A 60,948-nucleotide genomic window follows, 5' to 3' on the forward strand; every position below is an offset into this window, starting at 1 on the left:
GATACAGCTGGGTTCCTAGAACACTCACCTAGGGGAAGCCTGCACTACTAGGGGCCTGCCCTCCAAAAGACTATTCCTATTTTGGGGGGCAGGGGTCCACCTTCCACACCCAGGAAAGCATTGCCGTGATCTGAATGCATCCATTAGCCTAAAACGTTTCTTTTTCCTTTTCCCTACTCTCCATCTCCTGGCAAACACTGACGTGCCTTCTGTCACTGTGGCTTAATTTGCCTATTCTAGAATTTCAAACACATGCTGTCCTTTCTGTTGAGAATGTTTAGGTCATATGTAGGTACATAATTAACTTTTTCAGAAACTGCCAAACTTTTTCCAAAGCAGATGTCTTGTTTTTTATTTCCACCAGCATTCAGCCAAAATTGCATTGCTCCCTGTGCTTGTCAGAACTGAACATGCTGAGTCTCTCTCACTGCAGCTATTCTCGTGGGTATGCAGTCTTACCCCACTCCAGCTTGCAGCTGGTACTGAGAACCTTTCCAGGTGCTTCTTTGCTGTCAGTATATTCTCTTTGGTGAAGTATCTGGTTCAAGTCTTTTGCCTGTTTATTTAGTGGGTTGTTTGTTTCCTTATTATTCAGTTTTGAAAGTTCTTTGTATATTCTTTTGTTGTTAATTCTTGGTGGCAGTTCTTTATGAGATATGTACTTTGTAACTATTTCTCCCATTCTGTGGTACTCCTCTTCCTCAGTGGCATCATTTGGAACACAAATGTTTTTAATGGTGATGGGGTCCAGTTTATTTTGATGTTGCTTGTGCTTTTGGTATCATATCTGAGGCACCATTGGCCCTACCAAAGGCCATGAAGATTTACTCCTGTTTTTTCTGAGTTTTAGAATTTTAGCTCTTTATTCAGGCCTTCCGTTTATTTTCAGTTAATTGCTGTGAATGATTAAAAGGGGCTCACATCACTGTTTTTTTAAATTAAATTATTGGAATGACATTGGCTAATAGGATCGTATAGATTTCAAGTGTGTATTTATAGGATAAACGATCTATATGCTACACTGTGTGCCTCCCACCCGAAGTCACATTGCCTCCTTTGGATGTGTGCACACAGGTGCCCCAGCACCATCTTGTGCCTGAGCAGAAGTTTGCAATTTGCTGAAGTCCAGTTTCGGACCATATTCACAACCAAGACTTCTCTCTTCAGTCCCTGCAGCCACAGGCCAGTTCTGTCCCCAGCTTGCCTCAGACCCATGGGCCCCAAAACACACCCACCATCACCCTTCTTACCTTTTCCCTCTATAAAGTTGCCCTCAGCCTCCATGTCCCAATCCACCACCTGGCCTAACACCCAGCATCTCCCAGACCTCATGGCCACAAAACCAGGATCATTCTTCTACCTAATGTATATGTCAAATGTTTTCCCCTGGAATGGGACAGTGACACATGGCCACATAGTGATTTAGGGATTAGACTGTGTCATGGACCATGGACCATGTGCTGGGTGACCTTGAGGGTGTGGCTCCATTCTCAGAGCCTTGGTTTTCCCTGTCTGTAAAATGGATACAATCCTACCAGCACCTACTTGCATGCGGTGAGGGCTGCTTTGTACCATGTCAGTCCATGACTAATGCTCCGTGAAAGTTTATGAGATGCCTCCCATGTGCCGGACACTGTGGGAGCTGTGGAAGACTGGTGTGACCTTGTCTTCACGGAGCTCACCTCCTGCTGCTGGATCTGTCAGTGCGCAGATCTGGGAAGAGCGCATAATGATCACTCACAATGATGCAAGCATGAGAGTGGCAGGCGGGAGCTGCTTTCCACAATAGGGTGGACAGAGAAGGCCTCCCTGTGGGGCACAAAGGTTCACTGAAGCTCGAGGATGAGCACCCATGGGAAGGCAGAGGGGATAATAGGTGGAAAGGCCCTGAGGCAGGAAGCACTGGGCATGGACAAGAAAATCAAAGGAAACTGAAGACGAGCAGGGCTGGATGGTGGAGAGGAGTCGGGATAGTGGGAAAGGAGTTGTGTCTGGCTCCTGGGTACTGGGAAGGTGCTAGAGGGTTAAGTCTGACTCCTGAGCTCCTCTTCCTTCAGAGTGGACAGTGGGTTGTAGAGAGTGGGGGAGGCCGCTGCATCGCAGCTGTAGTGGTGGTGGTGCATCAGTCTGGTCCAATTCAAGGTGTTCTCCTGTGCGGTGGCATTTGTTAACAATCTGGGCGGTGGGAGAGAAGGGGTGAGCCAAGGATGACTAGTGAATCTTTTCTTTTTTTTAATTTAAAAAATTTTTACTTTTTTAATGGTTGCAAAATATGCATAACATAAAATTGACCATTTAACTATTTTTAGGTGTACAGTGCAGTGACATGAAGTACATTCACATTGTTGGTCAGCCATCACCACCATCCATCTCAAAAACTCTTTTAATTGTCCCCAACTGACAATCTGTCCCCTCCGAACAACTCCTCACCCCCTCATGAAGCCTGGGCACCCATGTCCTCCTTTCTGTCTCTATCAATTCAACAATTCTAGTTGCCTCACATGAACAGAATCATACAGTATCGGTCATTGTGTATCTGACTTATTCAGCTAAGTCTGTTTGATGAGCCTTTCTTATTATTTGGGGCTGGAGATTCCAAAATCACAGTCTCACATCAAATGCATTAGGTTTGTGATACCCAAGAGGGGCGCCCAGTAGGCCTCAGATTATTTCTCAGCAGAGCTCAGAAGGGGTCTGGGATGGGGCATCCATTTAGGAGGGGTCAGCATAAAGAAGGGACTGAAATCTGGGCTCCCCTGATTCAGGCAGAGGACGCAAACTCCAGGGTTGTGGTGGCATAAATTTGGGAATGGGAACAGCTGCTTACGACTCCCATTTTTTTTGTTGCCTCCAAGGAAGGAGGGCTCCAAGTGGCTGGATCTTCTTCTTATTATTATTTTTTTAAGAGATCTTTATTTATTTATTTTTAGGAGGAGGGAGGGAGGGAGGAGAGGGAAAGAAACATCAACGTATGGTTGCTTCTCACGCACCCCTTAGTGGGAACCTGGCCCGAAACCCAGGCATGTGCCCTGACTGGGAATCCAACCAGCCACCCTTTGGTTTGCAGGCCGGCACTCAGTCCACTGAGGCACACCAGCCAGATACAGATCTTTCTGTTTTTAATGAGATTTTTGTGTAAGATCTCACAATTTTTAAATGTTGGGAGGAACCCTGATGTCCAGGTACAGAGTCTAGAACTGAGGACAGCCCCTAGGCTGGAAACAGAGATGAGGAATCCACTGGCCACACTCAGGAGGGGACTGAGCGGCTGTGGTCAGCACAGAGGGATGAATGTGCAAAAAGGAGTCTGGACCCAGCTGCCAGGGCCAGGCTGCTCCTGGGCAGTGTAGGAAGGTGGGAGCTTGGCTGGCGGTAGGGCAACAGAGGACAACCAGCATCATCCACATGAGAGTCAGCTCTACTTTATTGTTTGTAATAAATGTCAATGGTTTGCGAAGCACAGGTGGCTGGTGGAGTACAGGAGGAGGCCTGGAAGCCAGCTGCTGTGAGCAGTAAACTCTCACTGGGTTTGTGGGGGCCTCCATCAGCTCCTCCAAGCCCGCCTTCCTGCTCTTTCTCTCCAGGCTTCTGTCTGCCAGCTCTGAGTTCCCCTGGGCAGCTTTGCACCCACTCCCAAGGGAGACATTTCTTGCTCACTTCTGAGCCTCACTGTCTCAGCCCACTGCTTCCCTTCTCCCTCTGTCCCCACGACAGTTTCTCCCCTGCTCTCAGGCTGTTCCTTGTCCCATCTTGGAAAGGTCTTCCCTCTGAGTGTTGTTAACTACATGTGTGTCGTCATCTCTTTTCCCCTCTCCTCAGAATTGGAGGCTACACCTGACATCAAAGAATTCAACCCACAGGATGATGTTTTGGAAGACAGACCATCTGTTGTGGTGGTAGCAGAAGAATCACTGAAGAATGGTTCCACCTGTGAAGGGGCTGGGACACAGCGTGACCAGGTGGGGTGTCCACAGGGGAGCCCAGGGACCTGTCTGGAGCAGTTGGACATGTCCCAAGCATTAGCCCCTGAATGTTGTGAATTTAAGGCATTTGTCCACCAAAGCTCCAAGCCGGCCCCACTGAGATCGGAAGAACTGAAAGGAGTGGGAATGCACACATTCACCACGTGTGGGAAGGACTCAGGGACTTTAAGCCTCCATGCTCCCTCCAAACTCTGTGCAGAGAAGAAGCCCTACAAGTGTGGGGACTGTGGCAAGGCTTTCAGATATAACTCGTGCTTGATGAAGCACCAACCAATCCACACTGGGGAGAAGCCCTTCTCTTGCACCACTTGTGGGAAGAAGTTCACCCGGCAGTTTTACCTCACCATCCACCAGCGGGTACACACAGGGGAGAAGCCCTATGTGTGTGTGGAGTGCAGCAAGGCTTTCAGCTATAACTCATCCCTAAAGAATCACCAGCGAATCCACACTGGAGAGAAGCCCTTCTCATGTGCCACGTGTGGGAGGAAATTCACCCAGCAGTCGTGCCTCACCATCCACCAGCGCATGCACACAGGGGAGAAGCCGTACACGTGCAGGGACTGCGGCAAGGCCTTCTGCCGGAAGAAGCACCTCATCGTGCACCAGAGGACACACACTGGGGAGAAGCCATATGTGTGTGGGGACTGCGGAAAGGCCTTCAGCCAGAAAATGCACCTCGTCCTGCACCAGAGGACACACACTGGGGAGAAGCCGCATGTGTGCACTGTGTGCGGGCGTGCCTTTAGCCAAGACGTGCACCTTAGGAACCACAAACGGACACACACTGGGGAAAAGCCATTCACATGTAGCGACTGCGGCAAGGCCTTCAGTCAGAGTGTGACCCTCATCATTCACCAGAGGACGCACACCAGGGAGAAGCCCTACAAGTGCACCATGTGTGGGTGCACCTTCAGCCAGAGCGTGCACCTGATGGAGCACCAGCAGACGCACACTGGGGAGAAGCCATTTGAGTGTGGAGACTGTGGCAAGTCTTTTAACAAGAGCTCTTCACTCATGCTGCACCACGGGTCCCGTAAGGGTGAGGGGCCGTATGTGTGCAGCCAGTGCAGCAAGGTCTTCAGTTGGAAGGCCTGCCTCATCGAACACCAGCACATCCACATGGGGGCGAAGCCCTTTGAGTGTAGTGTATGTGGCAAGACTTTCAACAAGAACTTCTTCTTCACGCAGCATCTGCGCGTGCACACCGGGGAGAAGCCATATGAATGCGCCATCTGCCAAAAGCGCTTCGTGGCGCGCTCGTCCCTGCAGGCACACCAGACAGGCCACACTGGCGAGAAGCCCTACAAGTGCAGCCAGTGCAGCAAGGCCTTCAGCCACAAATCCTCCCTCAAGGAGCACTGGCGTGTGCACACTGGGGAGAGGCCCTATGAGTGCTCCATCTGCCAAATCCACTTCGCTGCACGTGCATCTCTGGTGGCACACCAGGCCAGCCACGCCAGGGAGAAGCCCTACAAGTGCAGCCAGTGCAGCAAGGCCTTTAGCAAGAACTCCTCGCTCAGGGAGCACCAGCATGTGCACACCGGGGAGAAGCCCTACAAGTGCTCCCTCTGCCCGATGCACTTCTCTGGGCGCTCTTCCTTGGTGGCACACCAGGCCAGCCACACTGGAAAGAAGCCCTACAAGTGCGGCCAGTGTGGCAAGGCCTTCAGCCAGGGCGCCTACCTCATTGAGCACCAGCGCATCCACACTGGTGAGAAGCCCTACAGGTGCGGTGAGTGCGGCAAGGCCTTCATCAGGAACTTTTCACTCACCCTCCACCGGAGGACCCACACAGGAGAGAAGCCCTATGAGTGCGGCAAGTGTGGAAAAACCTTCAGCGGAAACATTAACCTCACCCGACACCAGAGGAGGATGCACTGGTAGGATGCACCAGTAGGGGTGGAGCTGGGGAAGGTTTGTGGGATCTCAGAATCCCCGCCCAATGGGCGGGGCCTGAGCTCGTGCCTCAGTGACAGAGGTGACATTGGAACTTACTGTTAGGATGCAAGAGACGTCCTGCGCAGTTAGGTCTTAGAGATGTGGGTGCTGGGGACAGACCTCACCATACACACCAGCTGCTTACACTTCTGTGGAAAGCAAGCCCCCATACAGGTCTAGTACCTGGGAACGTGTCCAGGGCACTATGGCTCCAGAACAAGATCAAGTAAACTATTCTGTCTGCACCAATGTAGTGTCTCTGGTCTCCAGCTCCTGGATAGTAAAGCATAGGAGGGAGAGGAGAAAGGAAGAAGGGAAGGTGGGCTCCATGGGGACGTGCTCCCTTTGTCACACAGGGCTAAATCTAGTCCAGAGATTAGGGTGTTGCCATCTGTGGGTGTCCTCGTTTTCCCCACACCCAGCCCCCAGTTTCCCTGTACCAGTTGAAGTTGCCAAGTGGTTCATGATGGAAAAAGAATTTTTTTCAGACTTAAGGTGTAATAGTAATTCCTTCAGTTGCCACAGATTCTCATAGTGATATGTTAAATTCTTTTTAAAGAAAACTTTTATGTAACAGCAACTAACATCATTTTAAACGGTCAGCAGGTACAAAAGGTACAGTTATCCTTTGTCCTGTCAAAATGAGTGTCAACGCTTGGTGGGTGGAGGTGCGAATTCCCCACTGGTTCCCCAGCATCCCAGCAATCCTGCCCCAGATATGAGGCCACATGGCCTTCCCAGCCCTGGATTCCTGGCTTGGGAATGCTCAGACCAGAAGTCTGGGCCCAGATCCTCAGTCTCAGAGATGAGGGAAAGGGCCCCCCCAAAAAACCTGCAAATCAGCCTCCCTCCCCATAGAGCTCTTTCAGTTTCAGGAGAAGAATCCTCTCTCAGATCATGGTCTGTCCCCCACCCACCCCCTCCTGACTGGAATTCTTGCAAAAATAAGGTGCCTTCAGTCAGACAGGCATGCTATCCAATCTATGCATCATTATTGATGAGAGCGATATATTAGCAATAATGTATAGCAAATGATATAAGAATGGTGGTTTATAAAGGACAAAATAACAAAGTATTTATTAATAAATAGGTCAGTAACTACTACTTAGAGTCCTGTTATTATCCTGGGATTTCCACTGTGGAAACTAAGGCTGAGAGCTTTGATGCTTTCTGCCAGGAAAACCCCGGAGCCCGTGAACGTGTCCAAGGGATTCAATGGTTGCTGCGTGTGGGTGGGGCTCCAGCACCTTTCTGTCCTGGGGAGAGCTCAGTCTGCTCTTGTGTGGCAGGGAGGATGTGGCCACTTCTTCCCCCAGTCTCTCCACCCCAGCTTGGGACATGGTGGGCAGGGACAAGTGAAGGGAGAGGAGCTAGGAGGGGGCAGAAGAGAAGGGAAAGAAGAAAAGGAAGGAAGGAAAGGGGCAGGAGGAAGATGAGGTAAAAGGAAGGGGAATTGCTCCAGCAGCACTGCAAGATCAGGAAGAAGTGGGTGACTGACTAGAACGGGTTGGGAGCAGGAACTCTGGCACCAGGTCTGCCCAGGCTCACACCCCAGCTGTGTGCTCCGACCAGTGCGGGCATTTTCTGAGCCCCGTATCCTCGTCTGTAAGGAGATTGAGTAAGGGAACCTGCCCTGTGGTGTTAGGTGGGTTTCCTGAGCTAATTCACACACGGTTCCTACAACACGTGCTGGGACCTGCTGGAGCAGGGCTGCCCCCAGCACTTCTGCAGGGACAGAAAGCTCTGTCTGTACTGTCCATATGGGGGCCACTGGCTACAAGGGGCATTGAACTTGACATATGGCAGGTGCAGCCTTGGAACTAAAATTTTACCTGTTTAATTTTAATTGATTTTAAAGAGAGAGGAAGGGAGAGAGATGGAGATATGATTTGTTGTTCCACTTATTTATGCATTTATTGGTTGATTCTTGTATGTGCCCTGGTGTTTTTAATTCATTTAAATTTTCATAGTTACCTCTGGCTACTGCATTGGATCATGGTGCTCTAAAGCCTTAGCTATTTTTGCCCTGGCCAGTGTGACTCAGTTGTTTGAACATCATCTCACAAACCGAAAGATTACCAGTTCTATTCCAGTCAGGGCATATGCCTGGTTCGTGGGTTTGGTTCCTGGTCATGAATCCAGCAAGAGACAGCCAATTGATGTTTCTGTCTCTGATTGATGATTCTCTCCCTCTCTTTCTCCCTACCTTTCCCTCTCTCACTAGAAACAATAAAAGAATAAAAAATTTGTAATGAATAAATCCTTCGCTATTTTTACTATATATTCTAAAGCTTCTGTTGTGTTTTAGAAATTTGATGGGTCCTTTTAAAAGCCCACAGCAACAATACCACTAACTGCACTTCTTTGGGTCTGTCCTAAGTACTTGGTGTGGATTAGCCCTTAGAATCCTGGTCACATATCTGTGAACTGGGCCCTCCGAACGGAACATAACGGCTCTGACTACTATCATTCACTGTGTGCTCTCTGTGTCTGGCCCCCTTGATTCACATACATGTTACTTAACTGCAGTACAGTTGCTAACTTACTGAAATGGTGCTGTGGGCAGAGAACAGTGTACTTACCCGCCTGACCTCAAACCGGGACCATCCTGGTGATTCAGTGGGTGGGAGCATCGTCCCCATCTACCAAGGTGGTGGATTCGATCCCAGGTCAGGTCACAAACAATCAATGAATGCATGAATGAGTAGAACAACAAATTGATCTCTCTCCCCTAAGTTTCTCCAAAATCAATCAATTAAAAAATACATGTTACTTGATTTACAAAGATTGTGTTTAGAAGTCTTATCCCATGAGTCAGGTGACAGAAACACCCTGTGGGAGGGGTAGGAAGGTCTGTATTCTCTGAGCAGACTTGGCAACTCTGCCCTTCTCCATTGTACCCCAGACACCCCAAGTGACTGGAGTCTTCAAGGTTTGAGGCAACTAGGTGAGTTTTTTTCATTTCAATCATTCTTTTGTCCTGCAGAATAAACTGAAGAACTTTTCAGTAGTAATGAAACAAAAAGGTCATTGGGAGCTGAGTGCCCTGGGTGGTTTCATGAAATCCTTGTGGTTTCCTTTACAAGTTGAGTTTGGGCCTCTCCACATGGGTCTCAGGACCTCAAATGGTCACTTCTGTAAATAACTTACGTGTCTGATAGTTAGTGGAAGGGATCATAAGAACTAGATATATCCACACAGTGGGATTAATTTTCTATAGTTGTTAAGAAAAAAAAAGTGGCCATGACCAGGTAGCTGACTTGGTTAGAGTCACTCTGATACACCAAGGTTGTGGGTTTCATCCCTGGTCAGGACACATACAGGAATTAGCCAATGAATTCATAAATGGGTAGAACAACAAATCCCCCCCTCTCTCTCAAATAAATGAGAATTTTAAAAAATGAAGTAAATACTTCTTGTGGAGTGATCCTTACAGGAGTCTTTACCTGGTGCCATACAGCCCTGCCTTCTGGGCCAGGTCCATAGTGGGAAGAACAGATCCCCTGCCCATGGCGTGGTCTCCCTGCAGAGTCTTACCCAACTGGGATTCCATGATCGTGGGTGACTCAACTGGGCAGGCCACTGGCTGCACCCAGGCAACAGAAGGACTTGATTCAGCTCACTCACTCTTTGCCGTCATGGACATGAAATTAAAGAAAGCAAGGTAGACACCAATAAAGAAAAAAGATTTATAATATGAGTTCCCGTTTCTTTAGAGAGCTTGGAACATCAAAACCCACTGGGCTAACAACTCCATGTAAGGTTGGAAATGTAGGGAAGATCCACAGTTCAGTGGGTCTAGCTGATCAAAAGCTCTAAGCAGACCCCAAAATCTTCCTGCTCTTTAAAAAGGTGGAAATTATCCTCTTAGGGGAAGGAGACACACCTCAGGTGGCTCTTGGAGTATTTAACACATAGTGGATGTTTTATGAATGTCTGTGTCTTGAGTGATGGAGGCAGCTGTGAGTTCCCTGGTGACCAGATCTTCGAGAAGAACAAACACATCCATCCATTCATTCACCAATTCCAGAATGGCTGGATTTTTATGCCAGGGGCTTATTCCTGAAGACTTTGCACCACCCCAGACCTGCATAATACAAGGCCAAACCTAACAAGAGGTGATTGTCTTATCTCTCCAGCAAATGTGATCCTAAAATAACAAACATGGTTTACAATTTACACAGTTGATCATGTGAAAAAGTAAGGATTTTTAGAAAGTTTTAAATTGCAAGGCTTCATGTCATCCCCCCCAAAAAATGCCACTGAAATGCCTGAATTCAAATGTTTATGATTGGACTTAGCATAAAATATAGCCATATTGTAGTTTTATAATACACAATAATGTCCTTCCTGTGACCCTCAACTTTTGACATGAAAACTGAAACCTTGCCAATAATTCACATATAACTACAGCACTCTCCCAATTATTCAGTGCCACAGTAATCATCATTCTGAATCCTGGCAAATCTTTGTTTCTTTTTTTTTTGGGGGGGGGTAAATTATTTCCACAGAAATGTTTTCCAAACGCCCATAGAGGGGAGTACAGCTGGGGGCAGGCAGAAGGTCCACCAGAGATCTCCAATCACTGAGGCCTTGGCAAGGCAGTGGGCAGGGTGCGTTGCCTGAGTAACCAAGCTACTGTATTAACCACCTAGTGATCGATCCCCTGCCCTGGGCAAGAGGACAGCACGAGGAAGTATTGCACTGAATGCTAACAAGGCTATCAAGGTAATTGGATACGCCTCAACTGGTGTAGCTCAGTGGATTGAGCGACAGCCTGAGAGGATCAGTGGTCCGATTCCCAGTCAGGGCACTTGTGTGGGAGGCGGGCCAGGTCCCCAGTAGGGGGCGTGCAAGAGGCAATCATATATTGATGTTTCTCTCCCTCCCCTCCTCTCTGCCTTTCACCTCCGATCATAAAATTAAAAAAAAAAAAAATGGATACCAGAACCTGGGTTGACATAGTAGACAGAATGTAGGCAGAGGATGGTGCTGGAGGGAAGACTGGTCAGACTAGCCCAGGGAAAAGAGGGAACTGGTCCCAGATTGGACCCTAACGGAGCATGCTGAACTTTGAGAAGTTCATTGGGCATTCAGAACGTCCCACACCTCAAACTAGTATAAACTCAGAGTAAGGAAGGGCTGCTCTCTTGCGCACTTGGCGAGTGTACTAGCCGGTGTGTCTGGTGGAACCTCGTGGTCCTGGAAGCAGCCTGGGCGATGTAGGGGCCTGCAGGTTGCAGGAGGGAGCCTGAAACTGGACAGCAGCCAGAAGCGAGCTGAGGTGCCTGGGCATCTGCTCCGCGGCACCTAAGGTTCCCAAAAGGCGGTAATTTTAGTGGAAGCAGGAACTCTGGACATGGCCTTCTGTTCTGGTTGGGCTGCGGACGGTGGGTTTTTCCTCGGGTTTGCCGGAGGGGATGGGCTTTGGGACAAGAGTCTGCCATTCTCCCCGGCCCTGTAGCGTCTGAATGAAAAAACCTTTTGCCTTTCTCACCAGCCTCTGCCCCTAGAGTCTGCCTCTTGGGGGCGGCAGGCAGCAGAACCCCCACTTTGGTTCTGTAATTATAACACGCCCAGAACAGGGGCTGGCACATAACACGAAGTGCTAGTACTTCTTTGCTGGTTACAATCATTTGCGTCTCCGCACGCTTTACAACTTTTCTGCAAGTCAGCATTACTACAGGTTCCCCGTCTGGAGGCAGGACGTCTGCAGAGGTCTTACGGCTTCTTTTCCCGCCTCCAACTGTGCCCCACTTTTTCTGGAATTTCCCTTCCCCTCCCTCCTGTGCAGCTCCCTCGCCTCCCCACCCCTGCCCCTGTCTCCCGGACCCCTCTCCCCTTCACCTCCGGTTCCAGGTCCCTCACTCCCTCCGCCCACCCCGCTCCTGCCTGGCCCTCTCCCTGCTCCCGTGCGCGCCCTTCACCCTAATCCCTCAAGAATCCTTTCTGGATCGTGGTACCCCGGGTTGTCTGGGAAGCAAAGCCTCCACTCCGGGAGTTGTGGTCCGTCCTGCTAAGACAGGCGGGCGGGCGGGGAGGCCCAAGCGGAGGGTGTGGCAGCGGCGCGCAGAGTTCTGGGAAGTATAATTACCCGTCAGCGCAGGCGCAGAGCCGGGGGGCCTAGTGGGCCCGGATCACTTTCCAGAGCAAAGCCTGCTCTGCGGTGAGTTCGGCTGCGGGCTGGGCGGGGCCGGGAGTAAAGTGTGCGGGTCTGGGCGGGGTCCTGAGGATGAAAGTGGTCCCTGGGGCTGTGTGTGCGTGCGTCTGTGTGTTGGGATGAGACTCCCAGGCCTTCTCTGTGTGTCTCCGTGTTTGTCAGCGCTAGTGTGTCCGAAGCTACCTGTGTCCCCCCTTTGCTCCTGTGTGTGTCAGCTGCCTGTCTTTGTCTCTCCGGGGTCCCTCTGTGCTTTCGTGTGTGCGTGTCTGCCTTTGTTTCCTTCCGCAGTGTCTCCCTGTGAGAGCGCCATCCAGGTGTCCACCTGTGTCTGGTCTCTTCCTCCGCGCCTGCCTGTGGACTGGGTGTCAGTGTGTCAGTGCGTGCGGGGGTGCGTCTCTCCTGCCCGAGCCTTACCCTGTCTGTGTGCACCGGCGCCTCTGTCTCTGGGCATTGCTGACACGGGTGAGTGGGTGCGTCGGGAGTGCCCTCCCGAGAGCGTGGAGAACAGGGCCCTCCTGGACAGGCTGCCTGGTGGAGCTGCCTGCCTGCGGGCCCCAGAGCCCATCTTCTTCCTGCCCCCTGGCCGTGAGAGGGCAGGACGTGTGTGATAGCCAGGTGTGGGGCTAAGGAAGAGGGTCCGAGACCCTGCCCCATGCTGACCTGGGTGGATTTGTTCAGGGAGGGTGTGTTGGGTGCTCAGGGTATGGTTCTGGGCATTTCATAGGCCTCCCAGTAACTCTGAGGTAGGGATCCTCACCATCCCCATTTTGCAGATGGGGAAACCGAGGTTCAGAGACTTTAAGTGAATCTCCCAACACAACACCCAGGCATCCGGGTTCCAGGGCCACCACCCTAACCACCCCACAGATGGCAAATCCTTGTTTCCCTTTAGAAACAATGGACAGAAAGAAATGCCAGAAAGCTTAGACAGAGGAGCAGGAGCAGGAGCAGCTGCCACCCCTGGCTCTGCAGCCACAGATCTGAGGCCACACAGGGTTCAGAGGTCACCTGCCCCATGCACATGTCACTTTAGGGCCACTGTGCCTTCATGGCCTCCTTTTAAATGATTAAATTATAGTTGTGACTGTATTGCTGTGTGGACAAATGCAGTCCAGGTTGGATTAGATGGGCTTTTTCTGTTACAAATTTAAAAGAAATTATATTTAGTACCCTTACAGGTGTCAGGAGTCACTGGCCCACTATAACTCCTGAGTTGGCTCAGGTGGTACCATGTCCAGCAAAAGGAGCCCGTATTGTTGCCCCGTGGCAATAGGAGTCAGAGACCACAAGTTCAGAAAGAATACATTTGTGAAAATTAAATTCTGCTCTGGCTGGCATAGCTCTGTGGATTGAGCGCAGGCTGCAAACCAGGCATCACAGATTCGATTCCCAGTCAGGGCACATGCCTGGGTTGCAGGCCACGGCCCCCAGCGCATTGATGTTTTTCTCTCTTTCTTTCTCCCTCCCTTCCCTTTCTAAAAATAAATAAATAAAATCTTTTTAAAAAATTAAATTTTGCTTAAAACAGCATGAAGTCACTTCATTGAAGGACATAACTCCTGTTTCCTGGAGATAACCTGGGATTTCAGACTGGACACCCAGTCTTCTATCCTCCTATCCAGGGCTTGTTTGTTCATTGATTGGTTGATGTTATGCTTCTAGGAACAGTGCTACAATAAACATCGTTTTTATGTTTATTGATTTTACAGAGAGAGGAAGAGAGAGAAATATCCATCAGTTGCCTCTGTACACAACTCCACCAGGCATCAGGGGATCAAAACCACAACCTAGGTATTCACCCTGACTTGGGATTGAACCTGCAACCTTTTGGTGTACAGGAGGAGGCTCCAACTAACTGAGCCACCCGGCATGGGCCGAACTGAGTATTACTTTGTGCCATATGGCTCCAGGCTCCTTACATGTATCTGTTCATTAAGCCTCACAGTAACCCCATGAGATCTCCGGGAGACCCAGAGTATGGGGGCAGTGTTGAGGTGTCTTCTGGGGCTAGCACTCAGACCAATGGAGAGGGTAAAGGGGGTCCTGTTCCTCCGTCCAGGTCTTGGGACTGTCAGTATGGGTGTACATGTGCGTGTTGGGGAGTCTCAGGGTGTAGGTGTGGGTTGTGCACTTGAGAGACAGCTAACACTTGGACTCAGACCTAGTCATTCAAACACCAGTCCCAGCTCTGTCATCTCAGGCATGTGGCTTATATCTTTGGGCCTCTGTTTCCTCATCTGTGAGATGGGGTGAGTGGGAATAGTACACACCTTGTAGGATGTCAGGATGATTAAATCATATGGTGTCCATTGCCTTGGATGCTATAGCCTCCCCCATGCATTCAGTATGAATGTGTGTGCATGACCCTATCTGCCTGTCTTCTAGTGGGCATGTCTGTCTGTCTTGTCTGCATTGTGGGTTGAGCTTCGACCTGGTCTCTCACTGTATTTGTCTCTTTCTGCTCCTGCACACAGCGTGCTTGTTTCCTGGTCCCCATGGTCAGCAAAAGGATGGCCACCCAGCCGCTAACCAAGAAGGCCCTGGTGAGTCATGACACTCTTTTGCACCTCCTTCCTAAAAGTCAAACATCTGTGCATGGATGACCCCCCAGTTCCCCTTGGTGACCAGGCCTTTGGCCTGGTCTCCTGGGGTTATTTCTACCATCAGGAGGGAAGGTACTGTCCTGACACTAGCTTTTGTTAACCACAAGGGACAGGGCAGGTCAAGAGTGACCTGTCCTACTAAGGGAGCTCTCAGGAGACTCTGGCATGCACCTAGAAAGGGGCAATTAAACCCATTCTACAATTGTGACAGAGGCCCTGGGAAGCATGTGCTGGACAAGGGACCCTCAGAAGTGGGCAGACTAAATGCCCAGGGGACTGGAGAGGAGTGGGAGGAGGACGCCTGGGGGCAGGGACCCATAATAACCCTGGCTTTCACCGTGATATTTTATGTTTTACTGGGGTTTTTTTTTTCCAGTCTCTGTAGAGACTGCCCAAAATTGTCAGTGCCAACTGTATTTCTAGTTGTCATGGCGGGGTATTGGGAAAAGTTTTTTTAAACGATTTTATTTATTTATTTTTTTGGCAGAAGACAAAGTAGGGAGAAAGAGGGAGAGAAACATCTGTGTGTTGTTGCCTCTCACACGTCTACTGGGGGGGCCTGGCCCACAACCCAGGCATATGCCCTGACTGGGAATTGAACAGAAAATCCTTTGGTTTGCAGGCTGGCACTCAATCCACTGAGTCACACCAGCCAGAGGAAAGCTTTCAATTAAAAATAATCGCACCTTAGGTAAACCTCATTGGCTACAATACTGCCTGTGTTCAAAGCTTATTTGTGGTATTTTTATAAATTTTCTTTTATATAAGAAATATTTTACAATAAAAAATATATATGGCTATGGCTAGATAGCTCAGTTGATTAGAGCATCATCTTTTTTTTAATATTTTGGTTTTTTCCTTTTTTTTTAAAGATTTTATTTATTTATTTTTAGAGAGAGAAAGGAGGGAGGGAGAGAGAGAGAGAGGAACATCAATGTGCGGTTGCTGGGGGTTATGGCCTGCAACCCAGGAATGTACCCTGGCTGGGAATCGAACCTGCGACACTTTGGTTCCCAGCCCGCATTCAATCCACTGAGCTACGCCAGCCAGGGCGATTAGAGCATCATCTTGATACACCAAGGTTATGGGTTCGATCCCTGGTCAGGGCACATACCAGAAGCAAACAGTGAATACATGAATTAAGTGGAAAAACAAATTCTCTCCCTCCCTCAAATCAATAAATTAAATGTATTGCTGGGCATAAATCTTTTTTTTTTAACCTCACCAGAGGATATGTTAATTGATTTTTATAGAGAGAGCTACATCATACTGAGAGAGAAACATCAATGGGTTGCCTTCACATGCACCCCAATCCACGACTGAACCCGCAACTTTTTAGTGTATGGGAAAATGCTTCAACCAACTGACCCACCCAGCCAGGGCTGGGCATGAAATATTTCCCTGCATTTTGTATGATTTCTTTAAGTGAGATTCCTTGCAGAGGAAGGTGGAGGTGGGTATTGTTAAGGGCTTTCAGAAGTCTTCATAGTTCTGGGTTGGGACAGGTTATTCTCCCAGCACATGCAGCAGGGGCTGCCACTGTTTCATTTTGGCCTTTGGGTATTTATTCAGCTCACTGGATGTAAGTGACAAGTGGTATAAACCTTCTACATAGTAGGTGACAACTGATGTATCACGTGTACTCTTTCCGAGTAGCATTGTTTGTGGTATTACTGAGGTTTGATTTTTAGAAAATGTTTATTGGTCATTTCTGCAGGTGGGCAAATTATCCGATCCTTTGCTGGTTTATAGGAATCTTAGCATTCTTGAAGGTTTTAAAGAAGAGTGTGAGTGAGGGAGTATGTACATTTTTGTGGTGAATATTCTTCCTAGTTTGCTTTTTGTTTTTCAGCTTATTTTATTTTCCCCCCACAACTGTAATTATTTATTTTTTAGAGGGACTAAAAGGGTGGGAGAAAGAGAGGGAGATTGGCGTTTCTCAAATGCCAATGTGAGAAACATCAATCGGTTGCCTCTCATACAGGCCCCAACCATGGACTGAAAGCACAACCTAGGCATGGGCCCTGACTGGGTATTGAACAAGAGACCTTTATATTTCTTAAGTCCAAAAGCATTGCATAATTTTTTTAAAGTCCAGCCGTGGCTGGTGTGGCTCAGTGGATTTTGAATCTTTTCTATCCACCTGGAACTTGTTTTGCTGTATAAACATGTCAGTTCCCTTACCCATGAGCTTGGGTTTCTCATGTCCTCTAACACTTTATTGAGATACACCCCACACACTACAACATGTATAATTCACTGGTTTTCAGTTGTATAACCATCGCCACATTCAATTGCAGAATACAGGCTGGGGAAAATGTAGGTTTACAGTTGTGAGTACATGAAACAGAGTTTATTCTTATGTTATGGTTTATTAATTACTATATTTTTCCGTACAACACGTGTAAACCTGTTTTTGCCCCACCCTGTGTTTGCATCACCCTGAAAACAAAGCATCACTCTAGATTCTTCCTATCAACTCCCTATGCCTAATAACCAGTCATTTACTCTTTGCCTCAGGATTTGCCTATTCTGAACATTCCTGTCTTTCATTCTTGTTTTAATCCTCACCTGAGGATATGCTTATTGATTTTAGAGAGAAAGGGAGAGAGGGAGAAACACCGATATGAGAGAGAACCATTGATCATTTGACCTTCTACTCATCCCACACGGTGATCACACCCACCACCTTTGGGTGAATGAACCAGGGAAGAGTCTATTGCCAGTGTCTCTCCCAGCTTCTCTTGGTCCTGTGGATCATGGCACCATAACTCCCATCCTCACATGGTGTGTCCCTGTGTGCATGTCTCTGCATCCAAATATCTCCTTTCTATAAGGACAGATGTCCCATTATCTAGGTGGCCACAGTTCTTAAGTGTGATCTCGTCTTAACTCAATACACCTGTAATGACCCTATTTCCAAATCAGGTCCCATTCAAGGAGCTGAGGGTTAGCACTTCAACACAGGAGCTCAACATGAAACTGAACTGGTAACATGGCTTAGACTAAAACCTGGCACAGAGGAACCACCTAGTAACAGGTGTTACTGCAGTGGTGATGTCATTGTCATCATTGCATTATTGTCCACCATGCTCTGAGCCACATTTATTTCATGCACGGGGTCATGGCATTGCGTCCTCAGTGCTCTGTCTGCCATTTAAGCCTCAGGTCTTGACCCACCTGCCCCCACCTGGAATCTCCCCGCAAAGACCCAACCACAGACCACACCTTCCAGCTTCCCAAATGCCCCCTAGAGCTACTGCTGTTCAGGCAACTGTCAGGATGAAATTGACTAGATTCTGGTTTTGTTATGGAGCTTCCGTCTGACAGGTGTGAGGTGATATCTCATTGTGGTTTAAATTTGCCGCTCTGTCACGATAAGTGATGTTGAGTATTTTTCATATGTGTTGGTCATCTATGTGTCCTCTGTGGATAAGTGTCTATTCAGGGCCTTTCTTCATTCTTTAATTGGTTGTTTGTCGTCCTGGTGAACAGCCCCATAGTTTATTTGTCCCTCTGAGGACCATCTAGTGACTTAGGCACCAAGGACACTGAGTGGTCAGGCCCTTCAGAGCTCCGAACCTTGTCAACACCACGTCAGGTGCATCCTGTGTACCTTCCTGATCCTCTCAGCCCTTATGGCTGTGTCTCCCACCTCTGTGAGGAGGGCCCTGTGGTGAGTGGTGTGTGTTTCCTCTTACAGGGGTCGGTGGCATTCAGGGATGTGATTGTGGACTTCACCCAGGAGGAGTGGCAGCAGCTGGAGCCTGTGCAGAAGGACCTGTACAGGGACGTGATGATGGAGAACTACTGGAACCTGGTCTCGCTGGGTAAGGGGGCAGCTTTACCACGTTACTATCTGCCTGTCACTTCAGGATGACCCAGAAATAAAAAAGATGAACAGATCTGACTAGGTAGGACATTCAAATTACTCAAGCTAAAAATGAACTTGATAGGTAATGAAGTGGGGAAGTATATTTTCCGCATGTATGGCCACCAGAGGTTTGTAAATATATAAAAAGTTCCTAGGAATAAATGAGAAAAAGACCAAATGATTGATAGAAATGTGAACACAGCTTATGAGCATGCAATTCACAGATGTAGAAATGTATGGAGTTGCACTTTTTAAAAGATTTTTAAACCTTTTGCCTGGCTGGTGCGGCTCAATGGATTGAGAGCCGGCCTGTGAACCAAAGGGTTGCCGGTTCGATTCCCAGTCAGGGCACATACCTGGATTGTAGGCCAGGTCTCCCACTCGGGGGCGTGTGGGAGGCAACTGATCTTTTGTACTCTCCCCTTTTTCTCCCTCCCTTCCCTTCTCTCTAAATAAAATCTTAAAAATAAAATAAAATGTTGTGATGAACCTGAGGTCCATATGCAGAGTCTGGAACTCATGACAACCTACTAGGCTAGAAACAGATTGAAGAACCCATGGAACAAACACAAGAGGGGATTGGAGGGGCTCTGCTCAGCAGTGGGGGACGAGTGTGCAAATAGGAGGGATGAGGAGCCAGCTGCCAGGGCCAGGACGCTCCTGGGCAGCATAGGATGGTGGGAGCTTGGCTGGCCAGTGCGGAGACAGAGGACAACCAGCATATCCACAAGTGAGTCAGCTGTTACTTTATCATTTGTAATAAACTTCAATGGTTTGAGAATCACAGGTGGCTGACAGAGTAGAGGATGAGTGCTGGTAGCGGGGAGGCTGGTGCAGTGAACTCTCACTGGGTTTGTAGGATCCTTTGATCCGCTCCTCCAAGTCCACTTTCTTCTTTCTCTTCAGGGTTATGTCCACCCAGCTCTAAGCTCTGCTGGCTGCCTTTGTCTCCACTCCCAAGGGGATCTTTCTTGCTCTCTATTCACCCTTTTTTTTTTTCCTATTCACCTTCTTCAACCTCACTGTCACAGCTTATTGCTTCCATTCTCCATCCACATGACAGTTTGCCCCCTATTCTCAGGCTGTGCCTTGTCCTGTCTTGGGAAGGCCCTCCCCCGCAGCTCTGTTAACTACATGTGTGTCATCATCTTTCCCCCTCCCCTCAGACTTGGAGACTAGACCTGACATGAAAGAATCAGACCCACAGGAGGAAGATTGGGAAGATAGACCATCTATTGCCATGGTGGTGGAAGGACCCTCAAGGAATGGTGCCCAGGATTATGACCAAGGTGGGCGTCGACAGGAGGCCCCAGGGACGTGTTTGGGGCAGTTGGACACGTCTGAAGCATTAGCCCCTGAAAGTCATGAATTTAAGTCTTTCGTCCACCAAAGCTCCATGCCAGCCCCACAGAGGTTGGGAGGACCAAGACAATCACAGATGCACCCGTTCACCAGGAGTGGGAAGAACTCTGGTACTTCCAGCCTCAGTCCCTCTTCTAAACTCTGTGCAGAGAAGAAGCCCTACAAGTGTGGGGACTGTGGCAAGTCTTACGGCTATAACTCTTCCCTGATGAAGCACCAACGAATCCACACCGGGGAGAAGCCCTTCTCATGCACAACTTGTGGGAAGCAGTTTATCCAGCAGTCATGCCTCACTATCCACCAGCGTGTCCACACAGGAGAGAAGCCATATGTGTGTGGGGACTGCGGCAAGGCCTTCAGCCGGAAGAGGAACCTCATCTTGCACCAGAGGACACACACTGGGGAGAAGCCGTATGCATGCGGGGACTGCGGAAAGGCCTTCAGCCAGAACACGTACCTCATCTTGCACCAAAGGACGCACACTGGGGAGAAGCCATATGTGTGTGGGGACTGCGGAAAGGCCTTCAGCCAGAAAATGCACCTCGTCCTGCACCAGAGGACACATACTGGGGAAAAGCCCTTCTCGTGCACTACGTGTGGGAAGCAGTTCACCTGGCAATCGAGCCTCACCATCCACCAGCGCTTGCACATCGGGGAGAAGCCATATGCTTGCGGGGACTGTGGCAAAGCTTATGGCTGTAACTCATCCCTGAAGAGGCACCAACAAATCCACTCTGGCGAGAAGCCCTTCTCCTGCACTACATGTGGGAAGCAGTTCACCCAGCAATCGTGCCTCACCATCCATCAGCGTATCCACACAGGGGAGAAGCCCTACAAGTGTAGCCAATGTGGCAAGACCTTTATCAAGAACTCCTCGCTCACAGAGCACTGGCGTGTGCACACCGGTGAGAAACCATATGCATGCAGGGACTGCGGGAAGGCTTTTAGCCAGAAACAGTACCTCATCGTGCACCAGAGGACACACACTGGCGAGAAGCCATACATGTGTGGGGAGTGCGGCACGGCCTTTAGCAAGAACTCCTCACTAATGGAGCACCTGCGTGTGCACACTGGGGAGAAGCCATATGTGTGTGCGGACTGTGGCAAGGCCTTCAGTCAGAACAAGCACCTCATCCTGCACCAGAGGACACACACCGGGGAGAAGCCCTATGAGTGCTCCATCTGCAAAATGCACTTCGCAAGGCCCTCGTCCCTGGCTACTCACCAGGCCAGCCACACTGGCAAGAAGCCCTACAAGTGCAGCCAATGTGGCAAGGTCTTCAGCCAGGGTGCCTACCTCATCCTGCACCAGCGTATCCACACTGGTGAGAAGCCCTTCAGGTGCAGCCAGTGTGGCAAGGCCTTCGTCAGGAACTACTCACTTACCCTACACCGGAGGATCCACACAGGAGAGAAGCCCTACCAGTGTGGCAACTGCGGGATAACCTTCAGCCGGAACTTCAACCTCACACAACACCAGAGGAGGATGCACACGTAGCTGGGGGGAAAGGGGCAGGTATGCTATTTCAGAATCCACACCCAATAGATGGATTCTGAGTGCTTGCAGCAATGCTATACTTGACATTGGAGCCCCTGGGTAGGACTCAATAGAGGTCCTATCCATATGGATCTTAGCAATATGGGAAAAGGCCACGGCATGTACACCAGCTGCTTCCAGTGCATCCACAAGGCCATATGGAAAGGAAGTCCCCCTATAGGTCTAGTATCTGGGCATGTGGCCAGGGCACTGTGACTCATCATCTAGCTGCAGTAAACTGCTGTAAGAGCTTAGACAATGCATTTAGTGTCTCTGGGTCTTCATCTCCTAGATAGTAAAATGGAGGAATGGGAGAAGAAAGGAAGTCAGGAGGTAGGCTCCATGGAGACATTCTCCCCTTGTCACACATGCCTGGATTTAGTTCAGAGGTCAGGTTATCACTATCTCTGGGTGTCCTCATTTCCCCTACGCCCAGCCTCTGGTTTCCCTGCAACAGTAGAAGTTGCCAAGTGGTTCATGAGAACAGAAAATTATTTTTCCACCATTAGGGAATAAAAGTCATCACTTCAGATGCCAAAGTTTCTCATAGTGGTCTGTTAAAAAAATACATAATAAACATTTGAATTGAGACTCACGTCATTTTAAACAGTCATCAGGTGCAAAAGGTACAGGTACCAGTTGTCCTGTCAAAATGAGTGTCAACATTGGGGGCCAGTGGGCAAGAATGCTTTATCCAAATCCCAGGGGCCCAGCAATCTTGCTGCAGGTATGAGGCCACCTGCCCCTCCCAGCCCTGGATTCCTGGCTTGGAAATGGTCAGACCAGAGGCAGGGCCCAGATCCTCAGCCTCAGAGATGGGGGCAAGAACCGCCCCTGCAGAAACCAACCCAGGTGTCCCCCTCCCTGCAGGGCTTTTCAGTTATAGGAGGACAATCCTGTGTCAGATCAGGAACAATTCCCCACCCATCCCATGCCAGCTGGAATTCCTGTGAAAATAAACGGATTTCCATCAGGTAGGCACATTATCCAGGTATGCCTCACTACACCTTAGTCATGTTTTACTTAGGATTTCATTATTGATGATAATAGCAATCTGCTGCTGATAATAGCAAATGATATAGAATGGTGCTCTATTAACACTAATATAATACATAACATATTTATTAATAGGTGGGGAATTAATTTCTACTTAAAGCATTATTTTTCCCAGGATTTCAGCTGAGGAAAGCAAGGCTCAGAACTAATACTTTGAATGACCAAAACCTCGGAGTCCAGTGAAACCTGCAGGCAGGTGGACTCAATGGCTGCTACAGGGTATGGGGGCTTAAGCCTCTTGGGTGCTGGAATGAGAGCTCTTTGCACTTGAGTGGCCTAGAGGCCACGCCTACCCGCCCCCTCACTGTGACCAGATGAAACATTGATAAACTTGTTAATCTATGTGCTTTTGCTTTTTTCTTTTTAAAGTCCTAACACAAGGATATGTTTATTGATTTTTTGAGAGAGAGTAAAGGCAGAGAGAGAGAGACAAAGAGAGAGAGCAAGAAACACAGATTACCTGCCTCTCATACACGGCCCAACCAGAGATTAATGTGCATCCTAGGTATATGCCCTGACTGGGAGTCAACCTTTTGGTATATAGGACAATGCTCCAACTGAGGCACCCATCCAGGGCTATGTGCTTTTTATTTTAAATCAGTTTTGAATCTGGCGAGCCTTGACACACACACACACACACACACACACATCTTTCATCCATGGAAACCATCTGGCATTCATTCACGTGTTGCTGGGTTTTGCTATAAGTAACGTCAGATGAGAACAGTCATTACAAATTGCCTTCTTCAATGCAATTATGTGTCTGAGACCTTTCTATATCATTCCACAAAGATCTATTTTGTTCTGTAAAATGAAGACACTAACATCACCCAACTGCAACCACTGAATGCATGATTGAGTGCAATAACAAATCGATCTCTCTCCTCTCAGTTTCTCTAAAATCAACCCATAAAAATAAATACATGTTACTAATTTATAAAGATTTTGCCCTGGCTGGTGTAGCTCAGTGGATTGAGCGCGGGCTGTGAACCAAAGTGTGGCAGGTTCGACTCCCAGTCAGGGCACATGCCTGGGTTGTAGGTCACAGCCCCCAGGAACTGCACATTGATGTTTCTCTCTCTTTCTCCCTCCCTTCCCTCTCTAAAAATAAATAATTAAAAAAAAAAGATTTTGTGTTTACCCCATTAGTCAGATGACAGAAAAGCCCCATGGGAGGAGGCTGGGAGGAAGCCCATATTTCTTAATGGAGTTGACAACTCTGTCCTACAATATCACCTCAGACAGTCAAAGTGACTGGAGGCTTCATGGTTTGAGGCAACTTGGTAAGTTTTTTTTCATTTCAATCATTCTTTTTTTTTTCCTGCCAAATAAATTGAAGAATTTTCAGTACTAATTAAACAAGGGTTAATCCCGAGGGTTTCATTTACAAGTTGAATTTGGGCCTGTCCCAAAGGGTCTCAGCATCTCAGATGATCACTTTTTGTAAATAACCTAAATGTCTCCTAGTTGGGGGAAGGGTCACAATAACTAGATGCATCCACACAGTGGAATTAATTCTCTATAGTTGTTAAGAAAAAAAGTGGCCCAGTTTGGGGTAGCTCAGTTGGTTAGAGCACCATCCTCACACACCAAGCTAGTGGGTTCGATGCCTAGTTAGGGCACATACAAGAATTAGCCAATGAATACATAAATAAGTGGAATAACAAATCCCTCTCTCTCTCTCTCAAATAAAAAAAAAATGTAAAAAGTGAAGTAGATTCTTTTTGTGGGTTGATCCTTACTTCCAGGAGTCTTTACCTGGTACTACCATCACTAATGTCCCAGAAGAGGGAATACCATTGGCTGCACCCAGCCAAATGATGGACTTGATTCAGCTCACTCACTTTTTTAAAAATGTAATGATTTGTCCACATTAACCAGATTTGCCAGAAAATCAAACTGCATGGAAGTCCTACAACCAAGGAGATAAGAAATATTTATCAAGACTGGTAGAAGAGGCAAAGATGGGCAGCTGGGGGAGAGAGGATGCACAGCAAGGTGGCAGACTGTGCAGGTGAGGTGTGGGCTGGCTGACTGGGCAGCCCCACATTCATGTGTGGATAGGCCAAGAAGAACAACTGGGGAGGGAGACAGACTGTGAAACCTAGTATTTTGGTGCAGGAAACTAAAAATGCAAACCTCTGGCTGTAAAAATCTGTGGGGGTTGCAGTGGCGGGAGAAACTACCAGTCTCACCAGAGAGTCCTTTGCAGAGGCCCGCAGGGTTCTAGAATGTACACTAACCCACTCACCTGTGAATCAGCACCTGAAAGGGCACAATCCATTTGTGGGAAGTGACGACAAGTGGGGTGAGATCTGAGCAAGCGGGATTGTTCCCTCTCTGACCGATCCCCCACAGAAAGCACCACAACAGAGTGAAAAGGATTGCCCTGCCCTGGTGAACACCTAAGGCTCCATCCCTTACAACATAACAGGTGCACCAAGACAAAGAAATACAGCCCAAAGAACAGAGCAAAACTCCAGAAAAAGAACAAAGTGATGAGGAGATAGACAACCTATCAGATGCAGAGTTTAAAACACTGGTAATCAGGATGCTCACAGAAATGATTGAGTTTGGTCACAAAATGAACAAAGAGATGAAGTCTATACAAAGTAAAATAAAGGAAAATATACAGGGAACCAACAGTGAAGAGAAGGAAGCTAGGACTCAAATCAACAATTTGGAACCAAAGGAAGAAATAAACATCCAACTGGAACAATGAAGAAACAAAACTTCAAAAAAATGAGGAGAGGGTGAGGAACCTCCAGGACAACTTTAAAAGTTACAACATCCAAATCACAGGGGTGCCAGAAGGAGAAGAGGAATAGCAAGAAATCAAAAACTTATTTGAAAAAATAATGAAGGAAAACTTCCCCAGTCTGGTGAAAGAAACAGATTTTCAGAAGCCCAGGAAGCTCAGAGAGTCCCAAAGAAATTGGATCCAAGAAGAAACAAACCAAGATACATCATAATTAAGTTACTAAAGATTAATGATAGGGAGACAATCTTAAAAGCAGCAAGAGGAAAGGAGACAGTTACCTACAAAGGAGTGCCCATATGACCATCAGCTGATTTCTCAAAAGAAACCTTACAGGCAAGAATGGGCTTCAAAGAAGTATTCAAAATCATGAAAGGTAAGGACCTACATCCAAGATTACTCTATTAAACAAAGCTATCATTTAGAATGAAGGGGTAGATAAAGTGCTTCCCAGATAAGATCAAGTTAAAGGAGTTCATCATCACCAAGCCCTTATTAAATGAAATGTTAAAGGGATTTATGTGAGAAAAAGATCACAACTATGAACAGTAAAATGACAACAAACGCAAACAACTATCAACAAGTGAACCTACAAAAAAAAACTAAACAACTAGAACAGGAACAGAATCACAGAAGTGTAGATCACATGGGGGGTTATTAGCAGGGAGGGGGAGGAGGGAGAATGGGGCTGGGGAAAGGTACAGGAAATAAGAAACATAAATGGTAGGCACAAAATAGGGGGAGGTTAAGAATAGTATAGGAAATGAGAAGCCAAAGGCCTTTATGTACAACCCATGGACTTAAACTAAGTGTGTGTATGGGGCGGCGCGGGGGGGGGGGAGTAATACAGTAGTGGGAGGTTGCAGAGCAATGGGGAATAATGGGGATAAAAAAACTGGACAACTGTAATAGCATAATCAATATAATATACTTTTTAAAAAGACACGGAAATAGTTTACATTTACAGGCCTCACCTTTTATTAATTTAACCCTTCAGAAAGAAATCATAGAATATCTAGCATGTGCCAAGAACACTCCTAAGAGTTAGATACTCAGCTGCGTATTAGAAACATATGGTCACCATCATCATGGAGCTGGAATTACAGAAAGCAAGGTAGACAGTATAAGGAAAAAATATTTTTAATATAATGAGTTCCAGTTTCTTTAGAGAATTTGAAATATACAAACCCCCTGGGACAACACCATGATAAGGTTGGAAATGTAGGGAAGACTCAAGATTTCAGCAGGTCTACCTGATCAAAAGTTCAAAGCAGACCCTCAAAACTTCCTGCTCCTTAAAAAGGTGTGGAAATTATCATCTTAGAGGAAGGGGACACACATCAATTGTCTCTTTCAATATTGAGCACATAGTAGTTGTTTTATGAATGTGTATCTCCTTAGCAATAGAGGAAGCTGTGGCTTCCCTGGTGACCAAATCTTTGGAAAGAACAAATATATCCATCAGTTCAGTCACTAATTCCAGAGTGGTTGGGTTTTTACATCAGGAGCTCATTTTTGAAGACCTTGTACAATTCAAAACCTGAAAAATTCAAAGCCAACCCTAACAAGAGATGATTGGCATGTCTCTTCACCAGGTAATGTGGTACCAAAATACCACATTGTTCACCATATACATGGTTGATCATTTTAGAAAGGCTTTTTAGGAAATTTTAAGTTACAAGGTTTCATGTCATTCCCCCACAAAAAATCCCACTGAAACATGATTTCAGATGTTTATAGTTCGAGTTAGCATAAAATGCGACCATGCTGTGTTCTTGTAAATACACAGTAATATCCTTCTTTAACCCCACCTCGCAATGTAAAAACTAGAACCTTGCCAATAACTCACATATTGCTCCATAGCACTCCTGCAATTTTCCCCAAGCCAAGGTAAGCACCATCCTGAATCGTGACACGTCTGTCTTTTGTTTTCCATTTTTGGGGGTGCAATTTTTCAAACAGATGTTTTAGAAACTCTGTGTTAATCATTTCAGTCAGGTTTTAGCCAGAACCTGCCATCCTAAAAGCCAAATCTGCCTCTTAAAAAGGACTGTGCAATTTTACCCTCATCTGCTTTCATCCCACACTCCACACATCCCAGAGAGATTTGTTTACTGGCAACAGCAGGGTTCTTTCCCTGGCAGATCGGTTCTTTGAAGAAGTCAGAGGTAGACAGATCTGGGCATTCTGCCTAGAGATTCAATCGGGGACAGCTACACCCTGTCAGAATCAGCACCCCGGATAGGTCTCCCACAGATACGAGGCAAGATAGCCTAATCTATGAAAAGAGGGTTCAGCACCAAGGACAGTTCAGTAGGCCTGGCTAGATCGCTTCAACACGTTTATCAGAAAGGAGGTTCAGCCCTGGCCAGAATAGGATTAAAAAAGAAAAAAGGTGGGGTCATTATTTGCCACGTAAGGCAGCTGCAGTTAGCATTTTTGTGGTCACTGAGACAAGCTCTTGCACTTGGTTTTGTGCTTCATAGTGTAAGACTGCCCCACCCTGGAGGCCTCTTTCCCACCCCAGCTCCCCCACTTTCCTCTCCTCTGACCTCTCTAGTCGGTATCACTGTCTTCACCCGGAAAATAGCTTGGTTGCTAGGATTAAATGAGGTTTTTACATCTTAATTATACCGATAGCCTGGCCGGATTACTGGGAGCAAGCAAAGAGCAGGAACAGGAGGGGCCACCAGAGATCTCCATCTGCCCTGGGCAATGGCGAGTTGGTGGGTGGGGAGACATTGCCTTGAGCTCCTGCAGAGCAACCTATCCTAGAGTGAGGTACCCTGCCCCGGGCAATTGGCCAACGTGAGGAAGTAAAACACTGAGCACGCACAACATGGCAAGATAATTCAATAGTGGAAAAAGACCTCCTATCCACTTCTGGTACCTGATTGGGGGTGGGAACAGGGGAAGGCAGGCAGCTGCACCATACAGATCAGAATGGTGGCACGTGTGGGAGATGACTAGCCTGTCAGTCTAGTCTGGGTAAAAAAAGCGACTGGTCGTCGGTGGACCCCCTCCCCTCCCAAGCACGCGGAACTTTGGGAAGTTAACTGGGCGAGCCGACTGTCTCACCTCCGGAAAGAATATAAACCAAGAGGAAGGAAGGAACGCTGTCTTGCCCACCTGGAGAACACACTAGCTGGTGAAATAGTGGGACCTTGCGCCTCTGGGAGCAGAATGGCAGACTTTGGCAGGACAGAAGGTTTTTAGGAGGGCGCCAGAGACTGGACACTACAAGCTGAGGTGCCCGGGTATCTGCTCAGCAGTACCTGCATTTCCCAAAAGATGATAATTTGAATGGAAGCAGGAGCTCTGGACACTGACTTGTGATCTAGTTTGGCTGAGGACGGCTGGGTTTTTCCTCGGGTTTTCCGGGGCGGGTGGGCTTTGAGACAAGAGTCTGCCATTCTCCCCGACCCTGCAGCACCTGAATGAAAAACCTCTTTTACTTTCTCACCACCTCCGCCTTTGGAACTTGCTTCTTGGGGGCGGCGGGCAGCAGAACCCCCACTTTGGTTCTGTAACCAAACATGCCTAATAACATGCAACAGTAACATGCCCAGAACTGAAGCTGGCACATAAAGCTAAGGGCTAATATTTCTTTTGGGGTTACCATCATTTGTTTCCTTGCGTCTCCCCACGCTTTACAAATTTTTTGTAAGTCAGCACGACTATCAGGGTCCCTGGCTGGAGGAAGGAGGTCTGCGGAGGGTAGACAGCGTCTCTTCCCGCCTCCACCCACGCTCTGCCTTTGCTACAATTTCCTCTCCCCCTCCCCCCTCTCCAGGTGGCTCTCCACCCGGTCCCCCTCCCACCCTCCCTGCACCCTTCTTCCTTTTCCTACCCCTCCCTGGGCTGCATCTCTCTCTCTGACATTTTCCTCTCCCCTGCGCCACCTAACACCTGATCCCCCCACGAACCCCGCTCTTGGCCCGGACGGCGAGGAGGCTTCTGCCATAGGGAGCCACTCCGCCACTTCCCGAGTTCACAACCCAACCACTGCGCAGGCTCTGAGGGGAAGCTGGAGCTGCTTCGGCGTCGGCGGCGGAACGCGGGCTACTGGGAAATGTAGTCTGTTAATAGCGCAGGCGCAGTGCTCCCGGGGGCCTAGTGGGCGCAGGTCATTTTCCTCAGGCAGCCGCGCGGTGAGTCAGGTTACAGGCGAGCCAAAGCTGGAGGAGACCAGTTGCGGACTCGGTAAGGAACGCGAGCACATTGGCGCGCGGTTGTGTGGTTGAACGTGGTGCCTGAGGCTGTGTGTTAATTGAGCTGAGACTTTCGGGCCATGTCTTTGAGTGTGTCTCAGTGTTTGTCACTGCGTGTGTCCGGATGTCCTCCTGTGTCTCGCCTTTGCTCGTGTGTGTGTCCGCTGCCTGTCTTGGTCTCTCTGGGGTCCGTCCGTGTCCACATGTGTGTGGTGCCTGTCCTTATTTCCGTCTGCGGTGTCTCAGCGTGAGGGCGCTATTCAGGTGTCCACCTGTGTCTTGTCTCTTCCCGTGCGCTGGTCTGTGTGTCTGGTGTGAGTGTGTCTGCGTGTGAGGTGCGTCTCTGAGTCTTCCGGTCTGTGTACACCAGCGCCTCTGTCTCTGGACGTGGCTGACATGTGTGAGTCGGTGTGTCGTGGGTGCCCTCTCGAGAGCGTGGGAAAGACGACTCTCCTGGACAGGCGGGCCTGACGGAGCTGCCTGCCTGTGGGCCCCAGAGCTCATCTCCTTCTCGCCCTCAGAGCCTCCCCTGGCCCTGGGAGGTCAGGACGTGTGTGGTAGCCAGGGTGGGCTGAGGAAAGGGGTCAGAGACCCTACCCATGCTGACCGGGGTGAGTTTGTTCCAGGAGGATGTGTTGGGTGCTCAGGGTATGATTCTGGGCATTTCATAGCCTGCCAGTAACCCTGAGGTAGGGACCCTCACCATCCCCATTTTGCAGGTGGGGAAACTGAGGCTCAGAGACTTCAAGTGAATCACGCCCAGGTTCTGTGTTCCAGAGCTCCCACACTCACCACCCCACAGATGGCAAATCTTTGTTTCCCCTTAGAAATAATGGGCAGAAGGAAATGCCAGAAACCTTGGATAGAGGAGGAGTTACTGGAGCAGCTACCACACCCGGCTCTGCAGATACAGATTTTATGCCACACTGGGTTCAGAGGTCATCAGCCCCCATGCACATGCCACTCCAGGGCCTCTGTGCCTTCATGGCATCCTTTTAAATATAGTAAAAATTCAAGTTGTGATTGCATTGCTGTAAAGACAAAAGTAGTCCAGACTCAATATGATTCACGTTTTCTCTTATAATATTTTTTAAAATGATGATATTATCAAGGGCTCCTACAGGTGTCAGGGACCCTGGGCCCACTGTGCCTCCTGGGTAAGTTGGCTTTGGGAGCTTCCTGGTCCTGCAATAGCAGCCTGTGATGTTGACCTCGTGGTTCAGGGACAGGAGACAGAAACCGCAAGTCCACAAAGAATACATTTGCAAAAATTTCGTGTAAGAAATCCTGAAGTCACTGCACACAGGGATATAATATAATTCCTGCTTCAGAGAGGTGACCTGGAATTTGAGGCCAGATATCTGGCATTTATCCATATATACAGGTTTGGTTGGTTTGTTAGTAGGTTGGTGTTTGTTTCTAGGAACAGTGCTACAGTAAACATCTTTTATATGTTTATTGATTTTAGAGAGGGAGAAAAAGAGAGAGAGACATTGATCAATTGCTTCCCCCAGGCACCCCAACCTAGGATGGGAGAATGAAACCCACAGCTCCATGCTCCATGGCCCCGGGTTGAACCTGACCTTTTGCGTTCTGGACAATGATCCAAACAATGGAGTCACATGGCTCCAGGCTTTCTACAGTGTGTGATCATTGAGACTCACAGTAACCCCAGAAGATCTGGGGGAGACCCACAAGGTGGGGGCAGTGCTGCAGTGTCTTCTGGGTCCTGTGGCCACAGTCAAACCCAGGGTAGGGACAGAGGGTTCTGTTGCTCCAGACTGGGACTGGCAGTGTGCACATGCGTGTCGGGGGGAGAGGTGGTCAGTGTGTGGGTGTGAGTGTGCACCAAGCAGGTGGACCTGGATGTACTCAGCCCAACCCTAATCCCAGCTCTGTTTCTTTGGCATGTGGTTTATGTGTTTGGGCCTCACTCTCCTCATCTGTGAAATGGGATAAGTGGAAATAGACCTCACCTTGTAGGGTGTTAGGGGGATTAGAGACTTCTGTCAAGTGCCTTGAATGCCATAGCCACCCTGAGTGGGTTCATTATGAACATGTGTGCATGTCCCTCTCTGCCTGTCTCCTAGTGGGTGTGTCTGTCCATCCTGTCTGCATTGTATGATGGGCCTCAACCTCATCTTTCACTGTGCCTTTCTCTTTCTCTCCCTCCACACAGCCTGCCTGTGCCCTGGTCATTATGGGCACTGGAAGGATGGCCACCCAGCAGCTGACTAAGAAGGCCTTGGTGAGTCATGCAACCCTCTCACACCTCCTTCCTAGGATCAGACTTCTGGGCAAGAATTACCCTGTGCTCCACTTGAGCTCTCCTCAGGGCCCCATCCCCCAGTCTGGTCTCCTGGGGTGGTGTCCACCATGAAGAAGGAAGAGTACTATATTGACACTGGGTTTTGACAACCACATGAGGTGAGGTAGCACAGGACTGACCTGTTGTAGCTTGCAGGCTTTCAGGAAACACTGACAGGCACCTGGGAAGTGATGACTTAAACATATTCTGTCTAGTGTGAGAGACTACCAGGGCCAGACGTGCTGAACAAGGGACCTTCAGAAGTGGGTAGATGGTACTAAGTGCCCATGGAGAGACTGGAGGAGGACATCTTTGGGGAGCGACCCATGAACATCCCTGGCTGTTGCCCTGATGTTCTAGTGGGTGGGTATTTGTGGCATTTTTCTCTAAATTTCCTTCTATGCAAGAAAAACTTTGTAACATAAATTATATACATGTCACTCAGTTGGTTAGAGCATAATCTTCATATGCCAAGGCTGTGGTTTTGTTCCCAGGACAGGGCACATAGAAGAAGCAACCAATGAATTCATGACTAAGTGGCACAACATCTTTTTCTTTCTCTTTCTCTCTCAAAGCAATAAGTTATATGTATATATGTCAGGGCATAAATCTTTTTTTTTAATCCTCACCAGAGGATATGTTCATTGAGTTTTAGACAAAGAGGTGGAGAGAGAGAAAGAGAGAGAAAAACAACTATCAGTTGCCTCCCATATGCACCCCAGCCCGGGACTGCACCCTCATCCTTTGGTTGTATGGACAACACTCCAAACAACTGAGTTATCTGGCCAGGGCTGGACATTTCTATAAATGGAATCACACAACATGTGATTTTTTTTTTATCTGGCTGCTTTTGCTGAGCATCATGTTTTTGATGTTTATCTGTTGTAGCAGATGTGCTTTTTCATAACTCTGTACTATTCCACTGTACAGGTAAATCACATGTTTATGCATTTTTCAGGTTGTACATATTTGGGTTGTTTCTACATTTCAGTGATTAGTAATGCTGTGAACATTCATGTACAGTTTTCTGTTAGATCTCATTTCTTTTGAGTGTAGGAGAGGAAACTATGGGTCCTTTGTTAACAATATATTTAACCGTTTCCACTTTGACCTTCTCTGTAATTGTTGCCTTGGTTTCCTCTTTTACCAACTTTGTTTAGGATTTCCCAATGGTTGTCATTTCCATGTGGCTGGGATTTGGGGCTTCAGTTTTTTTTCTTAATCTCTTTTAGTGTAATTACATTCTGATTTTTCTAAAAATAGAGCCTGCCCTGGCCAGGTGGCTGAATTGGTTAGAGCCTTGTCCAGTACTCTGGAAGGTTGCAGTTTCCATTCCCAGTGGGGCATGCTCATGAGGCAGTCAGATCAATGGTTGTCTGTCTCTGTCCCTCTGCCTTTCTCTCTGACCCTGCCTTACTCTCCCTCTAAAATCAGTAAATATATTCTTGGGTAAGGATTAAAAAAGTATAGATCCTTATTTCAACTCATTGGAACTGGGTGATGTTTTCCTTGAGGCGAGTGGTTTGTACCATTAGACAAAAGTCTAAAACAGAGGGAGCCCTAGAATGAGTGGCCTCAGTTACATGCATGCAGACTACTCAGAGGGCTTTGGAGCACTAAGAGGGAAACCCCATTTCCAGGGGAATCTCCCAAGCCTTCTGATGAAGGTCTCTTCTGTGTCTTGCCTCCCACACCATTTCTGTTCCATGTAGGCTCTCAGACACCTAGGACTGTCTCTGGTTCTCAGCCAGGCCCCGGCCGGGCTTGCTGCATGGAGCCTACTCAGTAAAAATGTCATTTAGTGATGTCATTCAGGTGGGGCACACATAGGGTAGATTTTCAGCAGGAGTTATATTTTAACAACTAATATGAAATAAGTACAAAAATAAAAGGGGCAGAAGGAACCTTTAGGAGGTGGTGGATGTGTTTTTGGCCTCAATGGTGTTGGTTCCAAAGGTTTGTACTTCCATATTTATCAAGAAGTATACATGCAACTTTTAATATACCAATCATACTTCAATAAAGTGGTATTTTAAAAAAAGAAATTGCCCTGGTGGGAGGCTCGATTGAAACATCATCCTGTACACCAAAAAGTTGAGGGTTCGATTCCTGGCTCAGGGATTGTTCCAGAGGCAGTTGATTGATGTTTCTGTTACATCAGTGTTTATTTCTGTCCCTGTTTCTTTCTCTTAAATCAATAAACATATATTTGGAAAACTATTGAAAATAAATTACTCCCTGGGTTTTCCCAAAGTATGAATGGGTCAAAGAACCAAATAATAATATAAAATATTTATTAATGATGAGAAACATAGAAGAAATATATGCAATGCTCAGTTAATCAAATGATAACAACAGTAGTTGCCATTTCCCAGAGCTTCCTGTAACCATGACATGGTGTGGAATCACATGTGAATGACCTCATTAAACCTTCTAAGAGCTACAGAGAGGGGTATTATTACTAGGAAGTCCATTGAACAAAGAAGCTCAAAAAGATTAAGACTTGTCCCAGGAAACGCAGCCAAGGGGGTAGGGTGTAGAGCCACGATTTCCTGGCAGGCTCCCAAGCCCAGATTGTTAACCACTGACTGCCCTGTACTGCTCTCTCATCACGTGATGATGACCCCAAGACAGAGGAGGCCAAGGTGAGCCCAGAGTCCCTGGTGGGCACTCCCAACACAGGATTGACCAGCAGGTGTGTCCTCTAGGGAAGTGTGAGCTGTGGTTCAAGGCCCACGACAGATAAGTTACTCTGATCAGGCCTTGGGGCTGCCATAACAGGGCACCACAGACAGGAATCTATTTTCCCACAGTTCTGGGGCCAGGAAGTCTGAGATCAAGGTGTCAGCAGGACACCGTGCCCTGTGAAGGTCAGGAAAGGTTCTCAGCGTCTCTCCCAACTTCTGAAGGTCCTATGGCTTGTGGCACCATATCCCCCATCCTTATGTGGCACCTCCCTGTGTGCATGTCTGTGTGTCCAAATTTCTTCTTTTTATAAGGACTGATGTCCTATTGTCTAGGTGGTCTCGATTCTCCAGTGTGACCTCATCTTAACTCAGTAAACCAGTAGTGAATGACCCTGTTTCCAAATCAAGTCCCATCCCGAGGAGCTGGAGGTTAACACTACAACACAGGAACTCAACATGAAACCAAACCGGTTACATGAGTTAGACTAAAACCTGGCACAGAGGAACCACCTAGTGAGTGACAGGTTTCATCACTGCTGTGGTGACAACATTGTTATCATATCATCTCATCGTCCATCTCATGCCCAGCCATGTTCACTTCATGCACAGGATCATGGTGTCTGAGTCCTCAGTATTTAGTCTGCCATTTACGCCTCAGGTCTTGACCCACCTGCCCCCATTTTAATTTGTAGTTCTCTGATGATTAGTGATATTCATATGTTTGTTGGCCATCTGTATGTCCTCTTTGGAGAAGTATCTATTCAAGTCCTTTGCCCGTTTTTTAATTTGATTGTTTGTCTTCCTGGTGAACAGCCCCATAGTTTATTTGTCCCTCTGAGGACCATCACAGTGAACTGAGGCACCAAGGACTCTGAGTGGTCAGGCCCTTCAGAGCTCTGCACCTTGTTGACACTAGATCAGATGCATCCTGTGTGCCTTCCCTGATTTTCTTGGCCCTTCTAGCCACACCTCCCAACCTCTGTGAGGAGGGCCCTGCAGTGAATGGTGTGCACTTCCTCTTACAGGGTTTGGTGGCGTTCAGGGATGTGATTGTGGACTTCACCCAGGAGGAGTGGCAACAGCTAAAGCCTGCACAGAAGGACCTGTACAGGGACGTGATGATGGAGAACTACTGGAACCTGGTCTCACTGGGTAAGGGGGCAGCTTTGCCTCGTTATTTACCATCCACCTGTCACTTCGGGATAACAAAGAAATAAAATAGATGGACAGATCTGATATGTAGGATGTTCAAATTACTCAAAGCTAAAAATGAACTTGATAGGTGATGAAGTAGGTAAGAGTATTTACCTCATATATAACAGAGGATTATAAATGTATAAAGAGCTCTTAGGAATAAATGAGAAAAAGACCAAATGAATGATAGAGAAATGGACCCTACTTATCAGTGCAATTCACAGATGTAGTAATACATGGAGTTATCTTTACAATAGATTTATAAGCCTTACGAATGGTTAAAGAAGTACCCATTTGATTCACAGAAATAACAGGTGTTGCCCACGAGGTACACAGGTATGAAAAAGAACACTTGTCAGGGCACTAGCTGGTTGCAAGTTTGATCCCCAGTTGGGGCACATAGGGGAATCAGTCAATTGATTTTTCGCTCTATCAGTGTTTCTCTCTTTCTCCCTGTCACTCCCTCTTTCCCTCCACCCTTTTCCCTCCCACTCTCTCGCATGAGACATTTAAAATATGTATATATAACATCATCCTGTATCAAAGATGTAGACAAAGGAATGTTTCATTTTAGGAGCTTAAAGTTGGGACAACTCTTGGAATATAGTTTGGCATTATCAACCAAATTTCATATGATTCCATTTCTGGAATATATCCTTTAAATATTTCCCTATAAGTATGCAGACCTTTTCATAGGAAGAAAAATAAAGGGAAATGCCCTTGTTCCGTTCAGGAGGTGTCAGCGTAGACAAGAGACTGAAATCTGGGCTTCCGTGATTCGAGAGGGGTCTCAAACTCATGGGTGGGTTGTGGGGCCAGTGGGGGCTTAAATGGAGGAAGAGGGACAGCTTCTTACCACTCCCACTTTCTTTGTTACCTGTGAGGAAGGAGGGCTCCATGTGGCCAGAACTTCACTTTTTTAATGAGATTTTTGTGTAAGATCTCACAGTTTTTAATGTTGGCATGAACCCTAAGGTCCATGTGCAGAGTCTGGAACTCAGGACAGCCCCCCAGACCAGAAACAGAGATTGAGGAACCCACAGGAGATACTCAGGAGGGATTAGAGTGGCTGTGGTCAGCAGAGAGGGACGAGTGTGCAAAGAGGAGTAGTCTGGAGCCAACTGCCAGTACTGGGCTGTTACTGTGCATCATAGGGAGCTTGGCTGTCTGGTGGGGAGACCAGGCAAGCAGCACATCCACATAAGAGTCAGCTTTCACTTTATCGTTTGTAATAAAAGTCATTGCTTATAATGGACAGCTGGCTTAGGGTGTGCATTTTGAGGCCTGGAAGTGAGGATCTGGGTGCAGTGAACAATCACTGGGTTTGTGGGAGCCTTGGATCCCCTTCTCCAAGCCTGCGTTCCTCCTCTTTCTCTCCAGGGCCCTATCTGCCCAGGTCTGGTCTCTGCTGGCTGCCTTTACACCCACTTTCAAGGGGAGTTTCTCTACTCACCTCCCTAAACCTCACTGTCTCGGGTCGCTGCTACCCATCTCTAACTGTCCCCATGACAGGCTGTCCTCTGCTTTCAGGCTGTGCTTTGTCATATCTTAGGAACTTCCTCTCTCCCAGCGTGGTTAACTACATGTGTGTTGTCATCTCTCCCCCTCCCCTCAGACTTGGAGAAGAGACCTGTCATGAAAGATACCGACCCACAGGACAACATCTCAGAAAACAGACCACCCATTGCAATGGTGGCGGAAGGACCCACGAAGAATGCTTCCCAAAGTTGTGCCTGTGAAGGAGTAGAAGCACAGGGTGACCTAGTGGGGCAACGACAGAGGAGCCCCGGGTCCTGTCTGAAGCACTTGAACATGTCCCAAGCATTAGCCCCTGAATGTCGTAAATTTAAGTCATTTGTTTACCAAAGCCCAATTCCAGCCCCTCCAAGATCAGAAGGACCAAGAGGATCAGGGACTCGCCCATTCCCAGTGTGTGGGAAAAACTCAGGTACTTCAAGCCTCTGTCCTTCCTCCAAACTCCATGCTGGGAAGAAGCCCTATGAGTGCAGGTTCTGTGGCAAGGCTTTCAGCTATAACTCATCCTTGAGGAAGCATCAGCGAGTCCACACCGGGGAGAAGCCCTTTTCATGCACCACATGTGGGAAGCAGTTTACCCTCCAGTGGTGCCTCACCATCCATCAGCGCATACACACTGGGGAGAAGCCATACTCATGCAGGGAATGCGGCAAGGCCTTCAGCCAGAACAAGCACCTCATCCTACACCACAACACACACACCGGGGAGAAGCCGTACATGTGCTGGGATTGCGGAAAGTCCTTCAGTGAGAACAGGGGCCTTATCCTGCACCAGAGAACGCACACTGGGGAGAAGCCTTACACCTGTGGGGACTGCGGAAAGGCGTTCAGCCAGAAATGGAACCTCATCCTGCACCAGAGGACGCACACCGGAGAGAAGCCTTACGTGTGTGGTGACTGTGGCAAGGCCTTCAGCCAGAACAGGAGCCTATTAGTGCATCAGAGGACACACACTGGGGAAAAGCCGCACCTATGCAGGGACTGCGGCAAAGACTTTAGCCGGAACGAGTACCTCATCCTGCACCAGAGAACGCACACTGGGGAGAAGCCTTTTACTTGTGAAGATTGTGGAAAAGCCTTCAGCCAGAACAGGCACCTCATCCTACACCAGAGGACACACACTGGGGAGAAGCCCTATGTGTGCAGTGCCTGTGGCAAAGCCTTCAGCCAGAACAGGAGCCTCATCGTGCATCAAAGGACGCACACTGGGGAGAAGCCGTACAGGTGCGGGGACTGCGGTAAGGCCTTCAGCCGGAATGAGTACCTTATTGCACACCAGAGGACACACACTGGGGAGAGGCCATTCACGTGCAGGGATTGCGGAAAGGCCTTTGGACAGAAATGGACCCTCATCCTACACCAGAGGACACACACTGGGGAGAAGCCGTACACATGTGAGGACTGTGGCAAGGCCTTCAGCCAGAATAAACACCTCCTCGTGCACCAGGGGACTCATACCAGGGAGAAGGCCTCTGAGGTCTCCATCTGCCAGATGCACTTGACGAGGTGTTCGCCCGTGGTGATGGACCATGTTAGCCACAACAGCAAGAAGCCCTATAGTGTGGCCAATGCTACAAGGCCTTCAGCCCAGGTGTCTACCTCATCAAGCACCAGCACATCCACACCGCCAAGAAACCCTACAGGTGCAGCCAGTGGGACGAGGTTTTTGTCAGGAACTTCTTGCTCACCCTCCACCAGAGGATCCAGGCATAAGAGAAGCCCTACAAGTGTGGCAAGTGTGGGAAAACCTTCTGCCAGAACATCCACCTTAAACAACACTAAAGGAAGATGCACACATAGCAAGGGGCACAATAAATCTGAATCCACGTCTGATAAACTGGTTCTGAGCTCAAGCGCCAGTGCCAGAAATGACATTGGAGCCCATGGATAGGACTCAAGACAAGTCTTGCCTGGATGGGTTTTGGAATATGGATGCTGGGGACAGGCTACGCCATGTACATGAGTTGTGTCTCTGGGTCTTCATCTCCTGGACAGTAAAGGGGAGGACTCCATGGGGACATTCTCACTTTGTCACACACACCTGGATTTAGTCCAGGGGTCAGGTTGTTGCCACCCTTGGGTTTCCTTGTTTTCCTTACACTCGGCTCCCAGTTTCCCTGTAACAGTAGATGTTTCCAGGTGGTTTGTGAGTGGAAAAAAAATTTTTTTATCGTTATTGGGTTAATCGTAATAGCTTCAGGTGCCAAAGTTTCTCAGTTTGTTAAATATTTTTAAAATAACAGTTTTAATTAAAGGAGGCCAATGTCATTTAAATAGTTGTCAGGTGCAAAAGATAGTTACCCGCTTTCCCATACATTTGTGTGTCAAAGCTTTGGTGGAGGAGGCAGAAATACCCCATAGGAACCCCAGGAACTCAGCAATCCCTTTCCAAGTATGAGGCTACCTGCCCCTGCCAGCCCTGGATTCCTGGCTTGGGAATGGTCAGACCAGGTGGCAAGGCCCAGACCCTCAGCAAGGAGATGCAGGGGGGGCTCCACCCCCCTGGGCTGGCAGGAATTCTGAAAAGTGCCTTCAGTCAGGCAGGGGCATTATCCAATTTATGGGTCATCCACAGCCTTAGTCATGGTGTACTTACAATTTCATTATTGATAATAGGGATCTATTACAAATAATAAATAGCAAATGATATTTTTTATCCCCAAGAGTGGTGCTCTATTTTTTTTTAGGATTTTATTCTTAGAGGGGAAGGGAGGGAGAAAGAGAAGGAAAAAAACATTGATCTTTTGCCTCTATGCCCCTAACCAGGGACCTGGCCCACAACCCAGGCATGTGCCCTGACCTGGAATCAAACCAGTGACCTCTGGGTTCACAGGCCAGCACTCCATCCACTGAGCCACACCACCCAGGGCGGAATGGTGCTCTATTAACTATAAAATAATGTGTTCATTAATAAATTGGTAATTATGGCTTAGAGCCATATTATGCTGGGTTTTCTTCTGAGGAAACCAAGGCTCAGAGCTGTAATTCTCTGCACAGTAAAATAAACCCCTCCCCAGGCCAGTGAATCCAGGGGCTGGTAGGCAGACTCAATAGAGGATATGCTGTATGGGGGTGCTGAAGCCACTGTTGATTGGGTTCTGGGGAAATTACTGTCTGTGGCCATGCCTGCCTACCCTACCTCAGACCTGGTAGGTGGGACAAATGGAGGAGGAGCTTGGAAGGGGAAGAATGAAAGGAAAGGGAAGGTGCAGGAGGAAGATGAGGATGTGGGGAATGGAAGGAAAGGGAATTGCCCAGCAGTGCCCACAAGGTCAGGAAGAAGCAGGTGATTGATTGGGACGGGTTGGGAGCAGGAACTCTGGTACCAGGTCTCATGGGTTCAAACCCCAGGTCTGTGTGCTGCAATCAGTGTGGTCATTTTCTTAGACCTGCTTTCCTCCTCTCTAAGAGATTAAGGAAAACTGCCCAATGGCACTAGGTGGGTTTCCTAAGCTAATTTAGATATGGTTCTGCAGTGTTGCCCCCAGCACTTATGCAGAAAGCTGCATGTGCTGTCCACATGGGGGCCAGTGGCTACATGGTAGGGGAGAGGCTATTTGAACACATAAGAAAGTGGATGCCTGATACATGAAGATCTAGGACTTCTGCATCCTCTGATAAGCAGGAATCTCAAGAGATGAGTGGCTTCAGGTTAACAGTGAATCATTTAGTCAACAAGTTTCTGAGCACCTCCTCCCTTCCAGGCACTAGGAGTCCAGCAGTGAGCAAACCACAGCCCTTTGTCTCACAGAGCCCCCTCTGCTCATTTCTGAGTGAGATCACAGGTGATGAGGTAGAAAGTGAAGGAGAGTGGCTGTTTCAGCTTTGCCACTCGGGGTGGCCCTCTCTCAGAGGACCACAGGACATGGTGTCACAGCCTCAGTCAGCAAAGAAGACCGCTGTATAGATATCTGGGGAGAGGAAAGTGTCCTCTCAACCCAGGGCTCAGTGGAGCCGTGCTTGGAAGAGAGGAAACATTGACAACACCCAAGGATCTGTCCTTAGAAGTTTGGATAAATACATTAGGATCTGTCTGGGTAAGAAATGGTGAGGGAGAACTAAAGATACCGATAATGGAATATGCTTTCAGATATAGTATTACATGACAAAACAATTCACAACAGTATCTACTATGCACTGTCATTTGTGTTTTTAATTTCTTGCAGAAGAAATAAAACCAGTGTAATTTATTATATGGTAGCATACAAAAGCATAAGAGATGCAGAACACTGAAAAGTAGAAAGCTTACATTTTTAATATTTTGTTTTTAAAATGGTATTTTATTTTCTTGTGGGCAAGAACACTTGAAGTCTACCCCTTTTTTAAGATTTCATTTATTTTTAGAAGGAAAGGAAGGGAGAAAGGGAAAGAAACAACGATGTGTAAGATACATCAATGATGTGTGAAAAATACATCAATTGCCTGTGGCATGCCCAATCAGGGACATGGCTAGCAAACCAGATGTGTGCCCTGACCGGGAGTTGAACCAGTGACCTTTGGGGTTGCATGCCAGCACTCAATCCACTGAGCCTCACCAGTCAGGGTTACCCTCTTTTTTTTTTTTTTTTAAACTAAATCCTCACCCAAGGATATACCTGTGACTGACACCATAGAGAAGAAAGGAGAGAGAGAGGAGATAGAAAGAAATTGATGTGACAAATGGCAATCAGTTGTGTCTTGCACATGCTCCAGCGCAGGATTGAACCCACAACCTAGGTATGTGTCCTGACTGGGAATCTAGTCCCGCAATATTTTGGTATATAGGAGGATGCTCCAGCCAACTGAGCCACCTGGCCAAGTGCACAGTAAGGTGATCTTAATTAGAGGACAGTGTTGTAGAGCAGCAGATCTCTACGACTTACTCATGTTGCATAACTGAGAGTTTATGCCCATTTATTTTTAAATTAAGTTAAATCTCTTCATGTTACTGTTGCTCTTTTTTTTTTTCTATGTGGGATGGTTGCTCTTGAGCCTACAGGGAGCAAACTGTCCGTAGATTTGTCAAAGTCCATGTTTCTTGGCCTCCAGTTCTTAGGTGTCCAAAGACAGGGAACCACCATCATGTCTTTGTAGAAGGGTATCATTTGTGTTTTAAAAGGTATGTGTAGCCCTGACCAGTGTGGCTCAGTGGATTGAGCACTGGCCTGTGAACCAAAAGGTTGCTGGTTCAATTCTCAGTCAGGACACATGCCTGGTTTGTAGGCCAGGTCCTTACTAGGGGGCATGTGAGAGGCAACCACACATTGATGTTTCTCTCCCTCTCTTTCAACCTACCTTCCCCACTCTCTAGGAAAAATAAAATCTTTAAAAAATAATTATATCTATATACTTTTACATGTAACTTAAAAAATATAGAGAGATAGTAGTAGAAGAAATACTACTACTTTTGTACAGGTTGTTACTTCATTGAGATGCTTCCGTGAACGTTTGTAAATAGCTGCTGATTGAGGTCCCTGAAGCCCCTGCCCCAGGCCCTGTGGCCTTGCCTGCTCCTGCACATCACAAAAGGGTGTGACCTGGTGGGATTAACAGTCAGACTGGCTCCTACTTGTGTACAGTTGTGAATTTACTAAAATGGTCTAGTGGGCAGATAGAGCATGATGTACTTACCCACCTGACCTGAAACTGGGACCCTCTTGGTTCAGTGGGTGAGAGCATTGTCCTGGTATGCCAGGGTTGCAGGTCAGCCCACTGGTCAGGACACTTCTAAGAATCACCCAATGAATGCATGAATGAGTGGAACAAGTAATCAATGTCTCTCTCTTCCTCTTCTCTGATGCAGACACTGGCTCGCAGTGTCCACATCATTATGGATGAAATGAGACATTCACACAGACTACCGAGTCTGGTGGAGGAAAAGGGACAGCATGGCTTTTCTCTCAAGGGGAGCAAAAGCCGCGGCCTCTGCCATGACAGGCCTTTGTTGGGTTTCCTCTGCCCATTACATGATGGTCCTCATTTACTATGTACAGATTGACTTCAGGTGGTTACTTTTTACAGAAACAGAGGAGCCAATCTGCTAGTCACATCACAGAAGAGGGATATTTGCAAATGAAAAGGCAGAAGTAGTTGAACCAGTTACACTCATCCTTGGAAGGTTTAGCATGGTTTTTAGGAAGTTGCTTGGCAGTAAATGTCCTCAATTCAGGGTGAGGGAGTTTTAGCTAAAAGCAAGATTCATAGAGGCCTAGGTACATTGCAGGCCTGATTCCCCACGGGAGAACCTATCCGTGGGCATGGGTCCTGTGCATCTCCGAGTGGGAGATGGGCCCACACCACACAGAACAGTCTACTACACTTCTCTATCTAGCAGTCAAGGTAAGTGAATGATAGCATTGACTTTCTTATTACTGGTGGTCTGGGTCCTTGGGCGAGGAATGTATTTTTCCATAGCAACCACAACCTCTAGAATAGTAAGAAAAGACAGGCTGGCCATCCCTGGGATGGACCCAGATCCTCTATCCCAGAAAAGAGTTCTCCAGAGGACACCCAAGGTAACATGGAAGGGCTGTCACTCTGCCAATTCCCAGGCCCCTGCCTGGTGGTGAGACTGGGAAGGACACAGTGTCTTCTGATGCTGAGAAAGCCAAGTTCAGGCTCCAGAGCCAGTCTTGGCTTTGAATCACAACTACTCACTGGCTGCATCCACAGGTACCTTGGTCTGGTACTATCAGAAAGGGGCCTGCTGTGTGCCAGGTGTTGGGAATTGGGCCCAGCAAGACCATTCACATCTCACCTCTCAGAGGGGGACTTACCATCTCCAAATCCCTTTTTTCAAAAAAAACAATTATCCTATTTCATCTTTTAAAATTCACCCAAGGACATATTTTTATTGATTTCAGAGAGAGAAACATTGGTGGGTTGCCTCCTGCACACCCTCACAAGGGATCGAACCTGTAATATTTTGGTGTACGGAACAACACTTCAACCAACCGAGTCGCCTGACCGGGGTTATTTTATTTCTAGACAGTTAATAAGTGAACACATTTTTTGGCCAAAGGTCAAAATGTGTTGCTAAAACAAGATGAAAATGACCTGCAGATCTCAATGCTCAAACCCAGCCTATGCTCTCAAGGTGACTGGCTGTTGTGGACTTGGGGTGCACTGGGGGCCACTTTTTATTTTCATTTACATGTTTAACTGTGCCTGTAGAAATAGGTGTAATTTGTGTGAATATCTGGAGATGCATCGATTCTGAGCCCCACTTTTCTCCTCCATTGAATCAGCCCAGTGAACATTACCCATCCCAAAATGACAGTGCTGGGTGTATCAGCCTCTTACTCTGAGATATGCACTACCACTATTAAATATGTTGTGATCATTAAATCTATATATCTCATTTTATAGATGCTAAGTTGTGCATTTTTATTTTACATTCTAACATCTCTGACATTGAAATATGTTAAAAAATGTCAGCATCTTTGGATTTTTTTCAGTTTAAAAATTTTTATCTATTCATTTTAGAGAAAGAGTGATAAGTGTTGATTTGTTGTTCAACTCATTTATTGACTTATTCATTGCTTGATTCTTGTATGTGCCCTGACTGGGGATCAAACCTACAACTTTTAGGCAAATTGGTATAATACTAACCAACTGAGCTTCCCAGCCACAGCTCAGTCTTTTTCTTCTTTAAGATTTTAACTATTTATTATGTAGAACCAATACACATGTAAGCAGGAATGTCACATTTGTGGCATACCATAGTCATCAAGAAAAATTAGTTTGTACCTTGACATAAACCAGATAGAACAAGGCCACCATGCATAGTCTTGGTCCCCAAATATTAAACATTAAGCCCATCATGGAACCCTATAATCCTAAGAGAAGAAAATCTCTTTTAGTTTTGCCATGCTGACATTGGAAAATGTGTCATGAACTTTCTGGCTATGATAATCATATTAAAAAATTATTGGGTTTTCATCATGAACAAACAGATGCAACCTTGATCAACTTGGTAATCTCTGTGCTTTAGCTTTTTTCTTTTAATCCTCAACCAAGGATACATTTATTGATTTTTTTTAGAGAGATAAGAAGGTGGAGAGAGAAAGACATAAACATCGATTCTCCACCTCCTATATGTACCAGGAATGAAACCTGCAACCTAAGTACCTGCCCTGAAATTGATCCCTTAATCTTCTGATGTATGGGATGATGAACCACCCAGTCATGACTACTTACGTTCTTTACTTTTATATATCTGTTGTGTTTTGAATCTGACAAGCTTTTATACACATACGCACATCTCTGTGTCCACAAGAAATATCTGGCATTGATTCATTTGTTCCTCAGTTTACTTGTAAGTGACATCAGGTGACAGCAATGGTTCTGCATATTGCCTTTTTTGATGCAGTGATGTGTCCTCGAGATCTTTTAATATCAGAAAAAAAGATCTATTTGGTTTTGTAAAATGAAGACAATAATGTCACCCAACTATTGTGAAGACACAATAGCCTAACAATAAATATGACTTAAGGGCCAGTCCATGTTGCTCAGATGGTTAGAGTGTTGCTCCCATAACCTAAGGTTGTGGGTTCAGTACTAGGTCAGGGCACATACAAGATGGAACCAATGAGTGCATAAATAAGTGTAACAACAAATTGATGACTTTCTTTCTCTCTTTCCAACTGCGTCTCAGTATCTCAAATGATCACATTTTTAAAATAACCCACATGTCTATCAGTTAGGGGAAGGGTCACAATAACTAATAGATTCACCCACACAGTCATATTCTCTGTAGTTCTTTAAAAAAAAAAAAGGTGAGGGGGTCCCTGGGCAGGTAGCTCAATATAGTATTTTCCTGAGACACTAAGGTTGCCAGTTTCATCCCTAGTCAGGGAGAATTAACCAATGAATCCATAAATAGGTGAAACAACAAATCAATGTTTCTCTCTTTCTTTCTTCCCCCTAAAATTTTAAAATATCAGCCAATGAGTGTATAAATAAGTGGAACAGCAAATCTTGCTGTCAAATAAATAAGTAAAACATTAAAAAGTGAAGTAGATTTGTCTTCTTAATGGGGTGATCCTTACAGGAGTCTTTATTTGGTGTCACACAGCCCTGCCTTCTGGGCCACCACTGATGGCTCAGAGGAGGGAACAGAGGTTTGCCTACAGAGTCTTACCCAACAGCAACCTTGATCATTAGTGACTCAACTGGGCAGACCATGGGCTGCATCCAGTGAACAGATGGACTTGATTCAGCTCACCCACTTTATTTTCAATTTAATGAGTTGTCCACATTATGACACTTGGAATATTTGATATTCATAACCATCACCTAAAAGCTGCAGAATTAGGGATGTATTAGAAACATACAGTGCCCACCATCATGGAGATGAAATTACAGAAAGCAAGGCAGACAGTAAAGAATAAATATTTTAAAAAGATTTTATTTATCTTTAGAGAGAGGGGAAGGAAGGGAGAAAGACAGGGAGAGAAACATCTATATGTGAGAGATACATTGATTGGATGCCTCTCATAGGCCCCCAACTGGGGACCTGGCGGGCAACCCAGCTATGTGCCCTGACTGAGAATCGAACCAGTGACCTTTTGGTTCACAGGCTGCTCAATTCACTAAGCCACACCAGCCAGGGCAAAAATAAATATTTTTAATGTAATGAATTCCAAATTCTTTAGAGAACTTGGAACATCAAAACCCACTGGGCCAACAACTCCATGAAAGTTTAGAAAAGTAGGGAAGAATTCAGTGGTTCTAGCTGTTCAAAAGCTCAAATCAGAACCTGAAAGCTTCCTGCCCTTTAAAGAGGTATGAAAATTAGCATCTTAGGGGAAGGGGGCACACATAAGATGTCTCTTGCAATATTGAGCACATAGTGGTTGTTTTATGAATGTCTTTCTCCTGAGTGATGAGGCAGCTGTGGCTTCCCTAGTGACCAGATCTTTGAGAAGGATAAACATATCCATCGATTCAGTCATCAATTCCAGTGTGGCTGGATTGTTATGCCAGGGGCTCATTTTTGAAGACTTTGTGCCACTCAAAACCTGCATAATTCAAGGCCAACCCTAACTAGAGATGATTGGCATATCTCTTCACCTGCTAAAGTGATACCAAAATAACAAAAATGGTTTACCATATACATAATTGATCATATTACAAAATAAGAATTTTTAGGGTATTTTAACTTGCAAGGCTTCATGCCATTCCAAAAACAAAAAATGTCACTGAAACATGATTTCAAATGTTCCTAGTTCAAGTTAGCATAAAATATAGCCATGTTATATTCCTTTTTAAAATTTTATTTATTGATTTTTACAGAGGATGGAGGGGGAAGAGAGCAAGAGAGAAACACTGATGGATGCCTCTTGCAAGCCCCCTTTTGGGGACCTGACCCACCCAAACCAGGCATGTGCCCTGACTGGGAATCAAACCCATGACGTTTCAGTCTGCAGGCCGGCACTCAATCCACACTGAACCATACCAGCCAGTGCCATGCTGTATTCTTATAAATACGCTATGACAGGGGTGTCACACTCATTTTTACCGGGGGCCACATCAGCCTCACCATTGCCTTCAAAGGGCCAAATGTAATTTCAGCTCCTTAACAGTTAAGGAGTAGTTAAATTTATACTGTCCTAAAATTATTTTGGCCCTTTGAAGGCAACCATGAGGCTGATGTAGCCCCTGGTAAAAATGATTTTGACACCCCTGCACTATGATATCCTTCTTTGACCTCCACTACATGATGTAAAAACTAGAACTTTCCAATAACACATAAAACCATATAACACTCCTCCAATTTCCCCAACCCAAGGTAGTCATCAGGCTAAATACTGGCACATATGTCTTTTGTTTTTCATTTTTTTGGGGGGGGGCACATTTTTTTTTGCCACAGAAATGTTTGAGAAACCCCATGTTAATAACTTCAGTCAGGTTGTAGACATGCCCTGCCACCCTAAAAGCCAAAGCTGCCTCTTAAAAATGACTCTGCAGGTTTTGCCGTCGTCTGCTTTCATCCCAAGCTCCTCACAGCCCAGAGAGCTTTGTTTCCAGACAACAGCAGGGCTGTTTCCCACGCAGATAGACAGAGCTGTGCATTCTGCCTAGAGATGTAACCACGGACAGCCTCAGCTGGTCTGACTCAGCACCGAAGCCAAGTCGGTGGGGAAAGAGCTTTCAGTTCAGTACCATGGACAGCTCACACTGGCTAAGTCAAAGCCAGTTAACCCGTCTGAAAGAGGATAGTGCCTGTCTGGGTGGCTCAGTTTCCTGGAGCCCTGTGCGCCAAAAGATTGCGTGCTTCCACTCCTGGTCAAAGCACGTACCTAAGTTGGAGGTTCAGTTCCAGGTGGGGCGCCTATAGGACGCAACTGATGCTTGTTTCTCACATTAATATTTCTCTCTCTCCTCCCCATTCCTCTCTAAAATTAACGAACATATCCTCTGCTGAGGATTAAAAATGATAGAAAATGAAGTTATTGATCACAACCTAAGGCAGCTGTCGTTGGTATTTTTGTGGTCACTAAGACACTCAGTAAATGCATTTGCACTTGGCTTCGTTGTTTACAGTACAAAGGTGCCCCAGCCTGGAGAACCTCTTTCCCTCCCCAGGATCCCCAGTTCCCTCTGTGACTTCCTCTTTTGTTTCATAGCCCATATCTGGAAAGTATCTTGGTTTCTAGGATTGAAGGAATTTGTACATCTTAATGATACCAATAACCTGGCCAGACCACTGGGAGCAGGCAGAGGGCAGGAACATAAGGGGCCACCAGAGGAAATCTCTCATTGTCCTGGCGACCACGTTGCCTAGGTAAAGGAACTCCTGCCTAGAACGTGGAGCATATTATCCTGAAGGAAGATCCCAGTCCTGGGCCAGATGATTGTTACAGAAAGTATTGCACGTGCTATACTATCAAGTACTAGTCTATCAAGATGATTGGATAGAAGGAAAGCCCACCTCTCAGCTTCCGGTAACTGACTGGGGGGTGGTACCAAGGAAAGCAAGGCACCTGCATTACAGGGGTCGGAATGGCGGCAGAGCGGGAGGTGCTGGACCAAAGACTAGCCTGTCAGTCTAGCCTTGAGAAAGGAGCTATTGGTCTTCAGTGGACCCACCTCCTGCACCGGGAACTTTGGGAAGTTCATTGGGCAGTCAGACCGTCCCACACCTGAAACTAATATAAACCCAGGGTAAGTAAGGGATGCTCTCTCGCCCACCTCCCAAATGTGGTATCTCTTGATTTCCCGGACCTGGCCGACCTCGGCGCCTCAGAGCTCTAGGAGGGGACCTGAAACTGGACAGCGGCAGGGAGCGAGCTGAGCTGCCCGGGTGACTGCTCAGTGGACAACTGAGGTTCTCAAAAGACGATACTTTGAATGGGAGCAGGAGCTCTGGACGCTGCCTTCGGTTCTGGTTGGGCTAAGGACAGCTAGCTTTTTCCTTGAGTTTCCCGGAGGCAAGAGGCTTTGAGACAAGAGTCTGCCATTCTCCCCGACCCTGCAGCATCTGAATGAAAACCCTCTTTACTTTCTCACCAGCTTCTGCCTGTAGACCTTGCCTCTGGGGGCTGCGGGCAACAGAAACCCCAGTTTGGTTCTGTAACAATAACATTCCAGAACTGGGGGTGGCACATAACGCGAAGGTCTAATGCATCTCTGATTAACATCATACGCTTTCCTGTGTCTTCGCAGGCTTTACAAATTTTCTGCAAGTCACCACGACAGTCAGGGTCTCTGAGTGGACGCAGGAAGTCTGCAGAGACGCTACAGCACCTTTTCTCGCCTCCACCCACTCCCCGCCTTTTCTACAATCCGCCGCCCCCCCCTCCAGCTCGCTCTGCTCCCCACCCCTCTCTCCACCTCCTTGCACCCCTCCCCTCCCCCTCCCTGGCCCCACACCGCCGGTCCACCCCACTCCCCTCCCTGGCCCCCATCCTGCTCTCCCGCTCCCCGTTCTCCCCGCTCCCCTGCACGGCCTTTCCCCTGATCCCTCAGGAGCCCCGCCTCCATGACCCCGGTGGTGGCGCGCGGGCTTGTGGGACTTGGAACCGTCTGCGCCGCCTCTCCCGTTCAGGAACGTTGGGCAGCTCTCGCTGGGAAAGGAGGCGGTAGCGTTGGCGGCAACGCACGGCATTCTGGGAAGGGTAGCTGCATTTCCGCACGGTGAAGTGTGGCCGGTGGGCTTTGGGGGATTCGGTCACTGTCCTGAGGGTGACTCCCGCTGCGGACGAGGCGGGTCCAGGAATAGAGAACTTGCTGGTCTGGGAAGAGGCGTGTGCTGATGGGGCGGGTTTGTGAGGGTGAAGGTGATCCCTGTCGCTGTGTGTGTGTGTGGTGTGTGTGTGTTGGGCTGAGACTCCCGGGCAGTCGCTTTGTGTTTGTACCGCATGGGTCTGGATGGTTTCCTGTGTGTCCCCTTTGCTCTTGTGGGTGTGTCGGCTGCCTGTCTTGGCCTCTCCGGCGTCCTTCTGTGTGCACTTCTGCGTGCGTGTCTGCCTTTGTTTCCGTCCCCGGTGTCTCAGCCTGAAGGCGCCATCCAAGTGTCCACCCCTGTCTGGTCCCTTCCTCTGCGCCTGTGTATCTGGGTGTGTGGGGTCCATCTCTCCTGGCTGAGCATTCCCCAGTCTGTGTGCACCTGGGCTTCTGTCTCTGGGCGTGGCTGACACTGGTGTGTAGATATGTTGGCGTGCCCCCCAGAGAGCGTGGGAAAGACGGCCCACCTGGACAGGTGGCCTGACGGAGCTGCCTGCCTGAGGGCCCCAGAGCTCATCTCCTTTCTGCCCTCAGAGCCTCCCCTGGCCCTGGGAGGGCAGGACGTGTGTGGTAGCCAGGTGTGGGATCAAGAAAGATGGTCAGAGACCCTACCCCATGGTGATCTGGGTGGATTTGTTCAGGGAGTATGTCGGTGCTCAGGGTATGGTTCTGGGCATTTTATAGGCCTCCCAGTAAGTCTGAAGTAGGGACGCTCATCATTCCCATTTTGCAGATGGGGAAACTGAGGCTCAGAGACTTTAAGTGAATCACCCAACTCCACACCCAGGCATCCAGATACCAGAGTTCCCACCCTAACCACCCCACGGATAGCAAATCCTTGTTTCTCTTGGAAACAATGGACAGCAGGAAATGCCAGAAAGCTTGGATAAAGGAGGAGGAGCAGGGGCAGCTGCCACCCCCGGCTCTGCAGCCACAGATCTGAGGCCACACAGGGTTCAGAGGTCACCAGCCTCATGCACTTGCCACTTCCAGGGCCACTGTGCCTTCATAGCCTCCTCTTAATTGATGAAAAGGTTATAGTTGTAATTGCATTGCTATAAATATAATCTGGGCTGCATTAGATTTTCTCTCATAATTAAAAAAAGTTAAGATATTTTCTTTTTTTAGATTTTATTTATTTTTAGAGAGGGGAGGGGAAGGAGAGAGGGAAAGAAACATCACTGTGTGGTGGCGTCTCGCGCGCCCCCTCCTGGGGACCTGGCCCGCAACCCTTTGTTCCCCAGTCTCACACTCAGTCCACAGAGCCATCCCAGCCAGGGCTGAAAAAAAATTAAGATATATACAAGGGCGTCTAGAGGTGTCAGGGGCTCTGGGCCCATTGTGCCTTCTGGGAAAGTCTGTTCTGGTGGTCTGTTTCTCATCTGTTAAAAGGAGCCTGTGTTGTTAGCCTCACAGTGCAGGGACAGAAATCAGAGACTGCAAGTCCAGAAAGAATACATTTGTAAAAAGTAAATTCTGTGTAAAACATCATGAAGTCACTACCTGGAGACATAACTACTGCTTCCTGGAGGGTTTGCAGAGTGCCATGAAAGCCACACCCCGCATGCCTTCACTATGAGAGAGTTTTGCACGTCTCTGTCTGCTTGTCTTGTAGTTGTGTCCGTCTGTCCTGTTTGTATTGTGGGTCGGGCCTCAACCTGATCTCTCACCGTGACCTCTTTCTCCCCCTGCCCTCAGCCTTCCTTTTCCCCAGTCACCATGGGCACTGGAAGAATGGCCACCCAGCCGCTGACCACAAAGGCCCTGGTGAGTCATGTCCCTCCCTAGTACCTTCTTCCTTAGAGTCAGGCTGCCCAGCAAGGGTGACCCTCTGCCTCTCTTGAGCCCCACTCAGGGCCCAGGCCCATAGCCCAGTCTCCTGGAGTTGTGTACTCCCTCCCTGAGGAAGGAAAGTACGCTACTGACAAGGGCTTTTGTCAACCACATGGGACAGAATAGCTCAGGAGTGACCTATCCAACACTGGGATCAGTGTGGAGACACCAGCAGGCACCTATAAGTGGCCGGTTAAATATGTTCTATCTTGTGTGACAGAGGCACCAGACTGGACATGCTGGACAAGGGACCTTCAGAAATAGACAGCATTAAATTGTCCAGGGGATAATTGGAGGACGTCTCTGGGGAGTGACCCAAAAATGTCCCTGGCTCACCCTGAAGTTTTGTTTTAGTCGGTGGCTATTTGTGATATTCTTCTGCAAATTTCCTTGTATGCAAGAGATACTTTACAATAAAAAAGATATACATGTAAAGATATACATGTATACATATACATCAATAAGTGGAAGAACATCTCTCTCTCTCTCTCTCAAATCACTAAAGTATATGTATGTCCGGGCATAAATGTTTTTCTTATCCTCACCAGAGGATAGGCTCATTGAATTTTAGAGAGACAGAGAAACACAGATGTGAGAGAGAACCATGTGCCCCTACCCTGGATCAAGCCTGCAACCTTCCTGGGGAAGGTCAATGATTTGGACAATGCTCCAAACAACTGAGCCCCCAGGCCAGGATGGGGCATAAGTCTTTCCCCTCCAGTTTGTATGATATTTTTTACATTTTCTTTCTTTTTTTCCCCCCAGATTTTATTTATTTATCTTTAGAGAGAGGGGAAGGGTGGGAGAAAGAGACAAAGAGAAACATCAATGTGCCAGAGATATATCAATCCGTTGCCTCACACTTACCCAACTGGGAACCTGGCCCACACCCCAGGCATGTGCCCTGACTGGGATTTGAATCAGCAACTTTTTGGTTCACAGGCTTACACTCAAGCCACTGAACCCCACCAGCCAGGGCATTTTTTTTTTTCATTATGGGAGGTAGAACAACTGTGTAAAGATTTTACTTATTTTTTTAGAGAGAGGAAGAGGAAGGGTGTATACATGGGGAGAAACATCGGTGTGTGAGAGAAACCTGGATTGATTGCCTCTTGCTCACCCCCCAACTGGGGACCTGGCCCACAACCCAGACATGTGCCCTGACTGAATCGGACAGGTGACCTTCTGGTTGCAGGCTGACACTCAGTCCACTGAACCTCACCAGCCAGGACTGTCTGATTTCTTTAAGGGAGATTCCCTGTAGAGGAAGGTTGGGTTCTGGTGGGTATTTTTAAGGCCTTTAGAAGTCTTAGTTATGGGTTTGGACAGTTTATTCTCCCACCCACATGTAGGAGGAGCTGCCTCTGTTTCATGTTGGCTATTGTTCTTATTCTGGTGATTGGATATAAATAACAAGGGGTATAAACTATCCATGTGGTAAGTGACAGCTGAGGTCACATGATCTCTTTCTGAGTAACATCATTTGTGGTATTAGTGAGGTTTGGTTTTTAGAAAGTGTTTATTCACCAATTATATGTAGGTGGGTAAATTATCATATGCTTTGCTGGTCTGCAGGACTCTTAATATTCTTGAAGGTTTTTATTATTTTTAAGTGTTTATTTTTAGAGAGAAGGGAAGGAGAAAGAGGGAGAGAAACTTCTGTGTGTGAGAGAAATATTGATCAATTGCCTCCCATATGCACCCCAATTGGGACCCCATCCTTGACCTTTGGTGTATGGACAACACTACAACCAACTGAGCAGCCTGGCCAGGGCTGGACATTTCTATAAATGAATTCACACAACATGGTTTTTTTTTTTATCTGGCTCCTTTCACTGAGCTTCATCTCTTTGATGTTCATCTATGTTGTAGCAGGTGTGCTTTTTAATAACTGTATATACTGTTCCGTTGTACAAGTAGACCATGTGTACATTTGGGTTGTTTCCACCTTTTGGTTTCTATTAGTAATGCTACCATGAACACTCATGTACAGTTTTCTGTTTGATCTTCTCATTTCTGTTAAGTGTAGGAGAGGAAACTATGGGTCCTTTGATAACAGTGTTTAACCATTTAAGGATTGATTTGACTGTTTTCCAAGGCACTACACCATGATGTTTCCACGGTTACCTTCTCTGTGATCACTGCCTTAGTTTCCTCTTTTACCAACTGAGCACCATCCAGTGTACTAGGCACCAGGGCCACTGAGTGGTCAGGCCCTTCAGAGCTCTGCACCTTGTAGACACCCCATCAGGTGCATCCTCTGTGCTTTCCTGATCCTCTTGGCCCTTCTGGCCACATCTCCTGACCTCTATAAGGAGGGCCCTGCAGTGAGTGGTGTGTGTTTTCTCTTACAGGGACCAGTGGCATTCAGGGATGTGATTGTCAACTTCACCCAGGAGGAGTGGCAGCAGCTGAAGCCTGCACAGAAGGATCTGTACAGGGACGTGATGATGGAGATCTACTGGAACCTGGTCTCGCTGGGTAAGGAGGAAGCTTCACTGTTTCACTCACCATCTGTCTGTCACCTCAGGATGGCACAGAAACAGAAAAGATGCACAGGTCTGAATAGGTAGAACATTCAAATTACTCAAAGCTAAAAATAAACTTGATAGATGATGAAGTGAGGAAGAGTATTTACTGCATTACAATAGTCAGAGTATTTTAAATACATAAGGTGCTCTTAGAAATAAACTAGAAAATATACTAGAATGATAGAAAAATGGACCAAGTTTATGAGCATGCAAATCATAGATGTAGAAATGTATGGAGTTATACTTTATAAAAAATTTTTAACCGTTGCTAATAGTCAAAGAAGTACCAGTTGAGTCACAAATAAAGTTCTCATCCATGAGAGACACAGAGATGAAAAAGATTAACGTTCCTTGTTGGATGTGGTTCAGTTGCTTGCAGCTTCGTCCCGTACATCAAAAGTTTGCGGCTTCAATTCCCTGTCAGAATACATACCTACGTTGTGAGTTTGATCCCCAGGTGGGGCACATATGCGGGGCAACCACTCAATGTCTCTCTCATCAGTGTTTCTCTCTCTCTTTCTTTCTCACTCTTGCTCTCCTGCTTTCCCTCCCCATCCCCTTCCTCCATCCCTAAGCATATTCCTGGTGAGAGAAATAGTTTCCTTCATTTTTTCTTTTTAAAAAAATTTTACAGCCCTGGCTGGCGTAGCTCAGTGGATTGAGCTCGGGCTGGGAACCAAAGTGTCCCAGGTTCGATTCCCAGCCAGGGTACATTCCTGGGTTGCAGGCCAGAACTCCCAGCAACCGCACATTAATATTTCTCTCTCTCTCTCTCTCTCTCCCTCCCTTCCTTCTCTAAAATAAATAAATAAATAAATAAATAAATAAATAAATAAATAAATCTTTAAAAAAAAATTTTAAATCCTCACCTGAGAATAATTTATTTGATGAGAGAGAAATATCAATCACTTGCCCCCGACATGGGCCCTGACTGGGGATCAAACTCAAACCTTTTGGTGCACAGGACGACGCTCCAACCAACTGAGCTACCCAGCCAAGTCAATACTTCTTTTTATTTCTGAGTAATAGCCCACTTTATGGAGAGACCACGATGTGTTTATCCCTTCACTTAATGATAAGCGTATGGGCCATTTCCAGTTCAAGACATTTTTCTGTAGACACAATCTGTCCATTCTGTTGAAGATAGTTGGGGCATACAGAGGTACTTTTTTCACTTTTTCAGAAACTGCCAACCTTTTTTCCAAAGGAATTGTGTTGTTTTTTATTTTCACCAGCAGGTGCCCGAAATTGTATTGTGTCCTGTGCTTGTCACAACTGAGCATGCTCGGTATCTCTCATTGCAGCCATTTTCGTGGATGTGCAGTCTTACCACAACCCAGCTTGCAGCTGATTTTGAGGACCTTTCCGGGTGCTTATTTGCCATCAGTATATTCTCTTCAGTGAAGTGTCTGGTTCAAGTCTTGCCTGTTTATTTAGTTGGGTTGTTTGCTTCCATATTATTCAATATGGAAAGTTCTTTACATATTCTGTTTTTGTTAATTCTTCGTACAACTGTTTTAACAGATATATATTTTTAAAGATTTTATTTACTATTAGCCAGAGGGGAAGGAAGGGAGAAAGAGAGAGGGAAAGATCAATATGTGGTTGCCTCTCATGCGCCCCCTACCGGGACCTGGCACACAACCCAAGCATGCGCACTGATCTGGGAATCGAACCTGCAGCCCTTTAGTTCACAGCCAGTGCTCAATCCACTGAGCCACACCAGCCAGGGCTAACAGTTATATGTTTCGCAACTATTTGTTGCATTCTGTTGGGAGACTATTTCCTCAGTGGCATCATTTGGAATGCAAATGTTTTTAAGGTTGATGGAGTCCAGTTCATTTATTTTGTTGTTGCTTGTACTTTCGGTGTTGTATCTGAGGGCTCATTGCCTAACCAAAGACCATGAGGATTTATTCCTGTTGTTCTGAGAATTTTACAATTGTAGTCCTTTATTTAGGTCTTTGGTCCGTTTTGAGTTTATTGTTGTAAATGATATAAAATGGGTCTAATATCAGTGTTAAATTTACTAAACATTACTAAAGTTAAATTTATTGTGGTGACATTGGCTAATAGGATCATATAGGTTTCAAGTGTACATTTTTAGGATAAGCAATCTGTATGTTGCATTGTGTGCCCGCCACCCAAAGTCACATCACCTCCCATCACCACATATCGTCACTCTTTTGAATGTGGGTATCCGGGTGCCCCAGCACCATTTGTTGATGAGCAGAACCTTGTAATTTAATGGAGTCCAGTTTATCAATTACTTTCTTTGAGGATTGCACTTCTAACCATGTTCACAACTAAGACTTCTATGCCCAGTCTCTGGTGTTAGTGGCTAGTTATGTCCCTAGTGTGTCTCAGACTCCTGTGGTTCAGTGGAAGGGTCTCAAACTCGGGGGTTGTTGGTCCAGTGTGGCCTTAAATGGGGAAAGGGAGACAGCTGCTTACCATTCCTGCTTTTTCAGTTGCCTCTTAGGAAGGAAGGCTCCATATGACAGTGTCTTCACTTTTTTAATGAGAGTTTTTTATAAGATTTCACAGTTTTCTGATGTTGGCTCAAACCCTAAGGTCCGTGCACAGAGTCTGGAACTCAGGACAGCCCCCAGACCAGAGACGGAGATTGAGGAACCCACAGGACACAGGCAGGAGGGGACTGGAGCAGCTGCGGTCAGCAGGGAGGGAGGAGGGGAAAGGAGTCAGCACCTGGGGCTGTCCACTCCTGGGCAGTGTGGGAAGCAGGAGGTTACTTTGGCTGGTGGGGACACAGAGGACAACCAGCACAGCTACATGACAGTCAGGTGTTATTTTATCATTTCTAATAAAAGTCAGTGTTTTGAGAAACACAACTGGCTGGGGGTGTCCAGGTTGAGGCATGGAAGTAAGGAAGCAGGTGCAGTGAACCCTCTCTATTTTTGAGAGAACCTTTGATCTATTCCTCCTTCCTCCTCTTTCTCTCCAGGGGTCTGTCTGCCCAGCTCTGAACTCCACTGTCCACCTTTGCACCCACTCCAAGGGGACCTTTCTACCTCTTTGCTCACCTCCCTATACCTCACTGTCTCAGCTCACTGCTTCCCTTCTCCTTCTGACCCCATGAGAGGCTGTCCCCCATTCTCAGACCATGCCTTGTGTCTTGGGAAGATCCTCCCTCCCAGTGCTGTTAACTGCATGTGTGTTGTCATCTCTTTTTCTCTTCTCAGACTTGGAGACTAGACCTGACATGAGAGAAATGGACCCACAGGAGGACATTTGGAAAGAGAGACCAACCCTTGTGGTGGAGGCAGAAAGACCCATAAGGAATAGTGCCCGGGGTTGTGCCTCTGAAGGAGCGGGGACACAGGGTGACCAGCTGGGGTGGCGACATGGGAGCCTCGCATCCTATCCGGGACAGTTGGACATGTCCCAGGCATTGGCCCCGGTATGTCGTGAATTTAAGGCATTCGTCCACCAAAGCCCCTCTCCGGCCCTACCAAGATTGGAAGGGCTTAGAGGAGCAGGAAGGCACCCATTCACCATGTGTAGGAAGAACTCAGGTGCTTCAAGCCTCCGTGCTCCCACCCAACTCTGCGCAGAGAAGAAGCCCTACAAGTGTGGGGACTGCGGCAAGTCTTATGGCTATAACTCATCCCTGATGAAGCACCAACGAATCCACACAGGGGAGAAGCTCCTCTCGTGCACCACTTGTGGGAAGCAGTTCATTCAGCAGTCATGCCTCACCATCCACCAGCGTGTGCACACTGGGGAGAAGCCGTATGCCTGTGGGGCATGTGGGAAGGCTTTTGGCAGTAACTCGTCCCTGAAGAAGCACCAGCAAATGCACACTGGGGAGAAACTCATGTGCACCACGTGCGGGCAGCAGTTCACCTGGCCATCATGCCTCACCATCCACCAGCGTGTGCACACTGGGGAGAAGCCGTACACGTGTGCAGACTGCGGCAAGGCTTTCAGCCAGAACAAGCATCTCATCCGGCACCAGAGGTCTCACACTGGGGAGAAGCCATACATGTGCGAAGACTGTGGGAAAGCCTTCAGCCAGAACAGGAACCTCATTGTTCACCAGAGGATGCACACAGGCGAGAAGCCTTACACATGTGGGGAATGTGACAAGGCCTTCACGCGGAACGAGTACCTGATCGCGCATCAGAGGACGCACACTGGGGAAAAGCCGTATGTATGCAGGGACTGTGGAAAGGCCTTCACACGGAACGAGAGCCTCATCGTACACCAGAGGACACACTCCAGGGAGAAACCATACACATGTGGGGACTGTGGCAAGGCCTTCAGCCAGAAGGGGCACCTCATGCTGCACCAGAGGACACACACCAGGGAGAAGCCCTTCTTGTGCTCCATGTGTGGGAAGCAGTTCACCCATCAGTTGAGCCTCACCATCCACCAGCGCATCCACACTGGGGAGAAGCCGTACACATGTGAGGACTGCGGCAAGGCTTTCAGATGTAACTCGTCCCTGAAGAACCACCAACTAATTCACTCTGGGGAGAAGCCCTTCTTGTGCGATACATGTGGGAAGCAGTTCACCCGGCCTTCAAAACTTGCCATCCACCAGCGTGTGCACACCGGGGAGAAGCCCTTCAAGTGCAAATACTGCGGCAAGGCCTTTAGCCAGGATGCGAACTTCATACTGCACCAGATGAGACACAATGGGAGAAGCCATGTGAGTGCATGGAGTGCTGCTAGGCTTTTTTCAGCTGTAACTCGCCCCTGAAGAAGCTGTAACAAATCCACTCCAGGTAGAATTTCTTCCCACTCACTGTGTGTGGGAAACAGTTCACCTGGCCATTGTACCTCACCATCCACCGGTGTATCCACAGCTAGGACAGGCCATATACATGCAGGGGCTACAGAAAAGCGTTCAGCCAGAAAACGCAGTTCACCCTGCAACAGAGAAAGCACACTGGGGAGAAGTCCTTCTGCACCATGTGCGGAAAGCAGATCACCTGGCAGTGGACCCTCACCAACCACAAGCTCAGATATAACTGGGCAAACCCCTGTGAGTGCTCCATCTGCCTGATGCGCTTTACAACATGATCATCCCGGGAGATGCACCAGGTCGACCACATGAGCAAGATACTCTACAAGTGTGGCAAGGCCTTTATCAGGCATTTCTTGTTTACCTTCCACCAGAGGATCCACACAGGAGAGAAGTTGTACTTGTGTGGCAAGTGCAGGAAAACCTTCAGCTGGAACATAAACATTACAAACATTAAAGGAAGATGCACACGTAGCAGTGGCCACGTTGGATCTCAGAATCTGCACCTGTGGGCTGAGCTTATGTGCCAGTGCCAGACTTGATACTGGAGCCCACAGGTGGGACTGTAGAGAAGTCCTGCCCAGACGGGTCTTAGGAACGTGGGTGCTGGGGAGAGGCCACACCATGCACACAAGCTGCTTCCAGAGCATCCACAGGGCCAGTGGAAACCAAGTCCCCCAACAGGTCTAGTATCTGGGAATGTGGCCAGGCCACTGTGGCTCCAGAATGAGATTTAGTAAACTGTTTTTAAGAGCTTGGACAACACATTTAGTGTCTCTGGGTCTCCATCTCCTGGATAGTCAAGTAGAGGAGGGGGAAGAGAAAGGAAGAAGGGAAGGTGGGCTCCATGGGGACATTCTCCCTTTGTCATACAGGGCTAAATCTACTCCAGAGATTAGGGTGTCACCATCTGTGGGTGTCCTTGTTTTCCCCACACCCAGCCTCTCTGCACCAGTATTAGTCACTTAGTTTGTGAGGGGAAAATAATTTTTATTCAGTATTAGGAAATAACAGTATTGGCTTCAGTTGCCAAAGTTTCTCAAAGTGGTATGTTGTATTTTGTTTAAATACTTTTTTAAAAAGATTCTATTCACTTATCTCTGGAGAGGGGAAGGGACAGAGAAACAAAGGGAGAGAAATGTCAGTGTCTGGTTGTCTCTCACATGCCCCCCACCAGGGACCTGACCTGCAACCCAAGCATATCCCTAGGAATCAAACCAGTGACCCTTTGGTTTTGTAAGCTAGCATTCAATTCACTGAGCCACACCAGCCAGGGCAGTTTAAATAAATCCTTTAATATTGGAGACCTGCGCTACTACAAATAGTTGTCAGATGCAAAAGATAACAGGTAGCAATTGTCCTGTCAAAATGAGTGTTAGCGCTTGTGGGGAGTGGATA

General features: G+C 47.4%; 3 protein-coding genes and 1 non-coding gene across 14 annotated transcripts in view; 3 read left to right on the forward strand and 1 right to left on the reverse strand.

Moving 5' to 3' along the window:
• Window positions 1-8,346, forward strand: part of LOC123826428 (zinc finger protein 420-like) — a 13,609-nt gene extending 5,263 nt beyond the window's left edge. For both annotated transcript variants that reach the window (XM_045850434.1, XM_045850427.1), the window contains exon 4: window positions 3,820-8,346. In XM_045850434.1, the coding sequence (XP_045706390.1) occupies window positions 3,820-5,867 (2,048 nt within the window). In that variant the 3' untranslated portion in view covers window positions 5,868-8,346. The remainder of the gene's footprint in view (window positions 1-3,819) is intronic.
• A 3,691-nt stretch (window positions 8,347-12,037) lies between these two features.
• LOC123826535 (endothelial zinc finger protein induced by tumor necrosis factor alpha-like) lies at window positions 12,038-39,862 on the forward strand. Of its 7 annotated transcripts, none has more exons than XM_045850526.1 (6): window positions 12,073-12,087; window positions 12,370-12,543; window positions 13,791-13,872; window positions 14,556-14,624; window positions 18,388-18,514; window positions 19,725-21,989. In XM_045850526.1, the coding sequence occupies exons 4-6, from the start codon at window positions 14,577-14,579 to the stop codon at window positions 21,416-21,418; spliced, it is 1,869 nt and encodes a 622-aa protein (XP_045706482.1). In that variant the 5' UTR covers window positions 12,073-12,087; window positions 12,370-12,543; window positions 13,791-13,872; window positions 14,556-14,576; the 3' UTR covers window positions 21,419-21,989. The 7 variants fall into 7 exon arrangements, with proteins under 7 accessions (XP_045706473.1, XP_045706491.1, XP_045706482.1 ...); XM_045850550.1 differs by lacking the exon at window positions 12,073-12,087 and adding an exon at window positions 37,694-39,862 and having other exon boundaries at window positions 12,097-12,543; window positions 19,725-21,196; XM_045850517.1 differs by lacking the exon at window positions 12,370-12,543 and having other exon boundaries at window positions 12,038-12,087.
• Window positions 39,863-42,153: 2,291 nt separating this feature from the next.
• LOC123826931 lies at window positions 42,154-42,284 on the reverse strand. Its single transcript, XR_006787145.1, has one exon. It is a non-coding gene; the product is annotated as a small nucleolar RNA SNORA38 (small nucleolar RNA).
• A 7,946-nt stretch (window positions 42,285-50,230) lies between these two features.
• Window positions 50,231-60,724, forward strand: LOC123826647 (zinc finger protein OZF-like). 4 transcript variants are annotated; one of them, XM_045850701.1, is made up of 4 exons: window positions 50,231-50,325; window positions 52,114-52,182; window positions 54,603-54,729; window positions 57,983-60,724. In XM_045850701.1, the coding sequence occupies exons 2-4, from the start codon at window positions 52,135-52,137 to the stop codon at window positions 59,503-59,505; spliced, it is 1,698 nt and encodes a 565-aa protein (XP_045706657.1). In that variant the 5' UTR covers window positions 50,231-50,325; window positions 52,114-52,134; the 3' UTR covers window positions 59,506-60,724. The 4 variants fall into 4 exon arrangements, with proteins under 4 accessions (XP_045706657.1, XP_045706649.1, XP_045706636.1 ...); XM_045850693.1 differs by having other exon boundaries at window positions 50,247-50,468; XM_045850680.1 differs by having other exon boundaries at window positions 50,247-50,452.
• The last annotated feature ends 224 nt before the right edge of the window (window positions 60,725-60,948 follow it).

This window comes from Phyllostomus hastatus, unplaced genomic scaffold, assembly GCF_019186645.2.
Source record: "Phyllostomus hastatus isolate PE091 unplaced genomic scaffold, TTU_PhHast_1.1 phas_contig_133, whole genome shotgun sequence".
Lineage (NCBI taxonomy): Eukaryota > Metazoa > Chordata > Mammalia > Chiroptera > Phyllostomidae > Phyllostomus > Phyllostomus hastatus.

What these genes read in the sequence shown, in the direction of transcription:
- LOC123826535 (XM_045850550.1), top strand. Translation starts at nt 14,577, where the DNA reads ATGGTCAGCAAAAGGATGGCCACCCAGCCGCTAACCAAGAAGGCCCTG. An exon ending in CTGGAACCTGGTCTCGCTGG is followed by an intron (nt 18,515 to 19,724) that starts GTAAGGGGGCAG and finishes CCCTCCCCTCAG; the next exon opens with ACTTGGAGACTAGACCTGAC. An exon ending in AGTGCAGCCAATGTGGCAAG is followed by an intron (nt 21,197 to 37,693) that starts GTCTTCAGCCAG and finishes TTCTGTGGCAAG; the next exon opens with GCTTTCAGCTATAACTCATC.
- LOC123826647 (XM_045850680.1), top strand. An exon ending in CGCTGACCACAAAGGCCCTG is followed by an intron (nt 52,183 to 54,602) that starts GTGAGTCATGTC and finishes TTTCTCTTACAG; the next exon opens with GGACCAGTGGCATTCAGGGA. An exon ending in CTGGAACCTGGTCTCGCTGG is followed by an intron (nt 54,730 to 57,982) that starts GTAAGGAGGAAG and finishes TTCTCTTCTCAG; the next exon opens with ACTTGGAGACTAGACCTGAC.